General features: G+C 31.5%; 10 protein-coding genes across 11 annotated transcripts; 5 read left to right on the top strand and 5 right to left on the bottom strand.

Moving 5' to 3' along the window:
• Positions 1–13139: 13139 nt before the first annotated feature.
• Positions 13140–14743, top strand: LOC124929318 (heat stress transcription factor A-4c-like). The gene is made up of 3 exons (XM_047469648.1): positions 13140–13369; positions 13445–13755; positions 13842–14743. Exons 2-3 carry the CDS (start codon positions 13528–13530, stop codon positions 14568–14570), a joined length of 957 nt encoding a protein of 318 aa, XP_047325604.1. The 5' UTR covers positions 13140–13369; positions 13445–13527; the 3' UTR covers positions 14571–14743.
• Positions 14744–15123: 380 nt separating this feature from the next.
• On the bottom strand, positions 15124–16179 carry LOC124929319 (transcription repressor OFP5). Its single transcript, XM_047469649.1, has one exon. The coding sequence runs from the start codon at positions 16029–16031 to the stop codon at positions 15219–15221; it is 813 nt and encodes a 270-aa protein (XP_047325605.1). The 5' UTR covers positions 16032–16179; the 3' UTR covers positions 15124–15218.
• Positions 16180–16371: 192 nt separating this feature from the next.
• On the bottom strand, positions 16372–20900 carry LOC124929317 (protein STICHEL-like 4). Its single transcript, XM_047469647.1, has 6 exons — positions 18987–20900; positions 18432–18651; positions 17919–18356; positions 16911–17478; positions 16759–16828; positions 16372–16659 (listed from the first exon to the last, which is right to left on the bottom strand). The coding sequence occupies exons 1-6, from the start codon at positions 20673–20675 to the stop codon at positions 16567–16569; spliced, it is 3078 nt and encodes a 1025-aa protein (XP_047325603.1). The 5' UTR covers positions 20676–20900; the 3' UTR covers positions 16372–16566.
• Positions 20901–26035: 5135 nt separating this feature from the next.
• LOC124932916 (ER lumen protein-retaining receptor A) lies at positions 26036–29685 on the top strand. Its single transcript, XM_047473625.1, has 6 exons — positions 26036–26246; positions 26361–26626; positions 28813–28928; positions 29025–29098; positions 29201–29264; positions 29342–29685. The coding sequence occupies exons 1-6, from the start codon at positions 26156–26158 to the stop codon at positions 29376–29378; spliced, it is 648 nt and encodes a 215-aa protein (XP_047329581.1). The 5' UTR covers positions 26036–26155; the 3' UTR covers positions 29379–29685.
• A 1752-nt stretch (positions 29686–31437) lies between these two features.
• On the bottom strand, positions 31438–32048 carry LOC124929892. Its single transcript, XM_047470273.1, has 2 exons — positions 31953–32048; positions 31438–31845 (listed from the first exon to the last, which is right to left on the bottom strand). The coding sequence occupies exons 1-2, from the start codon at positions 32046–32048 to the stop codon at positions 31438–31440; spliced, it is 504 nt and encodes a 167-aa protein (XP_047326229.1).
• Positions 32049–40993: 8945 nt separating this feature from the next.
• LOC124929891 (CBL-interacting serine/threonine-protein kinase 12-like) lies at positions 40994–42820 on the top strand. The gene is made up of 2 exons (XM_047470272.1): positions 40994–41575; positions 41900–42820. The coding sequence occupies exons 1-2, from the start codon at positions 40994–40996 to the stop codon at positions 42818–42820; spliced, it is 1503 nt and encodes a 500-aa protein (XP_047326228.1).
• Positions 42821–44726: 1906 nt separating this feature from the next.
• Positions 44727–48056, bottom strand: LOC124930789 (protein MALE DISCOVERER 2-like). Of its 2 annotated transcripts, XM_047471145.1 has the most exons (11): positions 47495–48056; positions 47281–47416; positions 47098–47169; positions 46874–47017; positions 46712–46783; positions 46224–46642; positions 45962–46149; positions 45768–45900; positions 45467–45621; positions 45219–45398; positions 44727–45109 (listed from the first exon to the last, which is right to left on the bottom strand). In XM_047471145.1, exons 1-11 carry the CDS (start codon positions 47595–47597, stop codon positions 44849–44851), a joined length of 1863 nt encoding a protein of 620 aa, XP_047327101.1. In that variant the 5' UTR covers positions 47598–48056; the 3' UTR covers positions 44727–44848. The 2 variants fall into 2 exon arrangements, with proteins under 2 accessions (XP_047327101.1, XP_047327102.1); XM_047471146.1 differs by lacking the exon at positions 47495–48056 and having other exon boundaries at positions 47098–47200; positions 47281–47413.
• An 8174-nt stretch (positions 48057–56230) lies between these two features.
• Positions 56231–58385, bottom strand: LOC124932378 (low-temperature-induced cysteine proteinase-like). Its single transcript, XM_047472996.1, has 5 exons — positions 57938–58385; positions 57477–57706; positions 57178–57315; positions 56546–57037; positions 56231–56473 (listed from the first exon to the last, which is right to left on the bottom strand). Exons 1-5 carry the CDS (start codon positions 58371–58373, stop codon positions 56366–56368), a joined length of 1404 nt encoding a protein of 467 aa, XP_047328952.1. The 5' UTR covers positions 58374–58385; the 3' UTR covers positions 56231–56365.
• Positions 58386–58947: 562 nt separating this feature from the next.
• On the top strand, positions 58948–59361 carry LOC124929889. Its single transcript, XM_047470271.1, has one exon. It carries the CDS (start codon positions 58948–58950, stop codon positions 59359–59361), a length of 414 nt encoding a protein of 137 aa, XP_047326227.1.
• Positions 59362–66546: 7185 nt separating this feature from the next.
• Positions 66547–68475, top strand: LOC124932113. The gene is made up of 2 exons (XM_047472718.1): positions 66547–66980; positions 67531–68475. The coding sequence occupies exons 1-2, from the start codon at positions 66562–66564 to the stop codon at positions 68381–68383; spliced, it is 1272 nt and encodes a 423-aa protein (XP_047328674.1). The 5' UTR covers positions 66547–66561; the 3' UTR covers positions 68384–68475.
• Positions 68476–70921: the final 2446 nt, after the last annotated feature.

Here is a 70921-nt window from a genome sequence, read left to right as displayed (position 1 = left end):
TTGTAGACAATTTCATTGATCTACCAATTTGTCAAACTAAGAACTTGGTAACAGTTTGTATTCAATTCAAAGAATTAAACTTTCAGTTTCTCATCTTCACAACCCATCAACAGTATTAGGAATGAGGTTGGTTTAATGATATCTTCTTTATAAGCAACATAAACTGTTCCTGTTCTCCTCAATCTTCAGTTTCAATTTTGGTAAAACATAATTAAGCAAAAACAAGAGACAATGAAATGTCCTGTATATTCACACTCTATGGAATTCAGATATCAGATTCATCCATTAATTAATACACAATGGGAGACAAGACAACAACATCAATGATTTCGAAAAGAAAATCAATCAAAACTGGATCTAAAGAGAGATGAATTGGTGGTTAGTCACAAGAAAAGACCTGGGTGGGTAAGCGCCAAGCTTCGATCTTGGAGAAACACATATGATCTAGGGCGTCGCTACGGCACCATCTACAGTTAACGTAACCCAAACAATCTGATTTTGATCCAATCTTGCTGCAATCTACAGTCCTCCCCTGCTGCAATTTGTTCGTTCTCCTGTTATCAAGCCCTTGTAAGCTCCTCCTCCTGTTGTTGTTCATCGAATCAACCGCATACGCGTGAATCGATCCGACAAGGAACATAACGAGGATGAGAATGTGCAAAAAGGGAGCTCTGCTTGCCATGGAAACAGATAATCGATCCAGGGTTTGTTCCACTGTCTGAATTGAGAATCTTTTAAGAAAAGAAATGGGTCAAATAAAAATCTAAGCTTGAAATGAAAAAAGCAAAAGAAATGGGCCATACTTGTTTGGACTCCTTCCCGTTTAAGCAACACCGACTTCTTTCCCGTTACTTTAGACATTACAGCTTGTTGTTTTTTCAAATAAACTTTAGTTTTTTAAATTGATTTTGAGAAATTGAATATTGTTTTATAATAATTATAAATATATTATTTTTTTGAAAAACATATAATAATTATTAATTTTCTCTCTCCAACTCATCAAGACATTTTTAAAATTTGCTCTCTCCTACTCACATGTCAGATTGTCGATTTTGTGAATTTTCTTTCTCTGAATTTGTTCGTATGTTTTTTTTTTATCAAATATCATTTAGTCCTAGTTTATTCATTAAATCATTTAATTAATTAAACATAACTATGAAATACCTTTTATTTTTATTTTTTATTTTTTATCAAACAAAAATTCACAAGGCATTGGAAATTAAATAACTTCTAATTTGTTAGTCTAATATAAAAGACACGTGAGACTGCAAAAGAAGACTTCGAATTTGATTATTGTTTGTGAATTTATTTTTGTTGATTTATTATTTTAGTATACAAGAAATAATAGAGAGATTAAATTAAAAAAAAATCTCTCTCCTATGACTCGAACTTTGTCAGATTTGTGAGACATTATTGATTGAGAATGGGCACAAATTGTAGAAAATGTTTCATGTTTTCAGAATTTGATTTGTTTGAAAAATATTATTATTATTTATTTTTTATCGATTTTATGATAGTTTAATTATGTTTTATTGTTTGTTTTATGTCTTATAATATGATGTGTAAAAAATCTTATATAATTAGTTCGTCATGTACAACTGTTTAAATCTTTCTTGAGATTTTTTTTTTCTTATAGTAAATAAAAATGAGTTTTGAATTTTATAATAAAGTTGTCTCGAGCATTATATTTTAAAGATAATTCCCTTTTTATATATTTGAATTTTTATCTAGATAAAAATATGGCCATTTTGGGCATGTTTGTTTCAATATTAGTGATTATTGTTTTATCTTTAATTTTTTTAAATTTGTTTGCAATACTGTGCAAAGAAGTTAATATTTTATATGTTTTCTCTTGGTATATTTTTAGATTTATTAACAGAAGAAGTCGAGCTTTTTAATGTTTTTTTTAATATTTTTAATTCAAAATTATCTACACGTGATTATATTAATTAACTTTTTAACTAGTATCTACATCTTTGTACTAAATTTAACTTTCTTAACCCTTTTGTTTATTTCTAAAAGAACTTTAGAGCGAAGAACAAAAGAAATTGTTGATCAAAACTCATTCAGATCGACAGTTAATGGATGAAATTGTCCACATAAATCTCCACATAGGCTCAGGAGAGAATCACACGAATATCCTCTTTAAAAATCATGGGTCTCCAAAGCCATGAGAAAATGGTGAAAATCTGACTGACGTGAGCAAGAACAATAATAAGGATTTTGTAGTCAACACGCCAGGTATGTTTTCTACCAATCCCAATAACACTCATGAGATGAATGCAAATGATAATAGAACTGTTAGTGGAATACATGCTGATAGCCTAGATTATGATAGTCTATGACATGCTCTAGGAAAAGATAGAGTAGTTCTGGAAAATAGTCTAGGAAATAAAAATGCACAGGTCATTAACTCGGATTCTAATGGGAATCAAATTCAACTTGAGACTATTGAGATACCTGACTCAGACGAAGAAGCAGAGAAAATAATTCAGAAAGAATTGGAAAGAGAAAGAATTAATGCATAAAATCTGTGTGAAACAGGAAAAATGCAAAGATGGGCAGCGAAAGTATTGGGTAAAGAAACAGACCCGAGGAAATGGAGGGTTGGTTTTAATGAAAGGGCCAATCTGAAAGGACTTATAAATCAGATAACGAAATTATTGATACTGGGAAAGAAATGCCAAATCGTTTTAAGCAAAGAGAAAAGCCAACAGTACACAGAGCAGCTCTGTTGTAACGGAATGCGTGAGATGACATAAGTAATAAAGAACGACACAAATTTTAACGTGGTTCACCAAGATAAAACTTGGCTACGTCCACCAGAAATAGAGAATCTTATTAGGAGATCAGAACAAAGATTACAGCAAAATAGACTAGGGTTATGACACGAGTTTATATAACACTCGGTCCTTCGAAACCCTAATAGATACAGAACTGGGACTGGAAACGATGCTCTCAAGGCAAAGACTTCGACTTTCTGAAGTGCCCGACTGCACCTTTAAATAGTCTTCAACTAGGTCAACACAATATTTTGACAAATAATCTCCAAAATATTATCACAATACTTTCCTAGTTATATTACCATAACAAAAGATCATATTTCCTTTTGTGTTAATCTTATTTCCTTAAATCAAGATTACACACCAAAAAAATATACTTTCCTTTTGTTCAATATTCTCTTTCCTTGCATCATCAATTTAAGACATCTCAACAAATCTCCACATTGACTTGAATTCCCACAAATACCCCAAATGCATTAATTAGTGCTCAAATATTCTATCTCCTCTCTCTGATCCAGAGTTGTCATAAGACAACTTAACAGATGCATTCATCAATGCTAGATGGCCCAGATGCACTCGCCGGTGTCAGATGGCCCTGATGTATACGCCGGTGCTGGATGGCTTAGATGCACTCACCAGTGTCAGATGGCCTAAAAGTACTCACCGATGTCGGATGGCCCAAAAACACTCACTGGTGCCGGATGGCCCAGATGCACTCGCCGGTGTCGGATGGCCCAGAAGCATTCACCGGTGCCGGATGGCCTAGATGCATTCGTCGGTGTCGGATGGCCTAGAAGCACTCGCCGGTGCCGGATGACCCAGATGTACTTGCCGGTGTCGGATGGCCCAGAAGCACTCGCCGGTGCCAGATGGCCCAGATGCACTTGCTGGTGCCGGATGGCCCAAATGCACTCGCTGGTGCCGGATGGCCCAGATGCACTCGTCGGTGCAGAATGACCTAGATGCACTCGCCGGTGCCAGATGGCCCAGATGCAATCACCGGTGTCGGAAGGCCCAAATGCACTCGCCGGTGTCGGATGGCCCAGAAGCACTCGCCGATGTCGGATGGCCCAGAAGCACTCGCCGGTGCCAGATGGCCCAGATCATCTACTACATCTCTCTTCTAGATTTAGAGTTGTCTCTAAAAAAACTTAACAACTCCTTTATTGACCCCAAGTATTCAAGTCGACTTAATAAATCTCCACCTTGACTTGAATACTCCCATTGCTGTAAATCATTGTGCAACTTCAGAACCGAATACAGTATCTTCGTAGGTGAATGGTTCTAACGTATTCACCTCCTCTAGAATGGAAATCTCAACGGTTGTTCTGCTCCTACCGATAACTTCAGCAACCCCATAAGTCCTATTGTTTTTGTAGAGCCCGCATCTTGATCTTCTAGAATGACAATCTCAATTGTTGTCCTGATTCTACCGATAACTTTAGTAAGCCCATAAGCCATATCGTTGTAGTAGAACCCGCATCTTGATCTGCCATATTATCTTCTCCTCTAGAATGATAATCCAACGGTTGTTTTTGCTCCTGTTGACAACTTCAACGACCTCCATAAGCCCTGTTGTTTCAGCAAAACTCGCGTCTTGATTTACCACATTGTCTTCTCCTCCTGAACTTGTCGTCTTGATTCTTACTACTGCCATCTCAATTGAAAAAAACAAACAATCGAATAACCTGAAGCTCTGATACCAGTTTGTTGTAACGGAATGCGTGAGATGACATAAGTAATAAAGAACGACACTGATTTTAACGTGGTTCACCAAGATAAAACTTGGCTACGTCCACCAGAAAGAGAGAATCTTATTAGGAGATCAGAACAAAAATTACAGCAAAATAGACTAGGGTTATGACACGAGTTTATATAACACTCGGTCCTTCGAAACCCTAACAGATACAGAACTAGGACTGGAAACGATGCTCTCAAGGCAAAAATTTCGACTTTCTGAAGTGCCCGACTACACCTTTAAATAGTCTTCAACTAGGTCAACACAATATTTTGACAAATAATCTCCAAAATATTATCACAATACTTTCCTAGTTATATTACCATAACAAAAGATCATATTTCCTTTTGTGTTAATCTTATTTCTTTAAATCAAGATTACACACCAAAAAGATATACTTTCCTTTTGTTCAATATTCTCTTTCCTTGCATCATCAATTAAAGACATCTCAACAAGCTCAACCTACATTACCTACAAGACTGGAATCTCTTAAAAAAAAGAGGAGTACGATACTATTGTGAGCTGGTCTGTTGAAACTTTGAGAGAGCTCTCTAAATGCCCAAAAACTAGAGTCTACTTCATCAAGAACAATTCTAATTGGAATGTAGACCAGGTCTGGAAGAAAGCTGAAGAACAAAGAAAAACTTAAGGGAAGGATCAGAAAATATGGCAAAACCAGAGTAACGAGCAGAATGAACAACAGAAACAGAATGTAGGGCAGAAGAACATAGGGGAAACAAAAGCTGACAATCCAGTTTAAGAGAGGGGAAAGATTTTCCTTGGAATATTTAAGCCAAAAGTTGAAATTATCGGTTCCCCGTTTGAATTCAAACTACCCCAAGAAGTTGAGGAAAACTGCGTAAAGTCATGGAAGAATGTCATAGTGGGCAACTTCATCGGGAGAAACAAGGTGTCATTCCTAGTAACCAAAAAAACTCTAATGGAACAATTAGGGGAAAATGGTCTAGAAAAGGTAACATCAAACATTCATGACTTGTACTTTCTCAAATTCAAAGAAGAATCAGATCTCGAAAATATTCTGATCAATGGGCACACATTTGTTGGAAAAAACTACATGAAACTCGAAAAATGGACAGAAGGTATGAACCTCTTCAGCAAGCCCAAAGAAACTGCGCAAATCTGGTTCCAATTGCGCAACATCCCTCCCTACATGTATAACCCTGAAGCATTAAGTCACTTTGCGAGCCTATTGGGGAGTCCACTCTACATGGATCCAACTACAGTAAAAGGTGAGAATACTTATGCTAGGATGTGTATTGAGATACACCCGAGATCAAATCTTCCATACCAGATGACAATAACGGACAAAAAAGGTGAACCCACAATTATGAGAATCTCATATGAGTGGAGGCCAAATAGATGCTTTGACTGTAATACATTCGAACATGTCTGTTACAAATGCCCGAAAATAATTGAAGAAGAAAGGAAGAAGAAGATCGAGAAAGAGACAAAGACAGAGACAAAAGAAACAGAAAGAAGAACAAGAAATGTTGGAAAAGGAAAATGTTGAGAATGAAAGGCAGAAAAAGGTTACTAAAGAATCAGTATTGAGTAAACAGAAGGATCAAGATAAGGAAGGAAATTCAGAACATGGTTTTGAAGAACAGGGGAAGGAAGATAGAGTGGTAAGAGATTCAGAATCAAAGACTGAGAATGAAGAGGTAACAAAGAAACTTGAACTGGAAGCAAGAATCAATACCGAAGAGGTTGTGGAAAGGAAAAGTGTGGGAGAAAGCAAGAAATGGGAAGTGGGTGAAGAAAATGGGAAAGATAAAGAAGAGGCAACTGAATCGATTGAAATTGTACAATCTCCAATTCAAAAAAAAAGTTGACCAGAGAAACACAAAAATCCCAAAACAAGAAGGTAAGAAAATTAAGGAAAATACAATTCATTATAGCCCTGCTATATGGGAAAAACAGAAAGGAAGGGGAAGTAAAGCTGGAACATCTTTTTTTCATTAATGAACTTAATGACATGAAATATTAAAAGGTTAAATGACCCTATAAAAAGAAGAGAAATTAGAAGAATAGCAGAAAAGAATGAAATCACAATATTTGGAATTATTGAAACAAAAGTCAGACAAAGTCAAATAGAGAATGTTGCCCAGGGTTGCTTCAAAGAAGAATGTGAATTTATTCATAACTCTGATGGGATTAAAAGTAGAATTTGGGTAGGATTGGATAAAAGAAGGGTTGAAATCAAGAAAAATTTTGAAAGCAAGCAAGTTATTTTGACAGAGCTTATCAATCTGGTGACAAGGGTAAAAATATTCTTTGCGGTAGTCTATGCAAGCAACTCTGGGACAGAGAGGAAGATACTTTGGAATGATTTGAGAAGAAGCATTACGGACGATGAACCGTGGGTTATTATGGGAGATTTTAACGTTACAAGATTCAGAAATGAAAGAGAGCCTGAGACAGACATAACACAAGACATGCAGGATTTCAATGAATGCATTCGAGACATAAACTGCATTGAACCATCTTTCTCAGGTAATCTATTTTCATGGTCAACTACAAGAGGGACGGACAACATGAGAAAGAGCGGAATTGATAGAGGTCTAGTGAATGAAAAATGGGTGGAATTTTACCCAAGAAGCCAAATCCAGGTTTTGCAACCAGGTATCTCTGATCACTGCCCTTTGAAATTCTTTTGGGAAAAGGAAAAAAAAAACAGAAAAGACCCTTTAAGTTCTTCAACTTCTGGATGAAAGATGAAGAATTTAATAAAATCCTTAATGAAACTTGGAACATCAGAATTAATGTAACAAAGATGTTCAGAGTTTGTGAGAAATTAAGATTACTGAAAGGGAAGTTGAATAAGCTAGACCGGAAAAAATATAGTGGGATTTCTAAAAGAGTAAAGAAAGCCAGAACGAAACTGGAGGAAATACAAAGTAAGGCACTAAGAGCCCCAATCTACCTTATAACAGGGAAGAGGAAAAAGAAGCTCTTACGCGATTCAGAGACCTCTATTCTAAAGAGGAAAGTTTTGCTAAACAAAAATCTAGAGAAAATTGGCTTTCATTAGGAGACAAGACTACTTCTTTCTTCTATAAAAAATATTAATCAAGGAATTTCATAAATCAGGTCCTAAGGCTCACAAACTCAAATGGAGATGTTTTACAGGGACAAAAGGCAGTTCATGAGGAAGCAATAAGTTTCTACAAAAAGCTGATTGGAACAGAAACGAGCACAATAATAGATGACAGTCGACGATTGCTTCAACAGATTGTGCAAAGGAAAATCAGTGAAGAAAGTGGTAACAAATTGATTACAATAGTCAGTATGGAAGAAGTTAGAAAAGTTGTGTTTTCGATTAAAGGGGATAAAAGCCCAGGACCAGATAGTTTCAACGCGAACTTTTTCAAAGAAAACTGGGAAATGGTGGGTAAAAATGTAAGCGAAGGGGTTTTAGAATTCTTCCAAAATAGGAAAATGTTGAAGCAATGGAACGTCACAGTGTTGAATTTGATTCCTAAGAATTCAATTCCGGAAAAAATTCAGGACTTTCGTCCTATTTCATGCTGCAATGTTATTTACAAAATTATTTCAAAAATTATTTCGCAACGTTTGAAAACAGTTATTGATAAACTTGTAGGATTAGGGCAATCAACATTTATTCCCAAATGCTCTATTTCCCATAACATCCTACTCATGTAGAGCTTATTGAATAGATATGGCAAGAAAAACATATCGCCACGTGTGGCTTTCAAAATTGACATTAAAAAAACTTTTGACTCGATCAGATGGGGATCAATCCACGAATTCCTCCTTGCTACAGGTTTTCCAATTATTTTCATTGATTGGATTATGCAATGTGTTTCCACTCCTCACTTTGTTGTGAGCGTGAATGGTATTCATGGAGTCTTTTTCAAGGGTGAAAGGGGAGTAAGGCAAGGAGACCCTATATCTCCTTACCTATTCGTCTTAATAATAGAAATTCTTGACTGCATTTTAAAAATGTTTCTGAGAAGTCATCATTTCAAATTTCACATGTACTGCAAAGAAGAAGCAATAACCCATATATATTTTGCAGATGATCTATTTTTTGTGGCTTATGCGGATGTTGAATCTGTTAGTATAATCAAAGAAGCTCTAACAATCTTTTCGAGTATTACAGGTCTATACATCAATGAGGATAAAAGTCAGGCTTTCTATGGAGGGGTTAATGAAGAAATGAAAGAAAACATTTTCAATATTATGGGAATCAAGGAAGGTGAACTACTAGTGAAATACCTTGGAGTACCCCTGTCATCAAAACAACTCCGATACAATCATTTTAGACAACTGGTAGAAAATGTTAGAAATTCTGTCTTGGGTTGGGCTACGAAAAAATTGTCTTATGCAGGTAGAATCGAGCTCGTTAAAAGAGTCATTTTGGAATTATTGGCTATTGGGCACAACAGATAGTCATCCCAAAGAAAGTAATGGCTGAACTCGATAGAATCATGAGAGACTGCATATGGGGAACACAAGGCAGAGGAGGAAAAAAAGTCAAATGGGAGGATGTTTGCAGTCCCATAGAAGAAGGAGGACTAGGAATAAAAAGTTGTGTTGAATAGAACAAAGCCCTCACCATCAAGAGCTTATGGAAGTTGGAGCAAAAAGCGGACTCCCTATGGGTCAAATGGGTGCATACAAGATTTATGAAAGAAGAGCAGAGTATCTGGACACTAAGCATCAACGAAAGAATGGCATGGTCATTGAAGAAAATCCTAAAAACAAGAAAAGATACCTTTCAAATGGTGAAAACCACAATTGGAAATGGAAGAGGGGTACTATTCTGGCATGATCCTTGGCTGGATAATATTCTTATTATATTCAAAGAAGAAATGCAAGGAAACAGAGTTAGAAGAGAATAAATCAAGTACTCATTTAGAGACGTATATGAAGGTAGATGTGATTCACTTTTGAGGCGTATTCTAGAAGGTGATAGAATCCTATACCTAATGAGACAGAAGCAACTCAATGAAAATAATGATGAAATAAGTTGGAAAACAGAAAGCAATGAGAAGTTTATTACAGGAAAGGCGTGGAAAATGGTTAGAACAAGAGGACAGGAGGTAGATTGGTATAATGTGGTATGGTCTCCAAAGATTATTCCTCGTCACCAATTTATTTTCTGGCTGGTATACAGGAAAAGGTTGACAACAAAAGACAGAATTCGAAAATATATCAACATTCCTAATATCAACTGTGTTCTATGTTCGGGAGTTGAGGAAAGCATAAACCATTTATTTGGGGAATGCTCTTTTGTAATACAAATCTGAAGGATGTATGCTGCAAATATGAACATCATCAACTTTCCAAGAATATGGGAAGAAATCCAAGAGTGGATGAAGAATAAAGCAAAAGGAAGATCCTTCTATGTAAGTATGTTGAAATGCTACTTTGGAGCAGTAATCTACAATATCTGGAAAGAAAGAAATTCAAGAACTCACAGTGGAAGAAGTAGAACCGCTAAAGATATTTGGAGAGATATAACTTCAGATGGAAATGCACTCATTCAATCCTGGAGGGGAATCGAAAAGAATGAAGAGAATAGAAAGCTCTGCCATATATGGGATATTTCGTTTGAAAAGGTTACAAGTAGAATAAAAGTAAAAACGTTGTAGGTGCTAATTGATTTTTGTTATTGTCTGTAATTCAATTATTGTTTCATTGTCAAATCTAGAAATTGTCTAGATCTGATCTTAAACTTTTGTATTTTTTTCCCTCTTTTGAGTTTTTTTAATGAAATGGCACTAAACTGTTTTCCCAAAAAAAAAAAAATGTCAAACAAATTTTGGGAAAACCCGATAACTCGTTAAAGAATCATTGGAATGCAAAACAAATATACCGAATAAAAAACTGGAAAAAATCTTCGCAAAAAGTTTAAACCGAAACATAAAACTAACTATACTCTAAGATTATATAAAGAACGCATAATCTTAATAATATTATGATCGGAAAATCAATAACACCATTTGTGGAAGTACTTAATCATTGAAAATTTAATAATTATGTTTCTATCAACTGGTTGTATGCTAGCTAGATAATTTAAGTGATAAAATTTTTGTTTAAAAAAATAAATATCACGGATTTAATTCTCACTCAAACCAACTTATTAAGTTCATGAAGTTCATAAAGATGTGATCATGCCAACTTTTAAATTAAAAAACAAATTATGTAGCAATAATGTTCCAAAACCCAATTTAATTAAATAAAACAAAAATTTAGCATAATGGTCATGATTATCTATCATTTTAACTAGGATGTTAAATATCTACCTATCTTTATTTTGTCCTAATATATATAATACCCATTTGATGTGGCTAGAGCTTAGATTAATGATAGTGACAATTTATATTACATTATTATTGATCAGGCGTGTTTACATGTCAAAACAATTTAATTTTGATTTCTCTATTTGTTCTTTAGTATTATAGATAGTTGATTTTTCTATATGCCCTTTATTGTCACCAATGACTACTAAACTAATAAAAAAAAGAGTATTTACCGGCAATAACAACATTTTCTAAATGGTCTTAATTACATATTGGGGATCTAACTTGCAAAAAAATTTCAAAGTAACTTTTTTCCAAACATATGCTCCTTTGATCTTAGGTATTTTAAGATTTTTTTACATTATAAAAAAAACTTCTTTATACAAATATGGATTATTTGAGATACTTTTAAGATAATTATTAAAATATCTTTTTACATTTAAATAAAAATAAAGTAAAAATATTTTGATATTTGAATTGATAAATATAAATATTCGATGATTACACTGTGACGTAGATATTTTGTTTTATAAAAAAAAAAATTAAAAATACTTAATAAATAAACAAAATAATCTATTTATTCTAATATTTAAATATCATTCATAATCATAACTTTTATTCTATTGGAAATCACTCTTCCTACTTAACACATTGACGGATTTAAACAAAAAAAAAATATTTTATAAATAAAAATATAACACACTAGTTCAAATTAAATGAGTTTTATGACTTTATCTATAAAATTAATTTTTTTTATTCAACTATCATTACAACATTAAAGTTTAACCATAATTGACTATTAAAAGTAAATTATTAAAATATTATTTTACAATAAGATTAGTTGAGAAAGCAATTGACCATATTTACTTACTTGGGTGTCAAGAAATAAAGTCTTCGAAAAATCAACAAATTAACCAACTCTAGAGCTTCAAAACCATTTATAAAATTCAACAAATCAACCAACTAATTTTACAATAAATAATAATAATTTTCTGTTTCTATTTAAAACAAATTAACATTCACAATTAAACAAGTCAAACAAACATAAATAACTCAAACAACTTCTTAGAGAATCTTATCCAAATGAAGGTCTAAAGCATGTGAGAATATAAATAGGGTAATTAATTGCGGACCTAGTTTGATTTCAGCTTACACAATTGTTTCTAGCGACAAGTTCTTGTCGTCTACTTAAATTAGCTGAGTAGATTTGTGGGCTATTTGCGGGAATTAATCGCACCCTGAAAGAAAACGGAATCCAACATTCTAAAAAAAAAAAAAACTAACATTACCGTCCAAACTATTCTTAATCAAACAAACCCTAAATGGTAATTGATTGAATGTAGCTAAACAAAGTTATTTATAGATAATTGAGTTGTGATTTTAAAATATTGTTAGAATGAAAAATACATTATTTAAGTTATATTTGTATATTTTATTAAAAATAAAAAATTAATATTTTAATGAAATATTTTTTTTTAGAATGATAGATTATCCAAATAACTCCAAAACAGTCATCTCTGGGGTCAAAACGCGGTTAAATAGATTATAGAGAAAAAAAATAAAAATAAAAAACCACCGAAGAGCCGACGTCATCAATTGAAGATTATTCAGTTTCCTATTATAAAAATAAAAGGCCCAAATATTATTTAGGGTCTGAACTTTAACCCCTTTTGTGAATTGGACTTCCAACTTTAATATTTGTAGGCATATTAATTAATGAACATCTTTCTAATACTTATATCTTGAACTTTGACATTTTTATTAGTATCTAACTATATATATTGTTCCATATTTTATTACTTAAAAAACATTAAAAAAAAATTCTAAATATTAAAATTCGAGTATTATATAATGCAATGTACGACAAAATTGATATAAATTTGAAATTTAAATATTATACTCCACCGCACTATTATTATAACGAACCTGGGTTTATTTTAAAAGTTGGTGAAAACGACAAGTGAACTCATTGATTTCTCGAGAATATCTGAACTTGTTGACGTTAGATTTTATGTTATGCGTGTTTATTGGTGAACATTTTTTATTTATGTTTATATTGTTGTTCTCAAATACTTAATCTTGTTGTATTTCGGATTTGTTTGATGACAATGTGAATATTTATATTTTGTATTGTTTTTATCATTACATTACATAGATAAAGTGCTAAACAATCCAATAGACTAAACATATGAAGGTTTGAGTATTAAACTATGCATTTCAAAGTTAGAATCTCAAATAATAAAAAAGGGTCAAATTGGAACCATAAATAGTAATTTAGCCAGCAAAAATAAACAAATCTGATGAGAAAAGAAAAACAGTTTGTAGTATTAAATATATTATGATTATTCATTTAAAGGAATTTGATAGTTTAGATATGGCTGAAATTGGATAGAGATTAATCTGAATTTGGCGAATAATCGATCCCCAATAGAAAAAACATAGTTTCAAAAGGTCAATGAGCATGCATTCAAATTTCTTCTTCTTCTTCATCAAAGCGACCCGTTTTACCATTTCTCTATTTCAACCCGATAGCTTTCATCACTGAATCATCTTTAAAGGTAAATTAACCGATCAAAACAGTCGTTTCTTTCTTGATTGCTTGCTTGTTTGGTTGATTGTTCTTCAATTCCTAGTTGGGTTTCGCGATCCAGACTGATAGAAGTCAACTGAGCTATGGATTGGAATTTGAAAAAACAGAGATGATGAATTAGAGCTTATGGATACAACAATGGCGGAAAACCCATCAAGTACAAATTTATTAGCACCATTCCTTGCTAAAACATACGAGATGGTTGATGATCCTTCCACGGATTCAATCGTTTCTTGGAGTAAGAACAATACAAGCTTCATTGTTTGGAATCCACCTCAATTCTCCATAGATTTGTTACCAAAATACTTCAAGCATAGTAATTTCTCCAGCTTCATCAGACAACTCAATACATATGTGAGAAAAACCTCTTCTTACTTATTACCCTTTTCGCTTAATCATGATCTGATTTGATTGATTGATTCATTGATTGATTTCATCAGGGTTTTAGGAAAATCGATCCTGAACAATGGGAATTCGCCAACGAAGAATTCATTCGCGGGAAAACGAATCTATTGAGGAATATTCATAGACGAAAACCCATTCATAGTCACTCCTTACAGAATGGAAATCACGATTTATTAATCTCTTCATCTTCATCTTCATCTCCTTCTTCGTCATTGAGTGAACGCGACAGAATTGAATACAAAAACAGGATTGAGATGTTGAAACAGGACAAACGCATGCTCCTCTTAGAACTACAGAAACAAAAACAGGAAAAACGAGAAATCGATAGCCAAATGCAGACATTAACAGAAACTTACAATCGACTCGAGTTTTCTCAGAGAAACATGGTTCATTCGTTTTCAGGTATAATTCGAGAAAGAAAGAGACCAATTAGAATTGACGGGTATCTTGAAGAAGAAGAAGAAACTAGTTACGAATCGTTTCTAAACAGGGAAGCGTTGGAGCGATTGGAATCTTCAGTATCGATTTGGGAAAGAATTGCAAGCGATGTTGTTTCGTCTTCACAAGAATTTGAAGTCGAAAGCAGTCCCATGCCCATATCGTATACACAGCTTTATTCTGTTTCAAAGAGTTCTGAAATCGATATGATTATCGAACCTATTGTGGCTGTTAATTCGGAGGAGGTGGTGGTTAGGCAGACTGTGAACGATGTTTTCTGGGAGAATTTCTTGACTGAGAATCCGGGTTCAATGGAAAATGATTGAATCTTACAAGGAAGAAGAAGAACATGACTTGATGATGATCATAACTCATAATTAGTAAGTTTTGTAATTCTTTGTAAATTTATCAACTGTTAGTTTTATATTATAGATCTTTAGAAAGAACTAGCATATGTAATGTAAGTCTTCTTTATGTTTATAACAAAAGATTCAATTTTGCTGCAAATTGGTTCTTGAATCTAGACTAGATGTTGCAATTGATTTCAAAAATGGTTATTTTGTGGATTTTAACTTAAAGGGGGAGAAACATCTTTTTGTGTGATTTATTCAATCTTTTACTTTTTACCCCCACAAAGTCAATAATAGCTTTTGTAAAGCATATAATATGTGTCTGTAAATAATGATGATTTGTGTTACAGATTTGGTGAGCACCTTATTATTGCTCATGTCTTCTTTTTTCTTTTTATCTCTTTAGCCTAGTCCATTTTGGCATCCAATTCCCAATGGTGATCTCATTTGGGTCACACTTTCTCAATTCATTAATCAAATTTTGGTATGATATTTGAAAATAAAGCATGAAAAATAATGTAAGCATTAAGTTGGATATTTTTATGTATTAATTTCAGAAATTGAAAAGATTTATAACTATCTCAGTCTCATCAACAACAGTATCTAAGGAGGAGGAGGAAGAGATCAAAGATTCATTTGAATCCATACTTGACGAAAGACTTTAATAATAAGATCATGGTAATCATCTGAATTCAAGGTAAGATAGCATGCCAATAGTTCTTCAAGTTCATCTGGTTTTTCGATTCCTTGTTCCTCAATCATTTCCATCATCGAATCTCTGAAATCTCCATGTGGGTCATAGGATGTCTTAACAACTGCAAATCTGTTGAAAGTTCTTATCTCTTTTCTAACCTTCTTCTTCTTCTTTTTCTTCTTCAAGTCCTCTAGTGGTTTGATCTTGCACTCTGTTCTTGGAGAATAAACTCGAACTTTCCCTCCAACTTTCGGTTTTCTCCTTGATACACGTTTTAATTCGGTTAGATTTCTGCAGTCTTGTTCAATGTTGTGGCTACCTCTCTTGGGTGGTTCCATTTCTTCACAATTTAATTCAAAATAACTTCTCTGTTTCTCCTCTGAAAGAATCTTCTTCGAGTTCTGGGATGAGATCACTCTCCTTCTTCTTACATCGGAAACCATATCATTGAATTCCCCTCTTTCATCTGAAGGATCAAACCAAACGGACTTGTGCCTTGGTTTTCCTCCTCCAAAGGAAATTCTAAAGTATGGATCGTCTTCTCCACAGTAAAACCTACCTCCATCCCAACTGTCTGGTACTGAATTCTTCTTCTTCTTCTTGTTCTTCTCCGAGTTGGGTTTGGATGACTGCATGAATTTGGAAAACCAGGAAATTGGAGATAGACGGGAAGCTGATGAATTATTACCACCATTGGAAATAGGCGATGAATGAATCTTTCTATTCAATTTCATCTCTCCCATAAAGAAAACAGAGCAATTGAGAACTTTAAGAGAAAGAGATGGGAGGTTATGGAGGAAGAATGAAGATGGAGTTGGGGGACGGTTGAAGAAACATTATTATGGTAGAGAGAAGAAGGGGATGTTTGGTTTTCTCATGATATGTTTTTGGTGGGTTTTTAGTTCAAAAGGAAATCCCGCTTATATCTTGTGAGTTGTGACCACTTTATTTTGCTTTTTCCCTCTTTCTTTACTTTAGATGTTTCCTTCTTCTGTGGGGACCCTGTCTACTAATGTCCTGTTCCTTGGTCCTCCCTAGAGTAGTAGAAGAAGAAGAAACAGACAACATCTTATCCTTTAATAATAATAATAAGGTTTCATTATATTAAACCTAGCTTATGAACAAACTTCAATATAGTTCCTGCCTGGTTCATTAACATCATCATACAAAAAGTTTACAATTTTTTAACATATTAATGAACAAAGGAAACAAAACAGAATAATCTAATCAATTTAACACAATCTAAAGTTGTTGCTGTTGTTGTTGATATCCTCTCTTTTACCTAGCCTTGGTTTTAGAGATACACTTCCCGCAAGAAACAAATCTAAGCAAAGTTTGGGTTCTCCTCGTTCTCATCTTCAACCGCGAAATCTGCATATGTGTGTGTGGTCGTCAATATCATCCGTCACCGGCCTGACTAATTCGAGTTTTGAAATTCAACATTAACTCTTAATTTTCAGAAAAGTTTACCTTCCGAGGAGTTACAGCCCTCCTTGGTGCCTTCCAACAAAGCAAGCTTTTTGATCTAGCTTCCATTTTTCTGCAGAGATTTAACAATTGGAAACAAATTAAATTATGGAAATTTTGTAAATGGAAAAAAAGAAAGAGTCAATAATACTTACAGATTCTCTTGTTCAAGCCTTTCAGCAATGGTAACTGCCTTGTGTTTTAACCACCCATTTCGCTTCCTGTGTCCTTCAACTTGCTGGATTACATGCGCAAGAGACACTTTGCTTCTCACAATGCTTTGACATCGACTCTCCTCTAATTTTTTTGCCTTTGGTAATGACTTATTATTATTATCATCATATGAAGACTCTGCTCCCCTTACAACTTTTCTAGAGTCCCTTTCATCGTGTTGTATAATATCATCATTGGCCCTAGCTATTTCCTCAATTTCACTCGTTTTTCCAAATGATTTGGATTGAGATGATCGTCGGTGACTTAAACCATGATCATTCTCTTCTTCATCGTTGATTGGACTTATGTTTGTATGCACAAGAGATGAAACATCGCGAGAGAATGGTTTCACAAACTGACCGCCTTTTGATTTTCTTTGCGCTTCACATCTTATCTCAATGGTTACGGGAGAGCCAAACACGGATTCAAATGCTTTTAACATGTGGTGTTTGTATGTCTCTGCTTTGGATTTTGTCTGGGGTGAACTAAATACCAGTTTAACATTTGGGGCTGCACAATATAAATCCAACAATTAAGGTTTGATCAAAAGTTGTAACACAAAATAGAAAGAGATACAATCATTTTCATTTCTATTGCCCAAACAAATTCTAAGGGAGCACAAGACAATATAATAATTTTTATTTATTTTGAAAAGTTATTGGACATTTCATTCAAACAATGTAATAATAATCATAAACATCATAAGCATGAATCAGTTTTCAGGGAAACACCATTTGAGATAAAGGTCCCAGTTCATCAATCAAATTGTCAACTAAAAAACTAAAATATCTTTTAATTATTTTCTTTTTAATATTTCAAAATATTAAATACAAAGGATATTTCACATCAAAATCATATTATTTCAAAGAAACCCTAACATCAAAAAGCTCTTAGAATCATCAATATGGGATAAGAAATTGAGATAAATCACATTAAAAAGAGTTTCTAACCTGCACTGAAGCTGAGAGAGACGATTTTTCCTTCATGGTACAAGAGCTCCCTAATGCTGTTTATTTGAATCCTCTCAAGTACCTCCAACCAAATCTCTTCCATTTCTTTATCTTTTTTCGCTGATGACTTCCGGCAGTGATCTTGATTCATGTCAACAGAATTAGTAAATGCCAGTTGCTGAATCTCAGAAGGACCAGCCTGTGAATTTCTCGCTGAAAGTCGCTCTTTCGAGCCTGCATTATTATTCTGAATATGCGGACTATGATGAAAACTAACTTCTGCTGATGAACTTGGAAGCATATACTGTTGATCAGGAGCAAGTTGAAGCAGTGCAGCCGTTAGCCATGTCAATCTGTCATTCGATACTCTCAATTGTTTTTCTGCTTCAGATAATGTTTTTAGGGCTTGACGTAATTTTTCCATTTCCGCCTTCGTTACTGAAACAATTGAAACGTTTATTTACTTACCCACGAAGAATTGCTATGGCAATTGAACAAACAGTAAACACTTACACGTTTGATGCTTAAAGAATTTCCTTCTGCGCTTTGATTTTGTAATGTCGTAGCTTCCAGCCAGAATGTCGGTTATTACTGTGGCGAGCTGTGACATTAAATCTAATGGCTCAACTCCAGATTGCATTATCTCCCTGAGAGTCTTCACAGTGTTGATCGTGTCAGCTGATAATGCTAAATCGAGTAAATCCACCAACTTTTCGTCGGAAATAAGTCCTACCTACATAATAATAGTCTCAATCAAATCACAAGGATAAGTTCCAGAAAAACAGATTATTCATAAATAAATAAAACTACATCAAGCAAGCTCTTGGAATTAATCGCAAATAACCAACATCAAATAAGCCTTGAAGAAAATAGATCAAGCTCTTGAATGTGTTTTGGACAGGCATAATGTATCAGACATTCTAGGATTTATGGTGGTTTTCTTTAGGACCTCGTGTATGGGATATCGTTCTTGTCTGTATATGGATAAACTACAGGATTTTAAGCACGTAGGCAGATTATTTCAGACATATAGTTATGTTTCTTTAAAAAACGTAAATTATAAATTACCAGTTCCTGAACCAGAGGAACAGAGATTCTTTGTCCAAGCAAACTCAATTGTTCAAGAGTCATTTCAGCATCCCTTAATGACCCGTCTGATCTGGAAGCAATAAGCTTCAATGCATCCTCATCAATATTCAGATCTTCTTTGTCAGAAATCAAATGCAGAATATAGATGATATCAGCATCCTTCAATTTAGGGAAATAGAATTTCTGGCACCTGGATGAAATTACATGAGGCAACACATCAAGCGTAGAACAGACGAAGACAAACACTGATCGTCTAGGAGATCGATCAATAACCTTCGATAAAGAATTCCAGCAATCAGATGAGAAGGAATCACAGTCGTCAAAGATGAGCACTCTGTAAGAAGAAGCCATATTCTCGAGAAGACGAACTATACCTTCCATATCGAAATTACCAACAGGACCTATCTCCCTTATGTTTTTGCTCTTACCGGTATCATACGCCATACAAGACTTACAGATTCCACATGGACGCGAATGATCGGACTGACAATTCAACGCGCGAGCGAATATACGCGCACAAGATGTTTTCCCTGTTCCATGAGGCCCGTAGAAAACATAAAGCAAACCGATCTTTCTTTTAGAAACTGCGTTTGACAGAGCTTGTGCGACTAAATTCTGTCCCACTAAATCGCGAAACAAACGAGGGGTATACCTCTGAGTGAAATTCTGGTGCCTTTTGAATTTGTGTTGGAGACCTGATCTAGCTTCCGATTCGAGATCTGAATCAGTTTCATTCATCAATAGATTATCTGCAAATATACCCAATTCCCCTGAATAATCATGTACTCTAGCAGCATTTTCGACGCTATCCTGAGAATCATATGGCTCCACTAGAAGAGGCAATGCTTCTGCATTAAGGTTAGCAGATGAACTGGAGTGATCAGAGATTATTGGGAAATCAGAAATATCCTTCCTTAACTTTGAATCAGACAACCCACAAGACAAACTCTTTCCAGCTTTGTCGAGAAATGTTTTCCCCCTGTGATGAATTCTCGACCAATTCCACGGAATACCGCAGTTGTTGTTCGGAGTAAGGATGAAATTATGATCTTCCTGAACAAATGAGTTAGAAGCCACAGACATCTCATTTTGAATGTCAGCTAATCCTGAAACCCTAGTCATCGTTTGAGATCTCCTTGTTCCTCTGAATTTACGTCTTCTACCACCTCTATGAATGCCGACGCTAGCTGTTTTCCCTTCATCAACAGTGTGCTCTTTTTCACCATGAATACCTCGAATTCTTCCCTTGTGTACAGATTTTCCTGATACAGAACAACAATGGTCATCATTGCTTCCCTTTCTCCTTGAGCGTGGATGAGCATATTCTTCATCTTCTTCTTTTGAATCTACAGTAAACCCTTTGTTGCTGCTCCTCTGATGCGAACGTGAACATCTTCCATTACCTGATGCAGATGATTCCTTCTTTTCGACTCTTTTAGAAAGCAGATCTGAAGGAGGACTAGTAGAAGGATCCTTAAGAGATCGTGACCTCTGAAGGAAAGCAAGATCCCTTGTAATGGACCTATCAGCTAGAATAGGGTTTTGCTTATGCATATGATTCTTCAAGTGAATACAATTTGTCAAATGGATATGATTACGTAAATGATTGTTAATATCACCATTTGCATCTTTAAGTATCCGGTCACCTCCACCAATATGCTTGGACATTATCAGAACAGAACTACCTTAGTAAATACATAACCCTAAAAAGAGCAAAAGAAACAATGAATGGCTAAAACCTCAGATCCCCACTTCAGATGAAGTTGGCCGGAAGTGTTGCTTGATTTGCAACTGAGATTTGGCTATGGTGAAGAAGATGGATGACTCGAGAGAGAAGAAAGAAGATATCTCATATTGCTATATGGGTTCATAATCTTTTGTCTGTTGAGATGATTTCATGCTATCTGGAGTCTCCACAGATCAATAAAGGCGGTGAATTTTGTTGGTTTTGTTTCTTTAAGCTTTCCCAATTAGGGATGATGATGATGACCATGATTCAAGTTTTCAAATAATTTTTTTTAAAAGAGATTTTATTTGTTTTGTAAAACATATTTTTATTCAAATTTATTCTCAATTGCATTTAATCAACTTTAAATTTTTAGTACAACAAGAATGATTCATTTAAAGTTAGTTTAAATCGGTTATGATAATAAATAAGTCTTGTAAATAATAAAATAATTTTGTGGCTTTTTAGAGTGATTTAACATGGTTGTCTATTTAAAATTTATTTAATTTTTATACAAATTTAAAAACATGCAATAGTTAAATTTAGAGATATTATGTTTTAACTAGCATAGCATAGTAACTTTTGATTAAATTTCATTTGCTTTGGTTTAGAAATGTCAACAAGGGAAAAGTTTAATAAAATATATATGTCTGAAAAGGAATAAATTAGTCCACTAATTAAGAAATTAATTAATTAATAAATATGGATTAAAATATATGACCGTTAAGTTAATACAACATGGGGCATGTTGTGTCTTGTCAGATTCTGTTTCATTCTGACCCAACAGTACACGGGTGGTGACTAGACGATCAGATTCTTCATGGTCCCATTCAGGTTAGGTATCCAAAGAAGTGAGCTTGTTTGGACTTTCGAGGATTTCGAATCAAGCTCTTTTTTTTTTTCAAGAGAGATTTCGTTCATATGTAAACAATTTGGTTTCTAAATCTAGTTGAGTTACAAGAATTTGGTCATATGTCAATTCGGTAGTGTCAACCATGTCGTGCTCGTGATAGTCGTGTCGAGATATCAAAAAATAACATTCTCCGTAACATCGGATCGTGTCTAATGGTGAGGCACTATCCAAAGTCACAAAATGTCCACTTTATACAATGTTCAAACATAAAAAAAAATCATCTAAGTAATTGTATGAAATATATTGTCTAAAGTCTAGCTATGACATATGACATTTGGTGTAGTGTCAAAAGTCTAACTACGACGTATCATGAGTTTGTTTTCATTGCTATATATAGAAATGTTATCGTTAATGACAAGTTTGATCATCGGTCTAGCGATTTCGCTAGCCAAATTAGATATAAAAAGAGATTAAACATTATGGAGACTTTTCGTCCTATAATAAAGTTTATTTTTGGTAGGACGCAAACAAATGTCACCGTCTGAATAAGACGTTATGCGTTGACAATATATAGATAATTCCATATAATTTTGGGGCATTGCTACAAGTTGTTTGTTAAGATGATTCCATATAATTTTTGTTGAGAAAGACTTTAAGAGTCAAAGATTTTATCTAAGATCTCGTTCTTTGGATGAAGCGTTATTCATGGTGGAATTTTAGCGGATGATAGTGCATAAAAAAATGTTGTATTATAGCTAGTCGTATGTGTCACAAAAATGTTGAATTGACAATTCACTTATTTTTGATTGTCAATGGGTGACTAATATTTAAGATCTTTTGTGAAGTATTACTGAGATTTATTGGGTGATGCCCGAGTCTTTGAATAGTTGTTAAAAAATTTAGATTGATATGCCCGATATGAAAAACCTACATATTGGGGTTACCATCCTAATTATTTTTTGGTGAATTATCTAGTTGGAGAGAAATTATCGAACTTTCCAATAATCGTAGTCGTTCGATACGTATCATTCATAATACTGTTATCACGACGTTTTCTGAAATTAGTTTAGGAAAATTAGTAGAGTATGTCGGAGAGTTAATCGTTCTTCTCGAGGATTTACGAACTCGATAATTTATTAAGTACCATTTTTTTCATGTTATGTTTTATCGTTGTACTTAAACAATTTTTTTCATTTTTAATATACAAGGACCTTTTTCTTAAAAAAAAAATATATATATACTATCTAATAACTTTTAACGCTATAATATTATATAGTTTTATTATTACTGAACATAATAATTTTTTTAAATAGTTAGTTTGGCAAAATTGTGAAAGAAAACAAATTTTGAAATGAAATTAGTTGCCAAATTACTATAAGCAAATACAATTTTTAATTTTTTTTTTATTAAGAACTGCATTAATTTTATGATTGTATATGGGCGGATTTGCAATTAGTTAACCCTGTCTTTTATATTATATATATATAATATATTTATAAACTAATATATGTTTTGTTACCAAATTATAAAGTAATAATGATTTTGTTTTTATTTGTTAGAATTCTTTTTATTGAATTAGATAAAAGGAAATTACGTGTAAAGTGAATGAAAAAAATAATTTTTTGATAAATTTTGAAATATTGCTACCAAACAAAAAAAAAATATATATAATTTTATTTAACAAACAGGACTTGATTTTGAGTTTTAACAAAAAAATAATTATCTTTAGTCCAATTTCAATTAAAATTTTAGATTTTTTTTTCAAATGAGATTTTTTTAATGCTTTTAAACTTCGTTAACTTGTTATATACGTCACATTTATAAATAAATAAATAAAAAATAATTTCACTAATTTAACTACTTAATCGTAAAAGAGAGGGTTTTGAATAAGGATTCTCTAAAACTCAATATTTAAAATTCTCACATAGTTAAAATTTGAATGTACATAAATCTTTTATTTAACTGTGTTTAAAATCATTAAAATAAAATATTATTTTTATACTTTTAATAATAAAAGGCCACAAATTGTACTATTTGAAATTTGAAATTAGAGGTCCAAAATCTCAATTATTTATCACTAAGGAGTCACAATTTGATCCATTACCTTTTATAGAGTTTATTATTAACCTTCTCAAATAATAATAAAAATACGAATAGAGAAAATAAGTAAAAATGTTTCTCACTAACCCAAAATCAAACAAGTCTTAAATTCTGGTAATCTTTGTTGTGGATTCAAATTAAAGAGTTTATTTAAAATAATTTTGTATTTATAAATTGGTAAAAATTTAAAAGAATATTATTTATATATATATTTAAAAAATAGTATTAGTTATTTAATTTAATATAAATTTAGTTTTAAAAGTATTAATAAAAAAATAACATTAAAATAAGTTATAAATGACAAGATAGATTTTAATAACTAATATATTTTTTAATATGTAAATATAAATTAATTTTATTTATGTAAATTGTTAAATAACATAATTTATAAACTTATAAAATCTAAGATTATAAATTTAGAATGCTCAATTACTAATGTCTGAACTTGGTAAATTTCATCAAAACTCGAACTATCAAAATTTTAGTCTTTTAAGGTGTTTTTTTAATTTGACAAAAATATTTATTATTTTATTTTAACGTATTATTTTTGTATTTCTAATTAATTTATCATATTTTTAAATGGGATGACATTAATTAAAAAAAGTTTACCCATTTTATTAAATTTAATATTGTTTAAAGATTTATGCATTATAATTTGTCAAAATTGGTTTGAGTAACTTAAAAAAAATGTGAAAAGATTTGAAAAAATTGAATAAAGATAAATTTTGTATTTATTTTTAAAATACTTCATAATTAATAATTGTGTGTGTATATTACCAATTTTGATGTATTTGTGTTTTTAAATGAGTATTTATTTCGATATATACGCGTTAAAAACGGTTGATTATGATTTAAATGTCTTACAAAATGTGTAATGTGTAAAAATAATTGGAAAATTTGAAAAATGAGAGAATTATTATTTTATTTTTATAAATGTGATAAATTAATTCAGAAAAAATAATTTTAGGTTAAATTAAGAATATGTTCGATCATTCGTGAAAAAGTCTTAAATACTAAAATTGTGATATTTAAAGTTTTATATGACACAATTTAAAGTTTGAATATTATTTAATAAAAAACGATCTAATTGAAGCAAAATAACAATTAAGTCAATAGTCTAAAATTTAACTCGTAAAAAAACAATATTGTATGCTTCCTTAACAAGATAAAATAATAAAATTTTAAAAGTTAAGAGATTTTAAATTCCACACTAACTCTAACTTACCAAACTATGAAAAGTATACTTAGCCCAAAAATAATTACTTCTTTCTTTCCATTTTCTTCACAAGGTTCAAACCTTAATTCTCTCACAAGTTCCTCCTCGAGTACTCCAGCTGTTGTTCTTGCAACTTTGGCAGAAGATGCTTTTGGAAGGTAATGTTGGAATTAAAATTGATGAATGGAAATAAAAATGTTTATATAAAATCAGATGAATTTATTGCGAATTAATTTAGATGTATAATTGAGGAGGGATAAAGAAAGAAATTTGAGAGAATGATGTGTCACTATATCACTTATTGAAAAAAATGATAAAACGTTATAAGAAAAAAGAAAATTTTTTTGTTATTTTTTCAGCCAATCAAATTGTGACACGTCATTTCCTCTCCCAATCATTTATCTGTATAATTATAGTTTGTTCATGTCTTAAGAAACTCTCAAATAACTCTCTATTCAATAGTTTCGTTACTTCATCCACAATCTTATTTTCGATCAGACATACATAGTGCATGATTCACAATCATCGGATTAAAAAAAAACAATCTAATAACAGTCGTTAACTAATAATCGGAAAAGAAAAAAAAGACTTTTGGACTAAGAAACATTTTATTGAGTCAGGATTTGAATAACCGACGAAAATAATAATTCATTACATTTCAGATGTACTATTTACTTATACCAAACTATTTAGATTTTATTTATGATGTAAGTTAACGAAGGATTGCCTACCTATATACTGGGGCTAAGGTAAGGTCGGTTCGACGGAAGTCTATCCAAAAAAAAATATTTTTTTTTACGGTAAAAATGTGAAATTATCTCTAATTTTTTAAATTTAATTCATTATTTGTTTATATAATTATTAAAAAAATAATAAAATTTACTCTTTTAATAAAAAAAATTTGTGTTATTTTATAAGCCACATCCAAATGTCATTTGAATTTAAAGTATTATATATATATTTTTCATTGACGTATAAGTTTAGAGGCTAATTTAATAATTTCGTTGAAATCGGATAATTCCGGCACTTTTATATAAAACTATCTTTGGTTTCCTAATTATTAATTCTAATTTTAATATACAGATTAATTAAATCGGAAATGTATAGTTTTGGTTTTCTCTGTTAAAGAAAAAAGGCAGGCTTGGAGAGGAGGTCGTGTAGTTCCTTCAAACCCCCGTTTCTTCCCTCTATCATAGATTTCCCTCTCTAAATCTCCCAATCTCCAATTCCTGCATTTCGCTGCTGCTTTAGCCATGAATATCTTCAGATTCGCCGGCGATATGACTCATTTGATCAGTATTCTCGTTCTCCTCCTCAAAATATACGCTACAAAATCATGCTCAGGTAAACAAACTCTCACACACCTACTCAGATAGATGCCTGATTCTTTCTGTCTGGATATACATTTATTCATATTCTCTTGTCGATTCTAAGATTTTCTTATTCTGATTGAGCTAGGGATTTCCCTCAAGACTCAGGAGCTGTACGCATTGGTCTTCTTGACTAGATACTTGGATCTGTTTACTGATTTCATCTCTATCTACAACACTGTCATGAAACTTGTCTTCATCGGGAGTTCTCTGGCGATCGTCTGGTGCATGAGATGGCACCGTGTTGTCAAGCGTTCTTATGACCGAGACCTTGATACCTTCCGCCATTACTTCCTCGTATTGGCTAGCTTCATCTTGGCGCTTCTTCTACACGAGAAGTTCACAGTTCAAGAGGTTTTCTTACTCACTCTTAATACTTTGCTGTTGTTCGGTAGTTAGGCAAGTCATTTATTATGCTTGTTGTAGCTACAATTAGTAATTAATGTCTCTTTATGCAATTAAGAATCTGGATCAGATTAGCAGAGAAAGTAGGAATCGAGCTATACTGTATTAGGTTTGGAATTTGAGAAGAACTATGTTTGCATTTGATTCTATGTACTGTGGATTAGTCAGCATATTGCAGTGGAGAGTGCTTCCAAGTGCCAACTATTATTAACGATAAATCAGAAACTTATAGAAACATATGGTTAGGAAACAATCATTTGAATCCATAGATAGGCAGCATCAATAGTTCATAAAAGATAATTCTTTGTTTTCTCTTATCCCTTTCCTTCTAGTTGCATATTCTATTCTGAAGTTACAGAAGATAATTCTTTCTTTTTCTCAACTTTTCTCAAGTTAGTATCAGATCATTGAGCAATCATTCTATAAGTATTTGAAGATAGCCTACTCTTTACCCATCTAAAATTAATTGGATTAGGCAAAATAGGGGTAGCACTGGTGAGAATCTGCAGTAAGCCTGTCATACCAAACATCAATGACTGTATAATTAGTTAATTACATTCCATCCTTTTACTAGAATCTGTGGATTCACTCAGATAATATGGTTGCACATTGCTATATCATAATCCATAGAAAAATCCTTAAAATGGGAGCTATTTACTTATATATGTATCTTCTGAGGTTAGAGTTCAGCGGATGTTGCAGTATTTTTGGACCTGGACTGTTGAATTCTTTGAGCAATAGTTTTTGGTATAGGTCAATCTTATTATCCGCACTAATCACAAAGTTCTTGAAGCAAAGACACTTGAGAATATCTATTAAAGATTTATCATGCCCACATTCATGATGATTAGTGTATTTAACAGTAAAGTTTGGACCAGATGTTGAAGACAAACTGATTTAAATGTTAAATTTTTTGTTAAAGATTTTGAATGTCAATTCCAGTGTTCTAAATGGCGGTCGAGGCGGCCGCCTAGGCGGCGCCTAGGCGGTAGGCGGTCCAACACCGCTCCGCCTATACATGAGGCGGTCAGATTATTTAATTATTTATTATTTATTATTTTTAATTAATTAATTACTAAGATTAATATATGTATATATATATATATATAATAAAAAAAACTCTTTATCACCCACTATTTATTTAAATTTTGAAATGACTCTTTATATTCCAATTCATTTATCTTTTTTTTTTTCTGTTTCTTATCTCATTCACCTCACCTCCTTAATCATCTACATCTTCTTAGATCATCTAATCATCTATCTCTTCTCCAGCTTGTCTACATACTTATTTTTGTTAAATGTTACTATATTAGAGAATATTAATTTGACTTTTTAGTAAAATAATAATTATAGAACATCTTTATTATATTTATATTCAACCGCCTAGGCACCGCTTAAGCACCGCCTAGGCACCGCTTAAGCACCGCCTAGGCACCCGAGGCAGTAGGTAGTCACTTACCGCTCCGCCACCGCCTACCGCCGTTTAGAACACTGGTCAATTCTAAGCAATAGGATGGCGTCCATAGGATAATGAATTCTGGATTCTTTTTGAAAGAAATTATTAACTCTTTTCTCATTCGTTGCTGTCTTGAGCTTGTCTGTTTGGCTTTTTAGATTTGAATTTCCAGACTAGGATTCAAGGTGTGAGAAGTTCTACTATATTGAGGGTTGTTTGGTAAGGGTTATTTCTTAGAGGTACATGCAAAATCACCTCTATGAAGTAATATTGTTTCAAACTCCATTTTGATTTATGATCTAATCTGCAGTTCAAAATCACTTTATTTGGATACTATAAATATTTTATCATAATAAAGTGAAGATTGATCATCTCTAGCTGCTTTTTAATCAACGGAGGTTTCATTTTTCTCCATAGGCTTACCCCTTTTGCACTTTCTATTATATGGACGACGTTTCCTTTTATTGACTCCATTTGGAAACAATTGGGTTCATTTGCATGCATCATTCTTTTCAATGCTCCTCATCCAGATGGGATCACATTTGAAAACATGATGTTTCTGAACTAAACATTTTTTTGACAGTTTTGCTACTGGATACAAATTAGAAAACCAAAGTGTTTCCAAATGGGGCCTTAATGACCCTATTTGCTACTAATAGTGAAGAAAATCATGTTTCAGATATTCTGGGCCTTTTCAATATACTTGGAAGCAGTTGCAATTCTTCCTCAATTGGTTTTACTGCAAAGGAGTGGAAATGTAGATAACTTGGCTGGACAATATGTTTTCTTCCTCGGGTATTTAAAACTTCTTCTTAGTTGAACTTGAACCTCGATCCCCCCATTGCTTGATTTAATTCTAAATTATGGGAGGGTTATTTTCCATTTGAACAGGGCTTATCGTGCATTCTACATCCTAAACTGGATCTATCGCTACTTCACTGAAGCTCAGTTTAGTAGATGGATTTGTAAGTGAACTTAAGCCATAATAGTCTGAAAATCCATTCAATCAATCAATCAAAATAATATACAAAAGTAAAATCCAATTTTTTTTCCTTGTTTGTTTACAGCTTGCGTCTCTGGTCTTGTCCAAACTGCGTTATATGCAGATTTCTTCTACTACTACTTCATCAGGTAACATAAATGTAAACCATTTTTCTTTCGTTCATATAATGTGAACAAGCTTAATTAAGAACATTTGTTTTGTGCAGTTGGAAAAACAATGCGAAACTTCAGCTACCAGCCTGAGGATACATGTTTTAAATTGTTGATCAGTACTGTTGTCGCGAATAGAGTTTGAGTACAATGACCAGAAAACAAAAACAAAAATGAAAGGAAGTTTCTTCTCCCTTCTCGGGTGGGGGCGAAAAGCTTTTAGTAGTATTTAGAGATAGGGCAGATATATTACTGGGTATCCTCGAGGCCATTTTTAAACTTTTGCAACTTGTAAAGGCTGATCAAAACGGTTACTCCACTTGTTTTGGTACAAAAAAAAGTTCTTTAAGATCAGTTTTTCAGGCAATGGATTATTTGGGGTTATTTTAAGATCTTTTCAAATAATCCAATATCACATCTACTACATATATAGTTATGTTATTCAACTATTTCAATCACCATTTCATGTTATTAAGATAAGCCTATACTATGTGTTTATATAAATAATATAGCTAATGGATGGAAAAAGCTGAGACTTTGATTTGATCTGGATTTGTTTTTATGTTTTGTAATGTTTATCTTGATTTCATTTCCTTTCTAATAATGAACCTATTTCATGTATGTTTGTGATCTTGGATAGTTTTTATGAATAAATTTAAGTTTGTCCTTAGGTTAGTTATATTATACCAAGACCTTACATTCGACTACTATACGGATTTGATGTTTTTTAAACTAGTTTTAAAAAACAAAATTAATTATAAAAGTATCACATATTAACAATTTCCAATCATTTTTTTTATTAAATAAAGATATACTCATTTTATATCATAAAAAGTTATTTGATCACATTGATTCAATGCTCACACCTAATTCATGTTCATGATTTGACTGTAAGATAAGCAAACGGAGGTATTATATATATATAAAATTTTTTTTTACTGGGGGGTCGATTTAAGAGATGAAATTGTTTTATATTTATATATGAAGATAGTTCAATAATAAGAGATTAAAATGTTACAAATTTAATCTGAAAATACTTTGAGTTTAAACGGACACTTTGAATTTAAACGGGGTATGATTGTGGGTACCATTATAGTTCTCTTTTAATTCTAAAAATATATATTTTTTTTCTTAAACATTATGATTTTTTTTTTAAATATCTGAATATGGATTAGAATGAATTTGAATGGATAATATTATTTTATTTTAGATTAATATTCAATAAGTATTTAAAAAAAGTAGTTTATTATTAAAAATAAAAAATATATTTTTTTCACCAAAACCCAGATCTAGACTCAATCCAAATTGGCGATATAACTAATATTATATTAAAATAAATTCTTTATTTAATAAAGAATTTAAAAACAATTATTATTTTATTTAAATGTTTAGTTTAATAATTCAAAGTAAAATTAACACACACCACGGCCCACCTTATTCCTCTGCCCCCGATTATTTCAGTTCTCTATTTAGATTTGGGCCGGTCCATTAAGTATTTACCCAAGTCAGCCCAACTGAGTAGCATAGGACATAGGCTCGTATTTCTCTAATTTATGACAAACTATATCGTGCTTGTTTGTACACTATTTTTGCTTGCATAAACATTAAATAATAAAATTGTTACAACGTGACAAATAATAATAATTCGGTTGGTTTAGAAATGATATTCAATTATACCTAGTTAGAATCAAATCAAAACAATCCAAACCAAACTGCATAATTCAATTCGCCCAATGAGAGATTTCGAAGCGACTATAGTTCGCTTTCGGCTACGACATGTGTATATCTAACGTTTTTTTTTTTTTTTGTTAGTTCCTTCCACAACAATCATGTATAGTTCCAAATTATTGCGAATGAAATACATCACATGTTTTAATTTGGGTTCTTCTGCTATGATTGATTGATAGTTAACACGATGTTGGAGTACTCGATATAATAAAAAATTATCTTTCGTGTATAATCAACCAATTTTTTTTTATCAATCAATCATGAGTTCAACGTACCAATTTCATTTTTTTCTTTAGAAAAATATATAAATTAAAGACCGTCACGAAAAATAGTACTTTTTTTTACTAGTGCAACTTACAACCATTCTCCATGCAAATGATAATAATTAAAACATCATGAGATTGAAATAAAAGTAACTAAATAATTAAACATGATGATGATCTACAGGTTGCATGGTTTTGGTAATTGCAGAATGAATAGCTTGGGTGATATCCTTAACATGAAGAACAACCTGCAGAGAGCTTTGAGCTTTAACAATGGCTTCCATATGAAAGAAATTGTTGTTTGTGCATGAAACCTTGGCTTGTATAACATTCACACCAATTTCTTCAAACCCTTCCAAAATTGAAACCATGATATTATGTTTTCCTGATTTCATGATCACTACTCTTATTGCGAATTCCTGATCATCATCATTCCCATTGATCTTTTCCACCTTCACTTCTTCATGTAAATGTTGTTGCGCCATTAAATCCCTTTTCATAGCTTCGAGCTTGAGCTTCAGATTGTTGATGTGGATAAAAGCGTCCATAATAATGGAACTCTTTTTAACCTAATAATGAATGAAGAAGAAGATGATTAAAGAACAACCCATTTATAATTAAACAAAAATGGAAGGTGGGTAGACATTATTAACTATTAATTAATAATATTACATACAGATTTGGAGTTTGTAAGATTTCTCAAAATAAGAAGCTTTCTACGTAATGCCATTCTCTTCTTCATCTTGATCATCTTCAGTCTTGGATATGCCATTTGATTCTTTATGTTTAATTTTAATGTCTTGTATATTTATAGAATGAGAGAGTTCTCCATTGTGAGAGATGCGAATACAAACACTTCCTTTTCCTTTGTCCTTATTATTATTTTAAAATTTTAAATTAATTATAAAACTTTTATACCTAACATTGTCCTCTTTATACCCTACAGCCCTACCTATATCTATATGCATGTCACGCTTATACCTATTTTTTTGTTTTTTTAAGAAATTAATTAAGAACTATTACAAAAACAAGTCATGAACCCTAAATCAAAGACATGTATATATGGTATGGCAAGCCATTTTGGTATTAGTTAATGGGTTATAGTAAATTTGTGACAAATAATTTTTTTCAAATCAATTATGAAAGTTTTATTTTTTATTTTTAAGACTGGGGAGATGCATGTGTGATTTGAAATATTGATGCAACATTTGGGTCAGAGACTTTGAACATTAGCGCCCTAGCTCTTTTATGTTTTTATTTTTGTGTTTAGGTTTAGTTTGGATTGAATAAAATAAAGGTTTGAAATGAGACATGTCTGATGGAGAGGGTCACGAGTTCTGATAAGTTCTGTTTATAGGGAAGCAAACCCGACTTTGTTATTTGGAGACCAAATCCTCTGTTTTTATTCTCATTCCCATTACAGGCTAAATCTGACACCTTCACTGTCCTTTTCCGATAAATGCTCCAATTATTTCTGACTCATTATGCCCACACATACATATATATATATAATTATTACAATTTTTATTTCAAATCTATATATTTTCACTTTTTTAGTAATTACCATCTTTTAAATTTAAGTGAGCTAGAATTAATTTGAGATGTTGGGCATAGACAATTCATTAGTCAAAAGGATTTCTGTGTTTGGTAATTGGAGATTTTGTTTATTTTTATCTATGTTATTTGTTATGCTTGCATGCATTATTTTAAAGAAAAACAATGCACATGATTTTGTGTTTAATTCTCAATATAAAGTGGAGATGTCTTGTTTGGATGCATCAAGGGCATGGACTAACAAGATATGGAGAAATGCGTGATTTGTGGATCATTAAGGGACGTATAAGTTGTTCTGCCTTTTATGATCAATGTTTTTTTATGTTACAATTCGGAAGTTCTTGTTTGAGCTCGCTATTTGAGATGGTGAATGGTGTGGTGTTTTAGGTTTTTAAAACGTGTTTATAGTTGAGCATAAATAACATAAATTAATATATAATTAAATTGATATTTCATTTTGTAAAAAAAAAGAGATAATAATCACTCTTATACTAATATATATATTATATGAGAATTTTAGTAAGAGCTCTATATAGATTGAGATACAAATACTATAATCTTTTCAAATAAAGAGACATGTGAATTTATGGTTCAATCAAAATAAAATAAAATTGTACACATTATTATTATGTGGTCCTATTTGATTCAAAGAAGTATCCAATGCTTTTTTAGATACATTGAAGAACCAATTTGTGCATAGCCAAATCCACAAATCATAATTATAAAATGTAAACAAAATTGTATTATAGAATTTGGGAGAAGGTTGAAAGTTAACTAATATTTATTTTTTATAACATTGTATCTTATAAAAGTAAAATGAAAGTACTTTAATTACAAAGAAATTAACTATGACATAATAAAAATTAATAATTAATGCAAATAAGAGATTAAAGAACATGAAAGTCATTTTTGAAGTGACTCAACGAACTTTACCTAACCGATATCGAAAAAATCGTGATAATAATAGTGTTATATATATGTAATATAATACACATCAATACGATCACTAATAGTATATCAATTATTTTTTAACATAATAGTTAAAATATAATAGCGACATAAACTGATGAATCCTTCCTAAGTGCTAATAGTAACTTTTGATTTGCTAATCAATTACTTTCATATTCCTCTTACATAAAACTTGTGATTTGTATTAGACTCAATTCAATAATATATATTCAAATTTATGGGAATAATTTATCATTTTTTCATCTAACATTATATCAATCTAATAGTTTTTATTTTCCATAAATCTAACTAAACAAACAAAATTATTTAAATAATCAGAATTCAAAAACTCCCAAAATTTTGTTATAGTACATGTCAATAATTTTTACATTAATTTAATATATGATCACTCAATATCATTTGTTTGATCAGATGATAGATCTCACTTCTCATCATTCCAAAACACATTCATGGGAAGTTTACATATGGTGGTGGACATAATGATCATGCTTCTTACTTTCATTTAATAGTTTGTTTTTTCTTTTGTAAATATCAAAATTTGCCAATATTTTTATTTTTTATTTTTTTCATCATGCTAAAGTAGAATATCTTAAAGCAAAACTTGTTTAAATTTTAGGCAACTGGTAAATTTCATATAGGTAAACAAATAATTTTCAAGAAAGAAATACAAAGAATGAAAAAAAGATAAAATAACATTGTAAAATGATAAAACTAACTACATAAAAGATGATTATCACCTTCTAAAGGTATGCATCAAAAGGAGACTTTAGGCTTCCACATAAGAATGTTACAGACATATATAACATAGAAATTACACTTTGTGGACAATTAGCGAACAACGGGTGAAGTAGCGAAGCTGATTGAAAAACTACTCAGCAACAATCGGATTCAACAACAATTTGAAAGGATAACAGAAAAACACACATTGTTCATCCTTATGGCCGAATCAAAGCATTCACTCATGCACAAATCTGACTTCCTCTACAAAATTTGACCCCATGCTCTAGCAATTCACCATACATTTAGCAATAATCTTATACAAATTGGAAAGTGGAGTGATAGACCAAAATTAGGGTAATTAAAACCAAGTATGGAAAAATATTAACCTAGCTAGCTAGCTAGCTAATAAAAGAATGTATATAGTACATGTCATTATTATAAGGGAGCAAATAATAGAGATTGGAATATCATATATACATATAGCATGTAGCTAGAAAGAATATTTTAGGCAAGAATAAGGAAGGAAGTAAGATAGGACATAAAATATTCCTCATTCCCTGGACAGATAAGGCCAAAGACAAATAAATACAGCTAGCTAATATGACTTAATTGGTACAACATTTCATGCCAATGGCAATAGTTGAAAAGACATGTCTTTTAACATTTTTTGTTTTTGAAATAATAAAAAATAAAATTCTTGTGACAACTGAATAAAGACAAGCAATGGAAGTGAAAGGAAGGGGCAGTGTGGGGGCTGATCTATCCCTATCAAAAAAAAGTGAAGGCTAGTTTGATTGAACATTTAATAGTATTTAACTTATTCAAATCTTAATGAAGCAGTTTCTTAATCATAATCTATATAAGGGTAGTCTTTAATTTGCTTAGGTCTGTTTTGTTTTACATTGCTAGCTAGTGCTGTCTACTGCATGCATTTGTTCTTTAAATGTCACCTTTTTCAGACATTAACAAGTCCTTTTCTGTCTACCCATTTGTTGATATATCAACGTTTGTAACTCTGGCCCTGTTTTCTTTTTCATCCTTTCTTTTGTTAGTGTTACTCTTTTCAAACTAGATAGTTTACATACAAATGGAATATTGAAGTGAATATGTTGTTACTTTATACAAAACAGGTCACACTTCATGAGTGCTTTTAGCTAGCCTCGATCTCTGGTTTAAGTGGGATGGATCAAATTACAAGGTCAATTGGAGTGTCTAGGCATGTTTCCTTTCATTGCATTCAATTTCAATGGAAGTAATAGTTGAATCCAACCATTTTTCTAAAAAAAATAAAAAATACTATAGATAAGAGTTTCAAAACAAAAGACAGTAGGACGTCCAATGATCGCGATCGATCAATACGTTTACTCCAACGATGTGAGAAATATGTTATGAGAAGCTGGTGAAGACGGTCAGTGAACTCATTGAACATATTGAGGATCTCTGAGCTCGTTAATGTTAGATTTTATGTTATGTTTATTAATCTCGTTGGGGTATGTTTGGTGACAAGGTGAACACTCGTGTTTTTAAATTAAAGTAAACATGAAAAACATTTTGACCTCAACTCCTTATAGTCGGAAGTTTTTGAAGTTTCATTTTCATGGTTTATTTTGCTTACATGTTTATGTAATTAATGTTTCAAACATTATATATAGTGGAGATTTAATTTTTTTCAAATTTTCTTTCACATGTCACTTTATTAGTGAAATTGTTTCACCTTCAAAAAAGAAAAATAACGAAAGAGAAAAATTCATAATTATCGACAATATTTCTTCTCATAATTAATGTCTTGTATTAAAATCGATGTCAATAACATATGTCGTGCTTAAAAGATCAAATGTTACAAATTTAAATAAAAACATTTTCTCTCATAATTAATCGCAATTATCAATTAAAACACCTTAAATTGAAGTAAAAATTATGTATTTGTAGATAATATTAACTGTTTGCATTAATAACACAAAAATTACTATGCAGAACTATAAACTTACCGTTATTAACTATTGTTGCCAACTGATTACTTGAAGGTCTTCTCGTTAATGATCAATAAAAAAAAGTGACTATTTTTTTGTGCACATTATTACTATAAATGAGGAAGAAAAAAAAAGGAAAATGTCTCAATAAATTAACCACATCAACCTATTGTTTCAACTCTTCTTAGGTTCCAATATTTTTTCACTCTTTCTTGAATAACTAGATAATAAAAAAAAATGGTCATAATAGTTCCAATCTACGGCTTTTTATCATTCTTAAAATCTATATACTAAATCCTTTGAATACCCATTGAAAAGTATGAGCAAGGGAAATAATACTAGTTCTTTTTTATAAGAAAAAAGTTATTTATCATGACAACAAGTATCTAAAGCTTGAAAATAGATAAGTGTGATTAACTATATTTAAATATGGTTATGAAGTGCAATTCAAAAATAGATAATAGTATTTCACATAATTACCGATTTCGTAGTTTTGGTTACAAAGTTTCGAAAAAAAAAAAAAGACAATACTAAACTACTTTAAAAATGAGATATTTTTATGTTACAAGGAAGAAGTCTGAAAAAGATAAAAAAAAAGTGTAAAGCCTAGATATTTGGTGAGGAAGTGTAGTAAAAATATGATCCAATAAGACCATCTTCAACCCATAAACCCATTCTCAAACCCAAAATGCAGTAAACATCCCATCAAACAGTAATTCATCTCCAACTCAAAAACCCATTCTCAAACCCAAAAGAATATTCTTAGAATATTTTTTCTTACACTAACTTTTTAACCTTATTAATATTATCTATATATTTATCAACTTTACATATTTAATCCCAATCTTTTCTCTTTCATTTAATAAAATTAAAATAAAATTAATTATATATCAATAATTCATAAACAACAAAATAATTCTAATACATTTAAATAAACAAACATATTATATTAAAACAAACCTTGTTAACATATTATAAGATAATTTATAAAATTAAAATTATAAAATATAAAGTAAATTATAAAATATAAAATAAATTAGATTAAATTTCAAATATAATAAATTTAATGATTTAATTATATATTTAGAAAATAATTTAACTTTTTATCTTAAAAATAAAAATAATATAAGTTGAAGGTTTAATTTAAATGTAAAAAAATTAAAAATTAAAAAAATATATATATAACCTAAGAGCCATTTTTTAAAAATGGCCAAAATGCAGTATGAATAGTCCAAACGCATATATGCGTTTGGTTGGAGGAGAGAGAGTAAAAAAAACTCAAAATGAGTTTTTTTTTTTTTTTCAGTACGGTTGGAGAAAAAGGGCACCCAAACGTATTATGGGTGCCCGTTAGAGATGGTCTAAGAGAAATATCAAATTTGGACGTTAACTAGCGAGTCACATTGTAATAAAATATGGTGTTTTTATAAAGAAAATAAAAATAAAATAAATGGTATTTTATTATGAAAAAATAAGAAAAAAGATTCAGGTTAATAATACTAAAATTAATCGGTGGGTGAAGATCTGGATTGAAGGCCATTATTTATTATTGGTCTGAGGCCCATGTAATTTTCTGGCGGGCATAAGTTTAAGGAATGGGTCTACCCGCTCAAGGGATTAATGGGCTTGACTTTGGGCCGATCTCAAAATATCTTAAATTTATCCTAATAATTTTTTTGGATAACATTAATACTTCTTTCTATGTGATATTATCTTTTAGATACCAGACACAATGAGAGAAAGTATTTCAAATAAATTTGTAAACTAATACTATTAATCAACACAAAATTTAGAAAATGATTTTTTTTTTCTTTCTATGATTTGTTTTAGTTTTAATTAATTATTTAAAAAATATTATTATTTTAATATTACAAAAATAATTAACTTAAATAAAAACAAAAATCATATAAACAAATTAATGCATATTTCTCTTACAAGATATGATTATTATTATACTGTCATGTTGTAAATTGTACTTTCCTGTTTTCTTCAATTAAATGAAAAATAAGAAAGATATAAATTCATTTTAAAAGTCTAAATTATTTAAAAACTGTTACATATTATTAATGAAATTAAATAATGTTTTTAGGTAAAGGATGACATAATAGATATGGAATATAAATTTTATTATTATTAGTATTTATTATTTAATATAAAATGTATTAATATTTTTTTCTCTCTAAAATTATTAATTAATAAATATATAAACAAACAAAGATTAATATAATTAACATATTAAAATATATTAATAAAATTAAATGAATATTTTAATTTAAATAAATGGAAAATTTTATTATTATTATTATAATTATTTTATTTCATTTAATATAAAATTTATCTTTATATTTGGGTTAATAACATAATTTTTTAAGTGATGGAGAGACTCAATAACATATTTTTTTACCTAATTAATTATTTTATAATATAGATTAATAAATATTTTTAAATATATATTATATTAACATACAAATATATTTGCATCATAGAACTAAACTTATGTCATATAATTAATTTGAACCAATATATTACTTTCACTATCTCATTTGAATTGCAGTGCAATCCAAATCTGTGTAAAAATAGTTTAAAAAAATAAATATCTATATCTAAATTATTGATAATATATATTTTTATAATTTTAAATGATATAATATTTTATATATCATTTTTTTAGACATAAAACTATATTATTTTAAATAAATAAATAAATAAAGTGGATTGGCCTATATTGCACCCACATATGCCATTGTCACTGTAAATCTTTATAATTTTCTATAATTTGGATTAAATAGGATGCATAACTACATAATTTTAATTTCCACAAATAAAATTAAAAGGAGTATGACTAGGTTCATTTGAAATTTAAAGGTGTCACATTAATAGAATTTGATGTAAATATGCTGTTTTGATATATTGAGTTATGAAGACCATATTTTTTAGTTGCTTATTTTTATTAAGTTAGTGTATTAAATAAATAAATCTCCATATGTACAATTACATAATCAATAACTTGTTTATTCTCATAAAAAATTTGGGTTACTAAATTTTAAATGATTTAAATAATATACTTGATGAGTATTGTATATGAGTTATTTGAAAATAATTTAAAATAATTCTTATTAAACAAAGTCTAAACTCTCTTTATTTTATTTTTATAAAATATTAAAGAATTAGTAGATTTATGTCAAGATTAGATTAATTAAAGTTGATTTAATATAAATGAACATACCTATTCTAACATTTATTTACTCAATTAACTTTTTCTAAAAGTATTTATTTATTCAAATAACTGTTGATTAAAAAATTACTTCATTTAATTTAATACATCATTATACAATTTATGTCACTTCATTTTACAAATCTTAAAAAAAGTTGTTTCATTGTTTTTTATCTTCAAATTAATTTATTTTGTTTTAAAGTTATTTTTTATTTTGTATATACACAGCCTAGTTAGATTCACAAAATTTTGATTTTGTCAAATATAAGAAAAAAAATATTTGTTAAAAAAACTATCAAATTCTTTTCAATATTATAATTTAAACTTTTCCATTTCCTATTCACTTAAAAAGGTAATATAATTTTAATATATTTATTATCATATACAAATAAAATCACTTTATCTGTTATTTTAATAATTATAAAAGTTATTATAATTGTGATATTACATTTAAAAAAGTTTTATGATCTTAGTTAAGATTCAGATTAATCTCAAATAGAAATTCGTTTTTAAACCCTCAACTCAAAGAATCAGGACGAAAGGTAATCATTTAAATAATTAATTTTTCAATAATTTATATCAAACAAAAAAAAATTATTTAAAATAACCCACAATTACGGAAGATCGAACTATAATGGTAAAGCCTTCTAAATAAATAAAAAAATCATATAACATTTGTCATCGAACATTTTTCACAACTAGCGGATAAAGCCTTATCAGATACAGATACAGATGACAATTGTTTTACATGTATCTTTAACAACTAACGACAAATTACCTTGTCGGATATATATAAACGTTGAATGTTTAATTGTCAAATATCTTTAACATCTAAACACAAATTCAATTACATTGATAAGTGAATTTGACTATCTAATTTTTTTTTATCAAATTATTAATCTAAATATAAAGTTATTTTTAAATAATATATTAAAATAACCATTTTTTTTTTCATTTCATTTCATGTAGTTGCTTCTCTGTTATGGATTAAAAAAATAGCTAATTAATTCTTATTCAAATTATAACCCCATAATATCAAACAAGACCTTAGAAAAAGATTGACGATTTTAGAAAATAATCTGGTAAAAATTACGTAATCTTGTACATTAAATGTTACATTAAATGTTCTCAATCTGTGAGCGAACCCGTTATGAAGAATATCCAGCCGCATTTTCCCCGCACATATCGTTCCATCTCTGTTTGAAGTTCATCCTTTTCAATATACACCACACATAAACATCAACTTCAAATCAAAATCTGGATCGCCATGTTTTTCTGAATTTTGAAATCATGGCGACAATCAACATGGCTCCCATATGGAAGAAGGATTCATCGTCTCAAACCTCTCTTCTTCTCGGTCGCTACGAAATGGGTAAGCTTCTTGGCCATGGAAGTTTCGCCAAGGTCTACCTCGCGCGAAACGTGAAAACCGACGAATTGGTAGCGATTAAGGTAATTGACAAAGACAAAATCCTCAAAGGCGGATTAATCGCGCATATCAAACGCGAGATCTCAATCCTTCGACGAGTTAGACACCCCAACATCGTTCAATTGTTTGAGGTCATGGCGACCAAGGCCAAGATCTACTTTGTTATGGAATATGTTCGGGGTGGTGAACTTTTCAATAAGGTGGCGAAAGGGAGATTGAAGGAAGAAGTTGCTAGGAAGTATTTTCAGCAACTCATATCTGCCGTGTCTTTCTGCCACACCCGAGGCGTTTTTCATCGAGATTTGAAGCCGGAGAATCTCCTTCTCGATGAAAACGGAGACCTTAAGGTCTCCGATTTCGGACTCAGCGCCGTCTCCGATCAGATTCGACAAGACGGTCTGTTTCATACATTCTGTGGGACTCCTGCTTATGTGGCGCCAGAGGTTTGGTTTCTAATGATTTATCTTCTTATCTATGAGCTCGTTTTATGTTTGTTATTGGAGGATAAAATTTGTTTTTTTTTTTTATAGAAAAACAAATCTTGTTTGATGTAGTTTTTAAAAGGATTATTTATTTAGTTGTCTTTAAAATAATGGGGATTTTGTTATTTTGTATATTGAAAAGTACGATTTGATTGGATTTTTGAATTTGGGGTAAAATTTCAAAATAAAATCATTATGGAACAAACTCTATAGGTTATGTATAACACATTATTAAATTAAATGTAAGTTTCTAAAGTTAATCAATATGTTATTATTTTATACTAGGTTCTAGCTAGAAAAGGATATGATGGGGCTAAGGTGGACATTTGGTCATGTGGGGTGATTTTATTTGTACTAATGGCTGGGTATTTACCATTTCAAGACCAAAACATTATGGCGATGTATAAAAAGATTTACAATGGTGAATTTCGATGTCCGAGGTGGTTTTCATCGGAATTGACTCGATTCTTGACGCGTTTACTCGATACGAATCCGGTAACAAGAATTACAATTCCGGACATTATGAAGGTTAGATGGTTTAAGAAAGGGTTTAAGCATTTGAAATTCTACATAGAGGATGATAAATTGTGTTGCGTTCCCAATTTGGAGGACGACATTGGGTCCGAATCCGATCAGTCGTTGTCTGAATCGGATTCGGATATTGATGTCAATACCAAGAGGTCCATTTCGGCTATGCCAAGGCCAGCTAGCTTGAATGCGTTCGACATCATATCATTCTCGCAGAGTCTTGATCTTTCGGGGTTGTTTGAAGAAGGAGGCGGAGGAGAAGGAAATAGGTTTCTATCGAGGGCTTCGGTTTCGAAGATTATATCCAAGTTGGAAGAGATTGCGAAAGTTGTTAGTTTTACCGTTAGGAAGAAGGATTGTAGGGTTAGTTTGGAGGGGTCGAAGAATGGGGTGAAAGGACCTTTGACAATTGCGGTTGAGATATTCGAATTGACGACATGTTTGCGAGTGGTGGAAGTGAGGAAGAAGGCCGGGGATCGAGAAGAGTACGAGGAGTTTTGTAATAAGGAATTGAAGCCGGTTTTGCAAAGCCTTGTTGTTGTTGGAGAAGAAGATTCGGAACCGGTTTTACAAAGTCATGTTGTCGCGGACGAACCAGGTTCATCCTTACATTCTTCGTTCGGTTCGTCCAATTCTATTACATCTTTTTCCGATTTTCCATCCGATAATGAATTGTAGAAACCATTAAGAAAAAGTGAGGCTTCCTTTTTCTTGTCGTGACATTTTATGTTCTCATAAGTTATGAATTGTGCAACTTGCGAAGAAGAACAATACATTTATCATTTCTTTAAAGTGGTGTGGTTGATGTTGGACATTTTCGCTTTCAAATTCGAATTAGTGTTGATTTGGATTTATGTTGTGACTTAAAAGGTGGATGTTTAAGATGAATTTGAAATTTGCATAAAAGAATAATTAATCTTGAAAGATTTGATAGGCATATACATAATAGGTGTTTAGATTGATCATAACTAAATAGTTCTCAATTTTTTCAATATTAAATTTGGAATAGGAAGATAAAATAAAAAATTAGGAATTTATACGATATCTATACTATTTTCAGCCATTGCTAAGACTGCTACAAGATCTTATAAAAAAAATGATTGATTTGTCGTTTTTGATTGATGTGTTGAAATTTAATTTATAGATTAGATCTCAAGTGTAAATGTTATTATTGATTTGATTATATGTTTTAAGTTTTAAGATAACACAATGTTTAAGTTATGAATGCTGAACTTCAAAAATAATAATAATTGATTTGTCGTTTCTTTAGATACTATCGATATTTCATTTATATTTCGGTCTTTAAATTTAAGTTAAAAATGTTATTCTTAATTTGATTTAAGTTATAAATATAAAATCACAATGTTTAGTAGTTTATTTGTCTCGGTTTTATTATTATTATTTCATTTATAACTATCTAATTATTTAATTAAATTTTGATAATAAACTAAGAAAATAAGATGAAAAATAAAAAACTAACATGAATAAGGGTTGTGTCATATCAAGCAATTATGTCAATTTATTGGTATCTCCTGCTAAATTTTTATTTTATAAGTTCTATTTTATTAATCCGGTAAGATGAAGTAACTAAAAATAATTGTGTCTAAGAGATCAAATGTTACTTTTACAATTTTCACTAATAACATATTAATAACTTTTCAAAATTTATTTAAAAAATAACTTTAATTTTATCATAATATATATTAACTTAATTAAATATGTAGCATACCGCGGTAAGACGAATGGTTTACAATCGTTATGTAGCATAGACCCTTTGTGGCGTATAAGTAATATATGTCGACGGTTCAAATTTCATTTTCCAGCATTATTTTGCATTGCTAAAAGTGGTCTCGACGCATATTCAATGACACTTTATTTTGCGTCGAGAAAATCGTAGCGGCGCATTATGACTGATTTTCATTTTATAAAATGCCTAATTATTATTTAAAGCTCGAATATTGTAATTCTAACTTACTATTTTTTTTCATTTTTTTAATTAGTTTATTAAATTTATAAATGAAATAATATTTATAAACGTTTTGAACTTATCAATTTAACATTTTTTTTTTATTTTAAATTGAATATATTTTTGACATATATGGTTTCAAACTGTTAAATGCAGTTTAAATTTATTAAAATATGTATAATGTGTGAAAATTTCGAAAAGAGAGGGAATTTCTTTTTGAATGTCTAATTTTTGTTTACAAATGTGATAAATTAAAATGGACACCGCAATTCAAAGCTCAATCTTCATCTCATTTGACAAAAAGTATCTAAATTTACACCTTTATTGAGCTGTATCTGTTAGCAGCTGGGCATCAGGTGAGGTTCTACTAAACTTTAAAGTTCAAAATAAAATAAAATAAAATCTTGTAGATATAATTCAGAATATATATATATAAATATATCAAACAATACCCCTTATTTACAACCTCAAACTCAATACAAATGACATACAAATTCATATGAAATCTTGAAAACATAATTTTGAAAAGACCAAACAAATGAAATCAATAAATAATAATGTCACCACCATATGTTAATAAAATATAGGTATATATATATATTTTTAAAAAATATAGAGTAGAGGTATATATTTTTCTTTTTTTGTAGTGTTTTTTTTTCTCAACAAAATGTTACAGAAATTGAGACACTTACAGACAAAACACAGTGAGAAAAAATTGGGGATTCAACTTGTTAATCAATTTAACCTGATTCTGAAGATAAAATCTCAAGCTCAGCCCACCAAAGTGGAGAAAGCCTAGGAACCGCTTGATCGGGTGTTATGGCGATTGTTTCCTTCAGTTTTGCAATCACTTCTTTCATGCTCGGTCTTTTCTTCGAATTCGATTGGCCACACATTCTGATCACATCACTCACGGTTTCCAGTTCAATGTTCTTGAACGATTTCAATGTCGGATCAACAACATTCTTGATGTTTTGCTTCCCGTTCAAGCATTCACTTGCCTGCGATTGAAAATGTCAAATTTGAATGAAGCTAACACAATCCCTACTTAAAATCAAGATGTTCAGGGACAACAGAACAAAAATGGATTTGATGAGGAATAAATTATACCCATTTGGAAAGAGAACCTCCTTCATCGTAAGGAGACTTTCCAGAGATGATCTCGAGCAACATAATTCCAAAACTATATACATTTGATTCTGGATCGGCAGATGATGTCAGTTCAGAGTACTCTGATTCATCTTCCCCTGGATTTTTCGAAGACTCTTGTCCGAATCCAATGTCAGCAATCTGTGTAAAAACAAAAACTTCTAAGAGCACTCGCTCGTATGATGATGACAAAAGAAAAAGAATGAAACCTTGGCAGCATAATCATCTGTTAAAAAGATGTGATTGGCATTCAGATTTGGATGAGCCACTGGAGGAGATAGATCATGCATATGGTGAAGACAGTACGAGGTTCCCATGATAATCCTAATCCTTGTTCCCCAATCAAGATGTTCAACTTCCTTAACTGATCAAAAACCAAAACAAAAATAACATGAAAATCCGTCGCTAAATCCTCATTTTCCGTCGCTAAAACCTCCCAAACAAAAACATAAGACACTAGATAAGAGCTGTCTATAACCAACATTTAAAAAACAAAATTATTGTACATACCATGTAGATGCTCGGATAAGGAACCGTTTGGAGCGTACTCGAAAACCATCATTCTAGTAAAAGGCTGATCTTCCTCGCAGTAACCGATAAGGTTAACGAAATTCTTATGGTTTATTCTCGATAACATATCAATCTGCGTATCACCATAATCAATCAATCACTACCTACATTTCTAGCAATAAAATTGTATATACCTTCTTTCTGTACGCCCGTTGAGAACGCTTACACCAGTATTTCAAAGCAGTGATCGCGGTTGAAGTAACAGCAATCTCAACTCCACTCGATAACGTGCCTTTATAGAGAGTACTTCCATTGGTATCGATAATATTACTGAATTCCTCACAGGCTGATTCTAACTCTCCTCTATTCAGTTTCGGAACCCCTGTCCCCATTTTTTTTTTAAATTATCAAAAGTTTTTCAATCAAAATCTTCAACTAATCTTGCAAAAATAATACCTGTAACGAATGCTTTCTGCAATTGCCCACTCAATCCAGTTTTCCAAGGAACAATCGTCGTAACTGCTTTACTCCGGCTAATGAAGATCATCGCCACGACAATAATAAGCATTGAAAAGGCTACACCGGCAACTACATATTTCCATGTATTGCCACCAACCAATCGTTTCTGATCAGACCCGTTATTGGTTGGTCCAATCATAGGATTACTATTAACAGTTTTCGGTATAGCAGGGAAGGAACCGCTACTTTGGCTAATTGGAACATAAACTATCTGATTTGGTATTGGGGTCTGACCCACATTAGATGCGATGTTTGACTGCTGAAGAATACGACGCCTTCTATCAGAACCGATCCTTACCTGTATATTATGTACCGAAGTTCTTGGAAGAGAAAGTCTTCTTTTGTATTCCTTCAAACTGTTCATCAAGATATATAAGAAGGATCAGAGGTGATGACTGATGAGAATTACAGTATGTTCTTCTTACCAATGTTGGGATCTTCGATTTAAACAAACAATAGGTGAAGATTCAACCATATTGTTGTTGCTATAGACCAATCTGTACAGAAAAGAAAATATCAGTGATGTTGTTTGTTCATGTAATCTCTGTTAGTAGAAGTAGAACAGACAGAACATGAAGAAACTTAACAGGATTTTCAAAGATGTCGAATGGGTTAATTCGAGTGGAATAGGTCCATTCAGATTGTTGTTTCTCAAGTCTAGCAATTCGAGCATATCCAGAATTCCAATCTCTTTCGGTATTGTACCAGAAAAACTGTTGTCACTAAGGACGCTGTTCCAATCCAAACAATCAAAATTGGAAAAGAGGTAATCATCACTGTAAATATCAAACAAAAGAGACAGACAACTTACAGAGATGTTAGGTGAGTGAGATTTCCGAGAAGAGGCGATAAGAAACCTTCCAATGAAAGATTGCTGAGATTGCTGCAGACGAAACATAATCATAAGGAGCATTCTGAAGATGAAATAGTTAACAAAATCAGTTTGCAAACACTTTTCAAGATAAATATCAAAAGATTGGATGGTTCTTCTTACATATGTTGAACTTTTCCATCGTCCAAACACTTGATGCCTCTCCATTGGCAAGGGTTTGAATCGTTAACGTTCCAATTCGAGAGTGAGCCATATGGATCATAATGAATTCCTTCCCGGAATCCCAACAATGCCAATCCTGTCAAATGTTTTGTTCTGTTTAGGCAGCCGAAGAACATGGAGATAGAAGAGGATGAAGATGAAAAGAAATGTTTACCTTCAGAATTAAGAGAGCAACAACAGCCCTGAATTTCCAAGAGAAGAATGAAAAGGAGAGGAAATGAGAAATTGGTTCCAAGCTTGATCCATCTAACACCCATTGCTCGGATAACTATAGCATTAATTGAATTCAGCTTGACCCTTGAAGCTGACAATGAAATTATGGTCCCTCATCATATATAGATATATAAAACCCAGGTTAAGTTCCTCCGAGTGAAATATGGCAGAGCATAAAAGAAAAAGTGAAGGAATACCCTCGTAAGCAAGCGATTCCAAAAGGGATTTCAGAGATGCGAAAGGGGGAAAGAAAAAGAAAAAGAAAAGAAAAGGGCAGTCGATTTGAGTGAAATGAATGCTGCTGGTGATGACGATGATGAAGATGAAGAAAAACAAAGAAAAATGGATGATTCAGTGACTGCCCTCTTCAGGATAATCTCAGAGAAGAGAAGAGAAGAGAGACCACCTCTCTTCGATTATCGTCTCTGAAAGAGGGAAAGGAAAGAAGGGTTAGGTTTTCTGAGAAATTTTCTTTCTCTTTCTTCAATTTCTTCTTCCCTAACAACACCAATGGCCGCCACCTCCCTCAAACTGTCTTTCTCAGAGCCCTTGCTTCCTCCTCCCCCTACGTTTTTTTTTTTATTTTCTTTTTTCTTTTTTAATTATTCTTTCCTTTTTTTTTATTTTTTTATTAATATTTACTTTCAAAATATAATCTTTATTGGCGCCGGCGGCCTGTCTTCGTGCATGTCAGTTTCCGACCATGGTTGTGGAGGACATCAATGTCGAATTAATATATATATATATATATATTAGAAACGGATAAAAAAAATGATTATTATGTTTTTTTTGAATTCAAATAATAAATTGAACTTTTATTGGGAGTTAATTGTAATTTGGAATATTTTTTTTTAAATTTAGGATATTTTCTTTTAAATCTTATAATTTGGGACTCTTTATTATGTCCATTACAATTTGGAACTCTTTATTGTGTCAATTACAATTTGGGACTTCGTATGGTCAGATTTGTACAAAATAAAGTTTTGTCATAACAGACATGAACGACTGTAAAAAAAAAAGTATTATATTATCTTTATAATTAAAAAATTTATAGTGACACATAATTTTAAATGACCTAATCCCTATTCAACTTCATTTCATCGCGATGTGAATAAGATGAGGGTTAGGATAGTGTGGATATTCGAGCGTCGCGAGGTGAAGAATAGGGAAGGTGCAAGAGATGGAGTCATGGATGAAGTTTAATTTGATTTGGGATGAATGTAGAGTTTTCATTTTTTTCTAATGAATCTACATTTATTAAAAAAAATATGTGACATTTAAAAATACTAGCATGTACGTGCGTTTACACGAATAACGATATAAAAATTAAGAAAATAAAATTACGGTGAAAATATGATAGCATTTTTTATTTTATTTTTAACTTTTTATATATTAATTAGTTGGTTAAAAAGTTGAACTTATATTAAAACGTTTCGCACTCATCAAATTTGGTGTTGAATTTAAAATATAAAGTCTTATTAGTTTAGTTGGTTAAAGAGTTGTACTTGTTTTTGTTAGGTTATAAGTTCAAAACATACATATATTATTTTTTATTTTATTTTTAATCTTTTAAATTTATGGGCGGGTCAACTCACAATCCGACCCAAGTATTCATTTACTCTTACATATATATTCAAATTAACCACAACTTTCGACTCGACAATTTGAACACTTTGAAAATTAAGCATCATTTTATATATATATATATATATATATATATATATATATTAAATTTTTAATTATAAAGGTCACTTAGTACAATTTTTTTTATGAATGTTTATGTCCGTCAAAGAAAATTTATTCTACAAACCTAACAATGCATATCCTTAAATTGTGATGTTTAAAAAAAGAGGTCTCAACTTGTGAGGTTAGAAAAAAAATGTCCTAAATTATAATCGACCCAAATAATGAGCATCAAATTGTGAAGTTCAAAAGAAAAGGTAATAAATTACAACTACCCCAATAAACCCAATAAAGAGTCCTAATTTGTTATTTCGATCTTTTTATTTATTTATAGTTTACTAAATATATATAATGTATTATTGATGTGTATATATATTTTAGATGTTTTTAGATCAACCTTAAATTATTTATTTTCAAATAATTGATCATAATGTTTTTTATAAACCTTATAATAATAAAATATTTAATTATAATAAAATACTTTCAAAGAATAAATCAATATTGAAGACTTCTATGTGCCGGCCACTTTCTTTAATATGCCGTGCCTCACACTTATTGAACTCATTTAAATATTTCTTTAATAGGAATAATTTATTTTTAATTTTATTTTCTAAAATGTTTGAATTGTGAATAGAATATTTGACTTTTATTCTCTAAGAATATTTTTTTTAACACTTAGTTATATTGAGTTATCTATGTTAAGTATTTATTATCTTAGAATTTTGATTTATTTTGATATATGATAAGAACATAAAAAAAAGTTAATTTAAATTTATTTTATAAATTTTAAGGGATCAAATATCTATTAACTTAAAATATCTTATCATGGTATATTCAATATATATATATATATATATATATATATATATATATATATATATATATATATATATATATATTATCAATCATCACAAAAATAATCAATTTAGTTATAAATGAAAAATAAATTAAAGCATATTTGAAAACATTTTACTTCTATTGTATTTAATTATAAATTGTTTCTAAGAATAAGATATCTATTCTATTTCATATATGAACAAAACCCTTACATAAAGATGAATAAACCCAAAATATGGATAATGTAGTTTCTTTTATTAAAAATTATATTTTTGAAATTTAAAAAGTTAACACGAAAAATGATGTTCCAATTTCAGTTTAGTTATTAATAAAATGATAATTATAATATATTCCGCAGTTTCAATCCAAATTGTCTCATTTTGTACCATTTTTTCACGGTTCCAATTTCAGTTTAATTATTAATAAGATGATAATTATAACATGTCATGCAGTTTCAATCCAAATTGTCTCATTTTGTACCATTTTTGTACCATTTAATCGGTAGTTTACCAAAAATCGTATCAATTATACGATATAGCTTGAAGCTAGCACAGTAGAATTACTTTATAAATATAATAAATCAATCATTGTTCTTTAAAATTATTTATCAATTATAGTAGTAATATATTTACAAAAAAAAAAACATATATAGGTAACTCCATTTGATATTGACATATTTAATTATTGAATTTATAAAATGTTTCATGAAAAGAATGTCAGAATAGTATGCAGATTAATTTGTGAAGTTAACCATCGCTAAATGTTGAACCCGATTATTCTAAGCGCCCGGAAAAATAATATTGTGTTAGGATTTTTAAATTATGGCCGAGCCTTTCAAGTTCTTTAATTCAAGAAACGGGTTCTTGATGCTGGAATTCAACACTCTAGCGCAGCGGATATAGAATTAGAGGAGAATTCGAGGTTAAGGAGAGAAGAGCCGAGGGGGAGGAGAGAAATACCACTAGATCACACCTAGCGGTCCAAGAAGGGGGAGGAGGGCCGAGAGATAACTTAAACACCAAGTTCCAAAATATTCAATTCATAGCCCCAAAAAGTGGGGTGGGCATCACCATTTAAAGAGGCTGAAGTACCCAAGAGTCGGTTACAAATTTGTTATAACAACTTACAAAATAACAGAATTCGGTTTTAAAGGAAATAAGAGAAGATAAAAGATGAATTGTTAAACAGAACATAGAGCTGACCCAATTGATTCATAAGACCGAGGAGTGCACTTTCTTATTCGAGGATCGTAACATCATCTCCCCCATTAGAAGTTCGTCGACCCCGACGAAGAGAGTGTTGTCTTGTTGGCCTCCTTGCAGCTAGCATTTCTGGGCATTGAATACTTATAACTTCTGCATCTTCCCAAGTTTGGTCTTCTGTTTGGGCCCCATCCCAATTGATTAGCAACTGTTTTTTCATTTTACCCACTTGCAACGTGACATCTTTTCTCTTCTTGTCCTGCTGCTGCTTCATACGATTCTGGGCTCTTTTCAAATGGAATTTTATGAGTTGGAGTGAGGCTTCCCTGGCTGTTAGCGATACATCCACCTCTTCCACTCTCGAGTCACCTGCTACATACGGTGTATGGACCGGGGGGAATATCCATATATGGCTTCAAAAGGAGTTGTTTGTATTGCTGTATGAAAATTAGTATTATACCACCATTCAGCCAAAGGCAACCAGCGTACCCAATCTTTCGGTGTTTGGCCAGCCATGCAACGTAGATAAGTGACCAAGCATTTGTTGACTATCTCGGTCTGGCCATCCGTCTGGGGGTGATAGGCTGAAGATAAAGCTTGTTTTACTCCTTGTATACTTAAAAATTCCTGCCAAAAGGTGCTTAAGAACACTTTGCCCCGATCACTAATGATGGTTGTTGGCATTCCGTGGAGCTTGGAAACATTATCCACAAATAACTCAGCTACTGTCCGGGCAGAAAAGGGGTGTTGCAGACTCATAAAGTGGGCCATCTTCGATAGTCTGTCAACTACCACAAATATAACACTTTTACCTTTTGACTTAGGTAAGCTTTCAATGAAATCCATGGAGACCGATTCCCAGAATCGATTGGGAATTGCTAAGGGCTGAAGCAGACCCCTATATGCTGAGTTATCAGATTTATTTTTTTGGCAAACTTCACAGGTCCGGACAAATTCCCTAATGTCTTTAAGCATTCCTGGCCAATAGTAAACAAGTTGCATTTTCTTCTGGGTGACCAGAGTCCCCGAATGCCCCCTTCTGCTCCCAAGTGCATGGCTGCAATTAAGGTATTTCTGAGGTCATTATTCTTCCCCACCACCAGCCGGTCCCTTTTTCTCAATAACCCGCGGTCGTATGAGCAATCTGGGTGAGAATCAACATTAGCCAGAATTTCACGAATAACTTTAGTTAAGTTGGGATCTTCTTCATAGCTTTCTTGAATCTGTTTTTGGACAGCAGTGTGATAAATTGAAATTCCTGCACATTGAACACCTGCTACCCGCCTAGACAAAGCATCTGCCACCAAGTTTTCTTTTCCCTTTTTATATTGAACAACAAAGTCATATCCCACCAATTTATAGAGCCATTTCTCTTGAGCCGGGGTTTGAACTCTTTGTTCCAGCAAGTATTTAAGGGCTTCATGATCGGTTTTTACAATAAATTGCTTGTACCTAAGGTAAGATCGCCACTTCTCCACCGCAAATGTTAAGGCCATGAGTTCTTTTTCATACGTGGATGATGGTAACTTTTCTGGTTCAATCCCCTTGCTTATGAATGAAATTGGTCGACTTTCTTGCATTAGAACTGCCCCTATACCAATTCCGCTTGCATCGGTCTCTACTACAAAGGGAATATCGAAATTTGGAAGCGCTAGGACCGGAGGGGAAAGCATACGCTGCTTCAATAATAGAAATGCATCTTCAGCTTCTTTATTCCATTCAAACTGACCCTTTTTCAACAGGGCCGTGAGTGGTCTTGCTATGGAGCCGTAGCCTTTTATAAATCTTCTATAGTATCCGATCAGACCAAGGAACCCTTTCAATTGCTTAGGAGATTTTGGAACTGGCCATGTGCTCATTGCTTCTAACTTTGCTGGATCTGTGGCTACATCATTCTCATCAAGGATATGGCCAAGATAGGCAATTTGCTTGCACCCAAAATTACATTTCCCTTTGTTAAGGAATAATTCGTTATGTTGCAATATTGAAAGTACCTTATGTAGGTGCTGGATATGTTCCTTCCAGCTCGGGTTGTATACTAGGATATCATCAAAAAATACTAGCACGAACTTCCTTAGAAATGGTTTCAGGGTCGCGTTCATTAAGCTTTGGAAGGAGGACGGTGCATTGGTTAGGCCGAAGGGCATCACCAAAAATTCATATAGGCCTTCGTGAGTACGGAATGCTGTTTTGTGGCAGTCACCTGGGTGCATCCTTATCTGGTGGAATCCTGAGCGCAAATCGAGCTTGGAAAAAAACCTGGACCCATGCAATTCTTCCATTAACTCTTCAATGACCGGGATAAGGAACTTATCCTTAATGGTTGCTGAGTTGAGCCGCCTATAATCAATACACATTCTCCATGATAAGTCTTTCTTTCGGACCAACACCACAGGGGCGCCAAAAGAGCTGTGGCTTCTTCTTATGACTCCCCTGTCTAGCATATCGTTGACCAAATGTTCAATTTCTGTCTTCTGCAGGGCAGGATATCGGTAAGGACGCATGCAAACAGCTTCCGTGCCTTCCTTTAATGGGATACGGTGATCTTGTTCCCTGGCGGGTGGTAAGTTCTCAGGTTGCTGGAATATCGGGCTGAAATCATCTAGCATTTGCTGAAGGTCTTCAGGAATATCATCTGGTGGCCTTGTAGAGAGCGAGAAAAATTGTGCTTCGTTTTCACTTCTTATTTGGATCATGGCAGCAACATTGCCTTTCTTTAATAACTTCTCTAGGTGATCACCCTTCATTAAATTGATTTGTGTATGGGGTATGCCTTGCAAGACCGTGGTTAGCCCTTCCCTTTCAAAAGAGAGTGTTAATTTTTCAAAGTCCCATTTTGAAGGGCCTAGAGTAATCAGCCATTCTATTCCCAGCACAATATCATACCCTGTCATTGTTAATACCTTCATATTTGCTTGATAAAACATGCCTTCCATAGACCATTTCAGATCTTGGCAGAAACTAGAGCATAGAATGTTAGAGCCGTCTGCCACTCGGACCGAGAGCACTTGGGTGGGAAGTATGTCATGGCTAATGTTCTTCATTATCCTGCTATTAATGAAATTATGAGTGCTGCCTGTATCAATTAATATCACGACCGGTAGGTTCCCAATTTTGCCAAGAATCTGGAGCGTTTGAAAGGTTTTAGAACCCGTCAATGCATGTAAGGATATGGCTAATTCTTCCACTGCGTCAGGCTGCAAAAGAGAATCATCAAGATCTACCTCCGGAGCAGGTTCTTGGTCGGGTTCTTGATTTTCTTGATTGGCCGAGACCATGAATAACTTTGATTTACACCTGTGATTTGGTTGCCATTTTTCGTCGCAAGTATAGCATAGGCCTTTCCTTCTCTTTTCATCCATTGAAGCTGGATCTAATTGCTTAACATGGCCCTGATTTGCACTCGAAGAAGACCCATATGAAGAGCTCGGCTTGATGTATGGGGCTCTGTTCGTGCTTTGCCAACTTGGTTTGACGATGCTCGGATTGGGCAGTAGTGGTGGCTCGGCGCTGTACAAATTCCCATTGCTCATTAAAGACCGGTACGTTGCTTCTTGGACTTTAGCCATGGCCATGGCTTCATTTAAAGAATCTGGGAATCGAAGCCTGATGCAGTTTGCAATTTCTTCCCTTAGACCGGACAAATAACAATCTATGACGTACTCCCTTGGCATGTTGTAGAGTTTTTGAGAGATCGACATATATTGCAGATTATAATCTTGAACCGACCCAACCTGTTTCAGATTCATCAACTGTCTCATTGGAGTATCGTGTATAGAGGGTCCGAATTGCGTCATAAGATCTCTCTTGAACACGTCCCAAGATAGGGCCTCCATATGATCACGATTCTGTAGATAAGATCCATACCACATTCTTGCTTCGCCAGAAAAGTGAATGGGTGCAATTTCTAGTTTCGTGGCATCCCTAGTTTTATCCACCCTGAAAAATTGCTCGGCAGATATTAGCCAGCCTTCGACATCCGACCCATCAAACCGAGGAAAATCGACCTTGGTTAGCCGAGTAGGAGGAGCATAGTGTTGGTCGCGGTTCTGGCCAGGGTGCGGGGGCCTAAATGATGAAGGACCGTGGCAAGAATTATCTTCATAGGGTCTGTGGCGGGGTTCTTGCACGTTTCCAGATGCCCCGCTCTCAAAGGCCGCCATTCTTTCTTCAGCCGCATCAAATCTACGGTCTATGGCAGCTTGCATTGCTGCTGTTTGTTGGGACAGGTTTTCAATCAGGGCTTTGAGCGCATCCATTTCCGATTGCTGGCGAGTTTCTACCATGTTGAGAATCGTCCAGCTCTGATACCAAGATGTTAGGATTTTTAAATTATGGCCGAGCCTTTCAAGTTCTTTAATTCAAGAAACGGGTTCTTGATGCTGGAATTCAACACTCTAGCGCAGCGGATATAGAATTAGAGGAGAATTCGAGGTTAAGGAGAGAAGAGCCGAGGGGGAGGAGAGAAATACCACTAGATCACACCTAGCGGTCCAAGAAGGGGGAGGAGGGCCGAGAGATAACTTAAACACCAAGTTCCAAAATATTCAATTCATAGCCCCAAAAAGTGGGGTGGGCATCACCATTTAAAGAGGCTGAAGTACCCAAGAGTCGGTTACAAATTTGTTATAACAACTTACAAAATAACAGAATTCGGTTTTAAAGGAAATAAGAGAAGATAAAAGATGAATTGTTAAACAGAACATAGAGCTGACCCAATTGATTCATAAGACCGAGGAGGGTGCACTTTCTTATTCGAGGATCGTAACATATTGTCAGGCCCATAAACATCCTACCAGCTACTTTATCCGCCGGTAAATATTTAACCGACACATTCTAGCGCTAAGAAAGCGACGAAAACCTATAACCTTAATAAAAAAACGTCGGTGAAAAGGTGTTTTTGCGACAATAAAAGTTTTCATATGAAGATTTATTTTTGTCACTAAAGATGCATCAAGTAACTAATTTACCAGTTACTATACAAATATTCAAGATAGTTCATAAGAATCACATAGTCTAGTAAGAAGATTTATAAAGTAAAAATATATGATGAAATAAAATCTCCAAACCACAAACGGCGTTCTATTCCATTACATAGCCATCGTGTCGATATCCTCATCACTTGTCTCGACCCATGGAAGCTTATGCTTTGCCACTCTACATTTCTTCCCCTCCATGCCCAAATAGTCTCCTTCATTCTGCAAAACTCCAAAAACAAATAATTTATATTGAAACATAAAAGAACGACTTTAAGTAATTCATTCGACCACCTTGAGGCAGATTCTGTCTTGAAGATTACAAACCGGGTAATCACTAGGGCAACAAAAATCCACTCCAGTCCCAAATCCAGTGCAACAAACACCATTCTCATATTCACAACATCCATAAAATAAGCAATAATTAAATAACTCATATATGCAACAACATGTCTCTTTAGCCGAGCAGTAAGCGAATTTCCCACAAGCAGACGGCGATGGTGGTGGCGGAGGAGGAGGAGGTGGTGGTGGAGGTGGCGGAGCAACCGGAGAAGGGTATGGAGAAGTTTCCAATGTTGGGTAAGAAGCCGCTGCATTAATAGCACAAACACCGTATGTTTTTGTTGTGTTTCTTCTTATATAGACATAACCGTCCATTCCCCAATCACTTCCCCATGAGTTTTTTACAATCCAATAATCTTCATCTCCTTTAGATCCATAGCCTACTATAAGAACAGCATGATCTATGTAACTAGGGTTACCCAAACAATCACCATCGTAGATACCCTATGTTACAAGAAGACGACTTAAATGAGTTTTCGATTATAAATTGTCAAAAAATGAATAATTAACTCAAAAATAATAAAAAAAACGTTAATAAATAATAGCGACGGTACTTTTTCACTAATAGGGTGAACTTTACTTACATCGGTGTAGAGTTGGAAATCAATGGCACTTCCATCTATGGCAACACTTACGGGTTGGTTAGCAACTGCACAAAGTAGAGATTTCTCATTCTGATTGACATCTTTATAGCCTTCTATAGTCGCCACCTTCTCGTTTTGCTGGAAATCACAAGCAATAAAAAATGATGTTGAAGTTTTAAATACTACATAGATAGATCTTTTTGAAAAAGTGAGATTCTTTTTCACTAAACTACAGTTCCGAGAAGATCACAACTACCATCTCCCATTTAAAAGTACTTCAACTTAAGAGAAGAAGAGACCTTAGTGTTGCAAGTGTCGTCTATTCCTGTGTAAGGGTAATCGGATTCAGAGTCAATGCCACCATTTCTAACAACCCATTCATAAGCATAATCCATATATCCTCCGTTACAACCATAGTTAATTTTGTCGCAGTCCACGAGTTCTTGAGCAGAGAGACTTATGAGATTTCCAGTCATAATTGCATGAATTCCTTCAATGGCTCCGGTTGAAGAGAAAGACCAACAACTTCCTGTATAATTAATATATATATAAAATATGTCGATAATATGTTATGTAACGTGTTTGTATTTTCATTGTTATTGTCTTATCATTTTTAATATACATGGATCATTATATATATATAATATATATACTAAATACATTCACAACATCGGTAGAAAACCCGTCGCTAATAATGGTTCGAATCACACATTTAGCGACGATTAATATACGTAGCTAAAAGTAGAAGAAAAATAATTACCACATCTGCCTTGGTCCTTAACGGCTGTAACTACGCCATGCTTTCTCCAATCCATGGAAGATGGAGCATCACAACTTTCAACATGGCGGCTCATCATCTTCTTCTTCAAAGGCTTGTTCATCTTTGACAAATAGATTTCTCTAAACTCCAGATTGCTCAAATCAGCAAATTTGTTCATCCCCACCTTGTGTTCTTCCCTATCACCTTTTCTTGATTTCCTCTCCATTATATAGTTCAAGTTGTTCTTGAAATACCGAAACCTCTTTTCTTCTTCTTCCGATCCATACTCGTAAACTTTCCCATGCTTCTCCTTCCATTCCTGGAAGAGTTTGGAGAATTGATCATCTTCGTTAGGTTTAGGATGATGATCAAGACTTAAACAGGGGAATGAAAATGAAACCAAGATCAAGAAAATGATAGAGAAGTTGGTAGCCATTAATTCTAAGAGTTATAGATTATAGTGTATGAGGATTGAGTGCCCTGTTTTGTGTCTTATTTCTATTCATTTTGAGGCTTGAATCGAAAGTTTGAAAGTTTCTTTCTTTGTTTGGTTTCTAGCTAGATATAAACTAGTGAAACTGAAGATAAGTATTGATCACTCAAATAAGCTATATTCAAGTACTCATGTTGGTGTCAATCATAAGTGTGATTAATAATAGTCAAAAAATAATTAATTAAGCACATGATTTAGCAAACTAAGTCATCAAACTCTTAACTTTCACACCACCAAAAAAAAATATATATTCCGAACTTGATGTATATATATATTATTACGGTTGTTCCCACTAAAAATGTCATAAATCGAAGATAAAAAAAGGGTTGTTAGAGCTTTTGCCCAATGACGATCAAATGAGAACAAAAATGTGGTGTTAAAATCAATGTTAGTAAATACATATTGGATTCATCGTTGCTTCTTTTGTCACATTTAGCCAATCTATTACAATAATTGACTATAAAAACAATTCTTCATCTCACCAATAAACAAAGGAAAAGAAGTTAAAAATCAAACAATGGCAGATCACAAAGAAGGAGGAATTGTGAACAAGGGTCATGAGGATGGAACTAAACTAGCATCATCCCTTCTCGAGGAATTCGGTCTCCCAGCTGGACTCCTCCCATTGGCCGATGTAATCGAGGTTGGATTTGTTCGAGCCACCGGTTACATGTGGATTGTTCAAAAGAAGAAAGTGGAGCATAATTTCAAGTTGATAAGCAAACTAGTGAGTTATGATAGTGAAATCACGGGATTCATTAATAAAAACCGTATAAAAAAACTCAAAGGTGTGAAGGCTAGGGAACTTATGCTCTGGCCACCGGTCAGTGAGATAACCCTCGATGAACCACCAACCGGAAAGATTCACTTCAAGAGTCTCGCTGGTATCACCAAAACCTTCCCCGTCGAGGCTTTTGCAGCTGATCAGTGATCGGGGCGCGACTATTTGGTTTCGTTGGATGTTTATCGGATTCATGTGTGGTTGTTTTGAGTCGAGACAAACTTCTAAGGTTGTCTCATAAAATAATGAGACCATTGTTTGAGTGGTCATATATTACATGATTTTAGTTCAATAATCGTGACATTGAGAAACCCATATATTGTCTACCATAAATTTATGTTTAATATTGAACTATATAAATAATTAAAAGTATTATAACTTATCATGAAAAAATAGTTAATTAGCTTTCTTAGCACACTGGTAATAATAGTACAAAGTTATTAATGATGTTTTTGGAGCGTTTCCAATAAATAATTTATTTCCTCACGTTACTGTATTTTAATTCAATAACCTAATCACTAAAGTAGAAAAGATTCTTGCATAAGAGTTTAAAACTATGTTTTCAAATAGGCTCGTTTGAAGAAAATACTATTGTTACAGACTTTACAGTAATTAATTAAGTTTTGATACATGAATAAAACCAAAATAAATAAAATATTAATATAAATTTAGTCACTTCCAAACATTTATATATATATATATATATATATATAATTATAATGATGCTTAATTTTGAAATTTCCGGATTGCCGGGTCGAGAGTTGTGGTTAATTTATATATATATGTGAGAGTAAATGGATATTTGGGTCGGATTCTGGGTTGACCCGCACATAAACTTAAAACGGTTAAAAATAAAATTAAAAATACTATAGATATATTTTGAACTTACAACCTAACCAAACAAGTACAACTCTTTAACCAAGTAGGCTAATAACACTTTATATTTTAAATTCCAAACCAAATTTAATGAACGAATGACGTTGTAACAATATATTTTTATCCGTATACATCGCACGGGGATTTTCCTAGTTAAATTAATATAATAGATCATGTAACTAATTAATACTCTCAGTTTGTAGTAGAGATAAGGACTTAAAACATATCCAATTTGAAAAAGTCTTATTTGTTAGAAATTTTCAACATTAATTAACTTCTAAATTTCGTCCTGAATTCATTGCAATTGTTTTTTTTAGCGTTCAAACTCATATTTAAACCTTAGCCAACCAATTTATAAGGACTTGGAAGAATAAACAGTATTTCACAAGATTCTCCGGAGTATAGTAGAATTCAATGCACGTAAAAAATGACGATGATCGCATCGAGCTAGAGGTAAGTCAGTCTGCGGACATGACAAATGACGAGTTTCGAACATCGATGACTTACAACCACGTAGACAAATAAATAACCTAGACATCTATGGTTCAATAGAGTAATTAGCATTCTTTACAAAAATTACATAAACTTTGTTTATATATATGTGTTATGATAAATCATTAATGGATATGTTTGGTTTGGGTATAATTCCTTTTTTTCTTTCTAAAAACTAATATGGGTATGAAGTTCAAGTTTGATGTGAGTTATTTGAAAGTTATAAAATCAAAACATTGTTTGATAAAAAGGTATGAATTTTTAGAATTAGTTTTGTTAATTCATATTCTAAATATTCTTTTGAATTTAATTAATTATATTTTAGTTAATAATTAAATTAATTTTTCCTTTAAAATTCATTAATGCGATACAAATATTAAAATTAGATCCAAGTTCTTAAAAATATAGTTTTGAATGAAACACTGTCTAATTAATTATCATTTTCTTTTGGTAGGAAACTTCAAATGAGCATAGTTGAACATATAGTTTGTGGTTGGAAAGTTGAAAAAGTATATCTGTGATGCCGTGTTGATTGTTGTAAAGAAAGAACTTTTTAATTTCTCTGTAGCCATTTGCCAAAGTGGGCCTCAACTGTATATATATATATATATAGTCTAAAGTCTAAACACGCATAAATATCTATCATTATATATATATATATATATATATATATATATATATATATATATATATATATATATATATATATATATATATATATATATATATATATGGGGAAGTTAATTTATGATATTCATCCTTGACACTCGTCATGACTTATGTTGATAGGTATAAATTATTTTTCTTTCAAAATAAAATAATCCAAAATCTCTATAATATATATATATATATATATATATATATAATATTAAATCATAGATAAACTCTATAAATAAAAACAAAAAAATAAAAAATACTTGAACATATATCTAATTCATTACATGTTAGTATCTTGTCTTCAAAATTATAAAAAATATATAAAATACAATGTTACACAGAATTGAAATATACGAATAACGAAATTAACAGAATACAATATTGATTTGAAGCATGTGTTAGACATATTTTCCCTAAAACAGTTTCATCGGCTCCCGTTTATATTGGAGTTTATCGTAGATGGTTGTCTCACAAGGTAAAACAAATCTAGTAGTGATTCTGTACTGGAATCACTACGCATCGAACATGACAAAGACATATGAATTCAATCATTAGGTTTCAACAGAGATAATTGAGTCAAGAACTCTAAGAACACTCACAAAGATAATAAAAGAACTTTTAGAATTTTAGAGTGAAGAATGATAATTTTTGGAATTATTTACCACAAGGGTGATATTTTGGCTTTTTTTTATATATGTGTACGATATCGTCTTTACAGATAACTCTTCTACTTCTCATATTGATTCTATCATATCAAAATTAAGTATCAGGTTTCCTCTCAAATATTTGAGTGATATCCACTACTTCCTCAAATTTGAAACTACTCGAACATCACTCGGTCTTTATGCTTGATGCAAAACCACTAAACACACATGTTTCTATGGGATCATCTCTGTCCAAACACGATGGTGAACTATTAAGTGATCATCTTCTCTATCGTATTACTGTTGGAGCTCTTTAGTACTTCACTCTCATTCGTTTTGAACTTGAGTTTGTTGTCAATCGAGTGTGTAAGTTCATGCATGCTCCCATTACAACTCATTGGGTGGCAGTCAAGCGTAATCTTTGTTAAATTCGGCATCATCCTATCATAGACTCCTTATTAGGTCATCCTCGTCAATAACTCTTACAACATACTCTGATGTGGATTAGGCTGGATGCCCCAATGATCGCCGCTCCATCATTATTGTATATTTCTCCAAGGTAATCTTATCTCTTAGAACTCTAAAAAGCAACAAGTTTTTGCTCGTTCCAACACCGAGTATAAATATTGTGTCCTTGCTCATGTCACTACGGAACTCTATTGATTACAATCTCTTCTTGGAGAATTACACGTCACCATGACATGTGCCCCCACTTTGTGGTACGACAACATCATAGCTGGATTTTTATTTGTTAATCATGTCTTTCATGCACGAACCAAACACATTTAGATTGACTTTCATTTCGTTTGTGAGTGTGGTGCTCAAAAGACACTCTCAATTAAATATATTTTTGCTCAGATCAAATTATTATACTCTCACCCAAGGATTGTCCTTTAATAGATTTATTTTTGAAGTTGTGTGTCACCAAGTTTTACTTGAGATATGATGTTAAACAAGCTGTTAATTCAATAAAAACTCAAAGGTCACATTGAAAAGCTTATCAATAATCACATCAACACTTGTTAATATTTATTATTCATTGTAAATTTTGTAATGTTCTAAATAACTTCGGTATAAAACAATTGTAGGTAAAATACCAAAACACAAAATTTATTTTATCAATCTTCTACTTTTCATTATATAGTTTGTATTCTATTCTTCATCTTTCTATAATTGAATTCCTCAATTTCACCTAAAGAATTATTCAATTCTCATGTGCTAATTCTTCCATAAGCGTACCATGATAAAAGAAAATATAATTATATAAACAAAATATATTACAACATCAATAAATAAAGTTATTAATTAAATACCTTAAATTATTAAATATCAAAGTATGAATGGATACTAAATAATTTTTTTTACAAAATTTACTTATTTGTTAACTCATAATAATCAATACCTAATCTAACTTCCTAAATTAAATAAATAAAATGTCATCACCCACTTGATTAACCCGATTTATTCCAAAGTTTTGAAAGTTAAAAAAATAATCAAATGATTCATGCAATTATATTATGAAACGGATAGTCGTTTAAGCACAACGAAAAAAACATTACATTTTTAAAGAAAATTACACAAATAATACAATATTAACGTGTGTGAGATCTTCCAAAAGACAATAAGCTCTCCGGTTGAATAATGGGGATATAACCTCATTTTTTTAGGCCTGCAAATTTATCTGCCTCAATTCACGTTTTTCAACACGTATCAATTGTTCTTGGCATAACTCAATGAATATCAGTAATACTCCAAAAAAAACTCCAAATATTATCGACACTCTTACAATATAAAAGGAGATGAATGGTTGTCTCTACATCCTTAAAACACAGATGACATCGACTAACTAAGATAAGATCATTGCGCATACATCTATCATCAGTTAAAATACCACCGTAGATCGTACTCCACCCAAAAAAAAAATTCTTAGTGGGAATTCTAGACTTCCATAACTTCTCCCAGCACAACTCAGGTTGAACGACTTTGTCAAAGAGATAATAACAATGTCCCACATCAAACTTATAAAATTTCTCCATCGCATCGTATCCTGGTTCAACGAAGACACCTTTTTGTAGGTCACTAACGATAACAATCTAACATGAGAAGAACTTTCCTCAAATGATAACCTCCTTCTATATCGGATATGATGCGCAAAACCTTGAGAGCGATAATTGTACATATCTTTGATGATGACATCTCTACAAATAGTAATAGAGGCCAACACGGGGAAGAGAACAACAAAACTCTTACCCCAACACCATGCATCCTCCCAAAAACGGATAGATAGACTGTCACCCGTAAACAAAGAATGTTCATGATAACTTTTCCACATGGTTGATATGGAATCCCACGAGTCGACTCTGGATATTTTTGTAAATTAACCAAACCAATCCAACTCATATTTGTTTCTGATCATATTAACCTAGAAACTTCCCTATTTCGAACCAAAACGAGCACACTATTTTGACAATAAAACCTTATTAAAAGCACATAAGTCACTCAAACTTCCTTCATTTTTTAGCTTTTTTAAGACTTTCTTTTGTAAATAATTATATTCTCATTCATGTTTAAGATTAGATAACAAAATAACTTATTTTTTTTATACATATAGTTTTGAATGAAACACTGTCTAATTATACTCTTTTTTTTTTTTTTTTTTTGTGGGAAACTTCAAATGAGCATAGTTTATAAGTTATAACACTGTCTAATCCACATAGTTTTTGGTCGGAAACTTCAAAAAGTAATCTCTCAAGCCGTGTTGTAAAGAAAACACTTTTAATTTCTCTGTAGCCATTTACCAAAGTGGGCCTCACTCAGAAATCGTTTGATTTGATGTGAGAGTTATTTGGATAAATCCTGAATTTTTTTTAAAAAAACTTTTGTTTGATAGAATTAGTAATTAAAAAATCAAATTTTTATTCCTAACATACCCCTCTATATATATATATTATAATTAATAATATTTTTTAAATGAAATAATTTAATTTATATTAAATTAAATTTTAAAATATAATAAAATAAATATTACAAAACTATACATATATCTACTTCAAACTATCATTATGTATATGTGGAGGTTATAATTAAATTTATGACCATTCATCCTTGACTCGTGACTTACGTTGATAGGAATAAATTATTTTCTTTCAAAATAAAATAATCCAACAAATCATAGATCAGCATATGAACTCCAACTCATTTAAAAAGAACAAAAAGACGGGACATATATCTTCATTACTTCCTACCAACTTTGCTTTTCCAGATTATTATACAGTGTTTATTTCATTTTCAATCTTTAATCAAATCATTTAATCATTAAAACGAAGTTGTAAGAGAACCCGATCAAACTTAATGATAGGCGAATTTTAAAACCGTAAAACCGAAATCACGATCATGGACGGTAGTTGGAGTCGGCTCTCCAAGGGTTCTCTTCTGAGAGATTCCGAGGAAGAGGATCAAGTTGGCCCTTGGTTGTTTTAGTGAAGACCTAACTGCTAAACCGACTGTTCACACGGTTATGGTTAAAATAAAATAAAAATAACAAATTATGAAAAATAATATTTAGAATAAATTTTAGGTATACTTTTATTATTTAGTAACGAATTTTAGTGAACGAATCAAATTGATATAACCGATCAAATCGATCCTTTAACGTACCAAATTGAACTGACCAATAAATCGAATTTGATTTTCCTTAAACTTACTCAACCAAATTAATTGTGTATTTTGGTGTACAAATTGACATCGAACTAATATACACCCTTTATTAGGTTTATGTAAATTAACAACTTTAAAATAAAAAATCTAAAGATCAATTGAACTCTGCCTATATAAGTGACATCAATTTTATACTTAGATATTTGAAGTAAAAAAATAAAAATAAAGAGATAAAAAGGATATTGGAGGTCATTTTCACCCCAAACTACATAATGCGTCCATCTTGGTAATGGATGGTGTACTAGTGTTACTTGTGGTCATTGATCAATCCCCCCACTTGTCTAGTCACCAAACATGATCCTATAACTTAGAGCTTGTTTGGTTTCACATGTCTAACAGATTATATATAGTATCATCAAGTCACTTTAATTTAGTAGTTGATTTTTTCTATGAATTGTGAAACATCCACATAAAAATGACAAAACCCTACATTTTGCAATAAAATCTCATTTCTTTTTAATTCTCAATAGTTTCACTATCCAAACAAACCCTTAGCCGTACATATTTGGTCCTAATAATTTGTCTATATATATAAGGAATTAAGGATAGTGGGATTGTCCATTTGGACATTCCAATTTGTATCAATGATCACGTGTTGCTTACTAAACCAAACAAGACTCGCAATCGTGTCATTCTTTCGGTTCCACTGATTTTCTTTTTATATTTATTTTTTTGTATCTTAACAAGTAACAACTATTTAAAATATACAAGACCCCGATAGATATCTCAAGCAAGGCATGCGTGTTAGAATTGTAATAGGACCACGTAAGTCGTAACAAATGAAATAGTGATAATAATATATGAGCACTAAATCAAAATAATGCACGTTTTTTCATTAGAATTTTTTTAATAAAAATTCAAATTATGCATACACACGTTATTTCATTGATCCTTTATATTCATTGATTCAATTAATTCAAATTCCACTCTCTCTTTCTCTCTATCATTGAAAAGTTAATTAACAATGGCTGCTGATCATTCTTCTTCTCGATGGTATCTCGCCTGCACGAAGCTTCGATTCTATTCTCGAATCCGAAGGTTCCTAAGAATAAAAGTTTCTAAGAAGCAACGGCTGCCGTCTGATCTTTATGAACCGTCAAGAATTACGGATTCAATTGAGAAGGATAAAAAAGAAGTGGCGGCTGCAGGGCGGCTGCAGATGGCGGTGAAGAGTCTACACTTTGGGAGCTGGGAAGAGAAAGAGGCGGCGGCGCGTGAGATTCAGAGGTTGGCGGCCGGAGAATATTTGACAGTACCTAGGCGATTGATGGCAGAAGAGCTTGGCGTCGTGCCGCCGTTGGTGGATATGGCTGGGTCCGAGGTTGTTCAACGGCGGCGCGTGGCCGTTCAGGCTTTGGCTCAGCTAGCTAAAGGAAGTTACAAGTAAGTTTACTAGTATTTCATATTTTAATATTTTCAGACATGTTAACTTATTATTAAAGTAATATTTATAAAAAAATAAAAAAATAAATTATTTTTAGTGAAATAAAATATTGACCGTTAATTTCTTTAAATTTGGTAATCAAAGTTCTTTATACTTAAAATTCGATAATTAAATTAAATTACTAATATAAATCTTTTATTTTTTTATAAATACCACTTAGATAATAAAAGTTTAAAAAAAAATTAATTTGTTAAAACTTTTAAGACAAAATTTTATTTTTGTATAATTTTAATAATAAGTAGTCCAAAATTGTAAGATTTAAAAGAAGGTATTTAAAATAAAAAGTTTCAAATTTGAAGGAAAAAAATGTTTTAGTGTTTTTTAATTAATTATTTGAGAATGAAATTGAAAATTATTTTAAAATAATTCACATCAAACAAGGTTTTTTTTAGTTATTGGAAATATTTATATACTTGAAGTAATTTATTGAATAAATAAATAATAGTGAACAAATATTTATCTTTCTTTTGTTTCTCTGTTTTATTTCAGGAATAAAGTTTTAATTTTGGAGGCGGATATATTATCGAAAGGTCCAGAAAATGTCACAATATTAGATGAGACGACAATTTATGAATATGCGGAACTTATATTTTCTCTATTGTCGGTCGCTAATTTACAGCTCTCACTCGACGCAACAAAGATTGTCACTTTTCTAGTTGCGGTTCTCAATTCCAAATTAAGCGACCGAACCGAGGACATTTGCTTAAGCATATTGTGCAATCTCTCCACCAAACTAGACTATGCTAGTAATCTAGTTTCATATGGAGCAATTGAGGTCATATTAGAACTTTCTAGAACTAAAAGAACCTCGGAAAAAGCCTTAGTCGCATTAGGCAACTTATCAGTCACACTAGTAGGAAAACATGCCCTTGAAAGTAATCCAACCGTTCCGGGAGTATTCATTGAGATCTTGACATGGGAAAATGAACCAAAGTGCCAAGAATTTGCCCTATATGTTTTGATGATTTTGGCTAACCGAAGCTCTATCCAAAGGCGAAAAATGACCGAGTTAGAGATAGTTCCTCGTTTATTGGAGGTGGCATTGTTGGGTAGCACTTTGGCCCAAAAACGGGCAATGAAATTGTTGCAATGGTTTAAGGATGAAAGACAAGCAAGAATTTGTCCGCATTCTGGACCTCAAGCACGTATGAATGTGTTTGGATCGCCAGTTAGTCCAAGGATGGTTGATGAAGGGAGAAGATTGATGAGAAAGATGGTAAAAGAGAGTCTCGATAAGAATATGGAGACGATAACTAGACGAGCTTCGGGTGTTGATCAGAATACTAATTCGTCGCTCAAAATGTTAGTATTGAGCTCGAGTTCTAAGAGCTTACCTTACTAGACAATGTGATAGATAAATGTATTCTAAAATAGTTTAATTATGGTTTTTTCTTTAATACATACAATTTTCTTTTATTTTTATAAACAATAGGTTATTATCTCCGCATAATAAGTTACTCTCTTTTTAATTTTTTGAGATTTTAATGTGAAATTTTTATTTTAATTACCAAACACCTATAAACAAATATAGGTTATAGAAAAAACTCATTAATTTTGGTATTGCCACAAAACAAAATAGGTTTGGCACAAAATGTGATCTATAAAATTTTAAAAAAAAATCACTTTTGTCGACACTTTAAATCAAATACTCCTATGTTTAACAATAAAAATAATAATTGTATAGTATAATGTCTAAAATACTCTCAATCTATTTATTAATCTCTTTCACTTATCAAATCACTTTTTTGTGTTAAACGTTTTTTTATTTTTTTTGGTTTTATCACTCTTTTTTTCTATTGTATACATATAATATATATATTTTTTATAATTATTTTTCATTATATCCACTTTGAAGTATATTATTAATTAATATTTAAATTATCTTTCATATTAAAATAATTTAAAGAAAATAGTTAATTTGTGTAATATATGTTTTTTTAAGTTAGAAATTTTAATAAAAATACTAATTATTTATAAAAATATTTTAATATTTACAAATAAATATTATAATGTTGATAATGGATATACAAATACAAAAATTTACTTATCCACATATAAAAAATGCAAAATCATTTGAAACAATTATCATAAACACAAACACTTTACACAAGAAATATTTCAATATATTATGTTTTTTATAAATTATATCAAACAAAGTTTTGATATTAAAAAAGTAAGTGAAAAATTATTAACACTGTGTGCATTTTTTGTGAAATTGATGAAGATGAATATGTGTATATTTATTAACTTAATAATTTGTTTAATAAAAGATTGCTTTCTAAAAGTAATTTAGAATTGTCAAAAAAAAAATACAGTGAATATTTTATTAAACAATAAATAAAAAAGGTAAAAATGTCAAATATAAAATATACAAAAAAAAATAAATAAATAAAAATATTATCAATTTTTTTATAAACTAAAGATTATCTCATTCAATCACACTTTTTATATTAAATGTAAAAAAAAAAAAAATTAAATTTTTGTTTGACAATTATAAAAAATAATTGTGACAAAAAAATTCATACCAAAACAAATTATGAGGCTCAAAAGAATATTGTTAAGAGAGTAACGATTAATATTGATTTTAATTGTTATTAGTTAAGATGGTATCATCTGGCTTTTTTTATACATTTTAAAAATATATTTTTATTTAGGAAAAAAATAGAAAGCGAATTAAATATGTAACCACAAACACATACTTAATTAGGCGCTCAAACCTAAGAACTTGGGATTAATATCTACCTCTCATTGCCGTTAAGCTAGAAGAAGAGATATGTTTATAAAGTATGTCTGAATGTGATTTTTTTATATAAACATTATAATATGGATAAAGTATAAAATCTCAAGATATTACAAATATTAAGTAACTTGTATCTCGATATTCAATATATGTATACTGAAATTTCAATATTGATGTCAGTATAATTTTTCTTATATAAAAAATCTTGGCACTATATGAATACAAAAATTCAATATATAACACCCATAATTAATAGATTCTAATATAATATTCTTATCTGAATTCTGTTTTTAAATATGAAAATAAAAAAAATACATATTTTCATTGATATGACTTCAATGATAACACATAGAAATACTAAATTAATATAATATCTTAGCAATCTGTAGATGTTATTTGTGTAGAAAAAAAAATGTATAAACAAAGAAAGCTCAATAAAGTATTATTGAATTGAAATTATAAACATAAATATTATATATAAGATTAAAATATAGTAAAACATTACGCATTCAGATCACTTTTTATACCTCTTGCACTATTTATATTAATTTTATTATAGTGTCAGATTAATTATTTGAAAAAATTAGGCGTCACTTCTACCCTTGCCCTTGAGGTACACAATTATAAACGATTATACTTATTAATCATTTAATATATAGACTCATATGTATTTAGTAGTTTACGAACTATTCAATCTTGACTTGTTTAGAGAACTAGTTTATAACTTAAAAAAAGTCTTTTCCTTTTTAGGTAAAATTTTTATTTTTTTTAGTTATTAAATATTAATATATATATATATATATATATATATATATATATATATATATATATATATATGTGAGATCGATTTTTTTTTTTTTTTAAATTTAGTAAACTCTTTAATTTTTTATTTTGAAAATGTAAGTGAGGAGATTATTTTAAGTTTATTAAAAATTTAAAGTTGAAAATTGAGGCTTTATAGGTGATTCCATAATTTACCTCCCGTAAAATCTGGTAGAGATGGTGAGTTTTTTAATGAGAAATCGTCATAGGGCTTCTTTAGATTTTTTTAATATTAATTAATCTCACGACTAAATAGTCGCTACATAATTTTAAAAATTAGGAAATTAAGAGAGTGAATTCGGCGTTGGGTTACGTGTG

Source organism: Impatiens glandulifera, chromosome 3, assembly GCF_907164915.1.
Source record: "Impatiens glandulifera chromosome 3, dImpGla2.1, whole genome shotgun sequence".
NCBI classification, from domain to species: Eukaryota; Viridiplantae; Streptophyta; class Magnoliopsida; order Ericales; family Balsaminaceae; genus Impatiens; species Impatiens glandulifera.
This window is presented reverse-complemented; position numbering and strand designations above follow the sequence as displayed.

What these genes read in the sequence shown, in the direction of transcription:
- LOC124929891 (XM_047470272.1), top strand. Translation starts at nt 40,994, where the DNA reads ATGGCGACAATCAACATGGCTCCCATATGGAAGAAGGATTCATCGTCT. An exon ending in CTGCTTATGTGGCGCCAGAG is followed by an intron (nt 41,576 to 41,899) that starts GTTTGGTTTCTA and finishes ATTTTATACTAG; the next exon opens with GTTCTAGCTAGAAAAGGATA.
- LOC124929318 (XM_047469648.1), top strand. Translation starts at nt 13,528, where the DNA reads ATGGATACAACAATGGCGGAAAACCCATCAAGTACAAATTTATTAGCA. An exon ending in TCAGACAACTCAATACATAT is followed by an intron (nt 13,756 to 13,841) that starts GTGAGAAAAACC and finishes TGATTTCATCAG; the next exon opens with GGTTTTAGGAAAATCGATCC.
- LOC124930789 (XM_047471145.1), bottom strand. Translation starts at nt 47,597, where the DNA reads ATGGGTGTTAGATGGATCAAGCTTGGAACCAATTTCTCATTTCCTCTC. An exon ending in AACGGGCGTACAGAAAGAAG is followed by an intron (nt 45,901 to 45,961) that starts GTATATACAATT and finishes GGTGATACGCAG; the next exon opens with ATTGATATGTTATCGAGAAT. An exon ending in GAGGTTCTCTTTCCAAATGG is followed by an intron (nt 45,110 to 45,218) that starts GTATAATTTATT and finishes TTTCAATCGCAG; the next exon opens with GCAAGTGAATGCTTGAACGG.
- LOC124929317 (XM_047469647.1), bottom strand. Translation starts at nt 20,675, where the DNA reads ATGTCCAAGCATATTGGTGGAGGTGACCGGATACTTAAAGATGCAAAT. An exon ending in ATTCTTTAAGCATCAAACGT is followed by an intron (nt 18,357 to 18,431) that starts GTAAGTGTTTAC and finishes CAATTGTTTCAG; the next exon opens with TAACGAAGGCGGAAATGGAA. An exon ending in GGGCTGTAACTCCTCGGAAG is followed by an intron (nt 16,660 to 16,758) that starts GTAAACTTTTCT and finishes ACACATATGCAG; the next exon opens with ATTTCGCGGTTGAAGATGAG.
- LOC124932113 (XM_047472718.1), top strand. Translation starts at nt 66,562, where the DNA reads ATGGCTGCTGATCATTCTTCTTCTCGATGGTATCTCGCCTGCACGAAG. An exon ending in CTAGCTAAAGGAAGTTACAA is followed by an intron (nt 66,981 to 67,530) that starts GTAAGTTTACTA and finishes GTTTTATTTCAG; the next exon opens with GAATAAAGTTTTAATTTTGG.
- LOC124929892 (XM_047470273.1), bottom strand. Translation starts at nt 32,048, where the DNA reads ATGGCATATCCAAGACTGAAGATGATCAAGATGAAGAAGAGAATGGCA. An exon ending in ATCTTACAAACTCCAAATCT is followed by an intron (nt 31,846 to 31,952) that starts GTATGTAATATT and finishes ATTCATTATTAG; the next exon opens with GTTAAAAAGAGTTCCATTAT.
- LOC124932916 (XM_047473625.1), top strand. Translation starts at nt 26,156, where the DNA reads ATGAATATCTTCAGATTCGCCGGCGATATGACTCATTTGATCAGTATT. An exon ending in TCAGTTTAGTAGATGGATTT is followed by an intron (nt 29,099 to 29,200) that starts GTAAGTGAACTT and finishes GTTTGTTTACAG; the next exon opens with CTTGCGTCTCTGGTCTTGTC. An exon ending in TTCTACTACTACTTCATCAG is followed by an intron (nt 29,265 to 29,341) that starts GTAACATAAATG and finishes TGTTTTGTGCAG; the next exon opens with TTGGAAAAACAATGCGAAAC.
- LOC124929889 (XM_047470271.1), top strand. Translation starts at nt 58,948, where the DNA reads ATGGCAGATCACAAAGAAGGAGGAATTGTGAACAAGGGTCATGAGGAT.
- LOC124929319 (XM_047469649.1), bottom strand. Translation starts at nt 16,031, where the DNA reads ATGGGAGAGATGAAATTGAATAGAAAGATTCATTCATCGCCTATTTCC.
- LOC124932378 (XM_047472996.1), bottom strand. Translation starts at nt 58,373, where the DNA reads ATGGCTACCAACTTCTCTATCATTTTCTTGATCTTGGTTTCATTTTCA. An exon ending in ATTTCCAACTCTACACCGAT is followed by an intron (nt 57,038 to 57,177) that starts GTAAGTAAAGTT and finishes CTTGTAACATAG; the next exon opens with GGTATCTACGATGGTGATTG. An exon ending in AAGACAGAATCTGCCTCAAG is followed by an intron (nt 56,474 to 56,545) that starts GTGGTCGAATGA and finishes GGAGTTTTGCAG; the next exon opens with AATGAAGGAGACTATTTGGG.